The sequence below is a fragment of the Cupressus sempervirens genome, chromosome 5 (assembly GCF_028749045.1).
Source record: "Cupressus sempervirens isolate cs-2001-9-10 chromosome 5, ASM2874904v1, whole genome shotgun sequence".
Taxonomy (NCBI): domain Eukaryota; kingdom Viridiplantae; phylum Streptophyta; class Pinopsida; order Cupressales; family Cupressaceae; genus Cupressus; species Cupressus sempervirens.
Window position 1 is genome coordinate 493,911,858 of NC_143122.1, and position 72,089 is coordinate 493,983,946.

General features: G+C 34.6%; 1 protein-coding gene and 2 pseudogenes across 1 annotated transcript; 1 reads left to right on the forward strand and 2 right to left on the reverse strand.

Annotated features, from left to right (window-relative positions):
• Positions 1–10,812: 10,812 nt before the first annotated feature.
• Positions 10,813–13,959, reverse strand: LOC149556882 (multisubstrate pseudouridine synthase 7-like; annotated as a pseudogene).
• A 38-nt stretch (positions 13,960–13,997) lies between these two features.
• LOC149556883 (glutamate--tRNA ligase, cytoplasmic-like) lies at positions 13,998–18,349 on the forward strand (annotated as a pseudogene).
• A 5,238-nt stretch (positions 18,350–23,587) lies between these two features.
• Positions 23,588–25,033, reverse strand: LOC149556884 (EG45-like domain containing protein). The gene is made up of 3 exons (XM_089785925.1): positions 24,858–25,033; positions 23,951–24,245; positions 23,588–23,715 (listed from the first exon to the last, which is right to left on the reverse strand). The coding sequence occupies exons 1-3, from the start codon at positions 24,973–24,975 to the stop codon at positions 23,709–23,711; spliced, it is 420 nt and encodes a 139-aa protein (XP_089642051.1). The 5' UTR covers positions 24,976–25,033; the 3' UTR covers positions 23,588–23,708.
• Positions 25,034–72,089: the final 47,056 nt, after the last annotated feature.

Sequence of the window (72,089 nt, forward strand, 5' to 3'; positions counted from 1 at the left end):
CTTTCAAGATATAACATTTGCTTCCAAATACTTTGAGATAACAAATATTAGGCTTATGCCCATACCATAATTCATAAGGTGTTTTGTCTATACCTTTCTTTAGTTGAACTTGGTTTAGTGTATGAACTATTGTGCTATTGCTTCTCTCTAGTATTTTGTTGCAATATTTTTCTCAATCATTAGTATTCTTGTACATTCCATGATGGATCTATTCCTTCTTTTTGCTATACTATTTTGCTCTGGTGTTCTAGGTGCTGATACCTATCTTTTGATTCCTCTTTCATTATAGAGTTCATTGAATTCATTTGAGATGAATTCAACCTCCTCTATATGATCTTAGCCATTTTAGATTCTTTCATATTTCCTTCTCAAATCTAGCCAAATACCATTTGAACTTTTGAAAAGCATCAAATTTATCTTTTAAGAACATTACAATCATCAACAAATAGAATGAAATATATGTCTCCACAGTAGCTTTCTATACCTATTGGCCTACAAAGATCTATATAACTAGTTCCAAAACTTCTTCATAATTGAACGTCTTACTTCTAAAACTTCTTTTACCCATCTTTTCAATTTGACATTGTTTACACATGGCTATCTCATATTTCTTCAGATTTGGTATGCCTATTACTCTTTTGTTCTTGCTTATGGTAACTAGGTTATCAAAGTTAACATTACACATCCTTTTATGCCATAGCCAACTTTCCTCTATTTGTGCCAATAAAAATGCATTTTTAGTAAGATCTAGGTAAAACAAGTTACCTTTTGTCTGATTGCTAGTCCCAACTAAGTTTCATTTACCATTAAATAGCTTAGTTTTGTCATTCATGAATTCTACCTTATATTAATTGTTCAGTGATGCCAGACCAAGTAGATTGTGTCTTAGTCCTTTAGCCTAGTAGGCATTGTCACATTTGATTCTTTCAGTTAATGCTATGAATCCTTTTCCTTTTACATAACATGGCTCACTGTTTCCAAATCTAACACTTCCACCATCATAGTGTTCTAAGTGTTCAAACTTTGTTTTGTCACCAGTCGTGATGAAAGAAATCACTATCTATGATCCATGTATCATTTTTGCTAACATACGAAATAAGTGCCATCTTTTTCTTTTCCTCATTATCAGATTCATCCTTAACAACAATATAGACTACTTCTTCATTATCATCACTATCAACATCTTTAGCAATGTAACAAGATTTTTTACCTTTGTCTTTGTAGTCCTTGTAGTTCTTGAAGTCTTTTTTTCCTTTGAACCTGTGATTTCTTCTCTCACTCTTATCTTCTTTGTTTGTACATCTTGCAACAATATGACCAACCTCTTCACATGAGAAATATATCAATGAAACTTTGCCTTTAATTTACCTTTCCCTTTTGGTAATCTTTTTGCAAGTAGGGCTTCAAAGACTTAAAGATCATCATCAATATCATCTTCTTCTTCACTATCAACTTGTTTGCCTTTTGAGTTTCCTCCTTTTCTACTAAGAGATACTTTACTTTGAATGCATATTAAAACTTGCTAGTATTATGAGCATAGTTATCAAAGTTGTCCAATTCAAAAGCAATCAATCTTCCCACAAGTGCCTCCAAGGTTGTATCATTTTTTGGATTACATCTCATATCTTGAATTGTTGAAACTCTAATTGCATAAATAGGAAGAAGAGTTCTTAATACCTTGCTGATCACTGTTTCATCGGTTATTTTTCCTCCAACAACTCTCATTGCACTTACGTTTTCTTTGATTCTTCCATTGTATTGGACAATGTTTTCACCTTCTTTCATTTCTATTTGATCAAACTTGCCTCTTAAACTTTGTGCCTTGGTTCTTTGTACATTTTTATCACCTCCATAGACTTTCTGCAGTTTTTCCCACATTTTGAAACACAGTCGAACAATCTTTAATTTCATCAAATTTAGAATAGTTGAGAGAGGAAGCTATATCAATCATCATTATATTATGATCTTTTGCCTCTTCCATAGTTATAGGTTTAGTTGGTGGCACATATCTATTTTCCAAGTAGAACAAACCAGTATCTCCAATGCTTGATAGTTGTAGCTTCATCAATTTTTGCCATGTTGAAAAGTTTTATCTTTTAAGCCTGGGAATCTCCCTTCTATATGACATCTTGATCTTTAACTTAGGTCTTTGAAACCTTTCTTCCAGGTACCAAATGCTCTTATACCAATTTTTGGAAATGAATAGAGTAATTGAGAGGGGAGGCATGAATCAGTTACTAGAAAAAAAATTCCTTGTCCCTAGATGTCAAATCAAACTTTTCACTTATAATGAAATACTTTATCCAACTTGGTTAAAACTAAATTCTTGTTGTAACTCGGTTATCAAATCAGTCTTAATGGTAGTTAATTTGTTTTAACCTTTAGTAACTTAGTTGCAAAAACATAAAGCACAAAGAAAATAACATGAACACATGCCACCAAGATTTAACGTGGAAACCCAATTTGGGAAAACCACCATGCAACTAGTTACAATATTTTTCACTCTTCTGAAGTGAACCCTATTAGGAGCCAACCCTATTAAAGATTAAGGTTACAATACACACTGTTAAGTTTGACCTTGTTAGAGGATTTAGATCACCATGTTAGGAGTGGCCTAGTTAGAGGTTTTCAAACACTTCAATCTTGAAATGTCACCTTGTTAAAGGATTTACAATCTGATTGTTAAGTCAACTCTGTTAAGAGATTTCATTACAACTACAATGATTAGAAGGTGATAGTAGTTTGACCTGATTTATGAAGCAAATTCTTTTGCAGATTCAGATCTCTATTATGGCTTGACCTTTGAATCCCTACTGATCAAAATATTCTTTGCTTCTTATCTTCCACTTTCATATTCTTCCTTTTCCCTCAATCAAATATCCATCTTGTATCATGTATTACACACATACTTCTCATTACACTTCTTGACCTTTCTTATATATCATAAGCTTTGTCAAGTTGGCTTGAATACCTTTTCAATAACCATTAAACAATGAACTTGCCAACCTTAATTAGTTAATTAATAAACAAGTGTAATCTGTTGATACTTAGTCAATACTGGGATTAATCACTTTGTTAAAACTATGATTCCTTTGATGCCTAACCACTTGGTTAATATTGACTACTAGATGTCTTTTACTGCCCGACTGCTTGGTTAATACTGAATACCCTTCATTGTCTGATTGCTCGGTTGACACTAAATATTGAATGTCCTTCATTGCCCTACTATTCAGTTAATATTGAGTACTAAATGTCCTTCGCTACGTGACTAATACTAACATTTGTGTAATATCAATGACAACATACAATTTGAAGAATTATTTCCAACAACTATTTTATATGTTTGGATTATATATTTGATGAGCTACTTTATACTCGGATATTTGATGTATTCATCGTTATTCTTTTGATGATGATGTTTTGCATACTTCATATAGTAATTTTAGTTGCTTTCATGATGAAAATTATATGAATGATTTATATATGGTTTCATTATTACTTACCCCATACTTGCATGTGTATGGTATACATGTATGTTTTACTTTATGTTTGACATATCTGATATGGTTGAGGGAGGAAGTCGCAGTCCCCTGCTAGTTGAGATCTACATGATGTACTACTCCCCACCATTACATGTTTAGTTTAGATATATGCATATGTACATGTTTGACTTACCATGCATTGACTTCCTTGAATTGCGAGAATGAGCATGCCCTATCATAGTATCTCAATGGTAAAAGATGGGAGATAGTTCTCAAGTCCAAATGCTAATACCGAGCCTAATTGTTTTATAATAAAGGATAAGTACCTGAGTTTCTCACCATTCTGAATTCATCAAAGTGACATGAATTCAAGATTTTAACCTTTGAGTTTAATTCGTACTTTATCTTTTGAGTTAATTTTTATCTTATTGAGTTTGTGGGTATGTTGTGATTTTCAAGTATAATTAAATCAACCAAAGAGATTATTAAATGGTTTAATTAAACAATTTTTTAAATATATAATTAATTTATCAATTAAATAAAATATAATAAAAGTTTAGTTTAATGAGAGGCCTTTACATGTTTGAAAAACATGAACCCTAGGAGTTAAACTCTTTATTAAGAGATTGAAATTCATTTTTACACACAAGTTTTGGAGGAGCAATTTTTTGAGATTGAAAGATGAGATATTTTTGAAGGATCTAGGAGATGAGAATTTTTTGTAATCATTGAGCTTTTTTCAAATTGTAGCATCAGATCAAGGTAGGAATCAATTATAAATTCATTATAATAAATTTCTTCAAAAACCTCTATCTTCTTTGTGCTTGCTATATAAAATTTTGTTTATGAAAACATATCTTGAATTGAAACCCTTGTTGGAAAATGGATTGTTCTTGACTAGAAAATTTCTGCAAAGATTATAATTTGAAATCCTCATTAGAAGATTTGATTTTAGAAAACTAAAAAATAAAGCTAGGTTTTCAAAACGAAAACCAAAATTGAACTGAGCAAATTTTTTTGTTTGAAATAACTCTCCCTATCAGGCTATTTGATAAGAGTCACTAGTGAATTTGAGGTCATTTTTTAACCATTATTGGTCAAAAATTTGACCCAAATTTTGACCAAACTTTGACCAAATTTGACCAACCCATTGGTCAAAAAAATTTCGTCAAAATTTTGACCAACATGTTGGTTGAAAACTGCACAAAATTGTTGGCACAATTTCTGCCAAGCATTGGTCAAAATTTTGACCAATGCTAGTAGAAAACTGCACAACATTGGTCAAAATTTTGACCAATTCTTGGTAGAAAACTGCCAGGCACTGGTCGAAATTTTGACCAATGCTTGGTAGAAAATTGCTAGCCATTGGTCGAATTTTTTTTTGAGAAATCAGAAGTTATGAGATGATCAATCAAGAGGAAACAGTTGAGAGCTTAGAGTAACACAAGTTTCAGATGATCATATGAAATGAAATGGGCGTGCGAGTAGAAAGAAACTAGAAAGACATTGTGTACAAATGAAGGCATGAAATAGATGGTTTTGGAGCACTCAACATAGACACTCAACATTCAGTATCATCATTCGAGATCAAATGGGTGTGTGGGATTATATGCATAGTGAAAAATAAAGGAGGGAATTGAACCCTTCCTGAGGCTCACACTTGTTGAGGTCCACTTCAGCAATGGCCCTTCCTGTGAAACTGTTGAATGGCCCTTCCTCTGAAACTATTGTTTGACAGTAGTTTCACAAGAAGGGCCATTGCTGAAGTGGACCTCAACAAGTGTGAGCCTCAGGAAGGGTTCAATTCCCTCCTTTATTGTTCACTGTGCGTATAATCCCACACACCCATTTGATCTTGAATGATGATACTGAATGTTGAGTGCTCCAAAACCATCCATTTCATGCCTTCATCTGTACACAATGTCTTTCTAGTTTCTTTCTACTCGCACACCCATTTCATTTCATATGATCATCTGAATCTTGTGCCACTCTAAGCTCTCAACCATTTCCTCTTGATTGATCATCTCATAACTTTTGATTTCTCTAACATAGTCAATTTTTTCCTGACATGTCACCTACTAATATAGTGATTAATAGTAAATACTATGATTTTTCCTGATCCTAGTTTCAGTATTGGCTATGGTATTGTTATTATTCTAAGCCATTTTGTTGAAGACTATATCTCTCAAAATAGTGGCATGTACTAGACAACCTATTCATCATGTATTTGGGAGACAATAGCCTTCACATAAATATAAGTTTCTTCTTATCATCTCTAGAGAAAAATATAAGACAACTCGGGACTCGAAAAAACTAAGTGTAATCTAGAACCATACCCAGTGTTCTCATCATGAACAAAATAGATCAAGTAACCATCATCCTCCTCCAGGTCTAACCTAGAATCCCTAGGTATAAATATTTCCTCAAAACCAAATCTTCTAGCTCCAAAGTCAAAAACCCCTAGCACATTGCCTCTAACTTCAATCTGAAACTTTCTCGCCTCAGGTTCTACTTGAAGATCAAACTTTACGAGTCCTTTGACCTTAGCTAATGAATCTAGTGTAGTACCGTACACATAATGCTATTTTTTGCATGCATTTTCAATCATAAAGTAGAATTAGATATTTCCCAATCAACCTTGTATCCAAGGAAACAAGATCAACCAAAATGGAGACACAATCAGAGATATATAAGACTCCTAAGAGATATCTCAGCTAGTTTTTAGAGTGATTGACCAACCTATGTAGGATAACCATAAAATTGACAATAGTAATATGACTAGTTGTAAAAGAGAAAAATGTAAGTTTATCAAAATGTAAGAGAAAAAAGAATAGTCCTGCATTTCTTAAGTGGTTGTATTTCCTCACCATTTCTTTAAATGTCCTAGAAGCATATTTTTTCTTTAGGACTTCAATGAAGTCATTTGCAAAAAGATAAGGAAGGGTGGGCATGCCTGCAATCACAACCAACATCATCATCACCTCTATGTATCATAGCTGCATAAGTCATACTAATTTCTTCTAACACATGATTAGAAAAATACTAGAACTATATCTGCCGCAAATGATGGAGACTTCAAGTGGCAAACGTTGGAGATTTCCAGTAAAAAGCTACAGCTGTAGACAGAAAATGATAAATGAATGAATGGATGAAGATTTTTAATGACATCCATGAGACTAATCAGTCTAATGGACCATATATCAAAGCCTAAATGACTACACATATTAAGTTGACAAAGGACATGACATGGAATGGCTTAAGACCAATTCCATTCTTTTATGACTAACATGTTGCAAATATTTGAAAATGCATATGGGGGAACACATTAGGGCATTGGAAGGAATATGCATAGTTTTCCCTGTCTAAGATGGTTGAAAATGCATCATGCCAATGATCATTGTCACCATGACGGTGAAGGCTTGGTATTGGTGGCCCAAGAGAAAGTTTGGCTTCTATGGCAAACCAGATTGTCCCAGCTACCTCCATAGCTGCTTCTAATGAATTAGTGTCTGTAATCCGATATTGCCCAACATATTTGGCCTTGTTTCTTGCAAAATTGAATATTTATGTTAAAATGTTCCAAGACTTTGTGGGTGATTTCCAGAGTTAGCTGTAGTTTGTCAAAAATGTTGTTAAAATCTCAAATATGAATCACTTCTTTTGTCATCTTATATTATCCTATAAAGTTTTGATGTCTAGCTGACAACCATGGCAACATATATGCAAGACAATTGTACTCACAACAATTGCAAAGCATATAAAAGATTCTAATACCATAAACATCTTCCTTTATTGATTAGGATGGAAAAGAAAATCCTGTGATGCAATGCTCTTCTTGATGTACAATTTATTCATTCATCTAATATAAAACTCCATTTTCATATAAATATTACAAAAATGATTAAAACCCACAACTATAACTAACCATCCAAGAGATGGACCCTTTGCACACCACCTTGCATATTCACAATTGTTTATAAGTATATATAAAGTAACAAAAATAATTGTAAGCTTCTATCTAACTATACAAAAATTAACAATTATTACACAAAATCCTCTTGTTTAGCTATTGCCTATTAGGAATTGGCCCAAAACATGGGTATCTTCCTTCTCACAAACCAATAACAAATTTCAACTGAGAAAAGAAAACATTTATGAAATTAATTTATGGCATGGCCAACTAAACTAAAATTAGGCTCAACAATCAATAGAACTAGACCTCATTCATTTGAAGTAATATGCTATATTGGACAAAATATCGCAAACTAATAAAAAGGAGCAAGCCAAATTGACCAAATCATTGCAGATAGCGTGGAATGGCAATATTGTGTCAATAGTTCACTTTAATATTGCTACTGAACAGATTTCTGCTTAAGAGATCTAGAGAGAACGCAGATGAACAAAACCAAAGTATAATGATTGATTGTATTCAAGATAGTATATTATAGGCTTGAGATTATTCAAAAAGATTTCAGCTCACACAACCCTTCATGTCTTGAAAGTTGCAACTTGTGAGTTTGCAAATCACTCATTTATCAACAAATTGGTAAAGATTATCTTAAGAGCCCACAAACAACCTATTTCAAATACACATGCCAAGGAATATTAACCATTTACTATATGGGAAGATGTTTGTAGGCAATGAACAATCACTTGAAGTTCTTTCCTACAATTAAATATGAGTAAAAAGGTAAATTTATATTTTATCCAATATTGTTAGCAATGGACTAAAATATAACAAGTATACATCATTGGATGTGCTATAAATGTCAAATGCAAGTGACACTATCATCCAGAAATAGATTGTGTGCTTACAAAATCCAGTGAAAAAAATAATTCAATAAACTTGCCTGTACGTTTTTGAATGCCAAATGCATATAGTACCATCTTCAGAACCTGTGATAATGATAGGAAATTCAAGATGAAAGCAAAGTACTAATACATTATGGGTATGTTCGTCAAGAGTCTGGATACAACTTTTTGTCTAGTAATCCTACACCTAATACAAGTACACCAAAGAAAATGAGTCGTGGACTATTATTCAAAAAGATCCATACAAAAAGTAACAAATGTCAACCAGGAAGGAATTTGTAAAGAGCACCTTGGCTGTATGATCATCTGAACCTGAAATCAGACACAGTCTGTCACCTCCTGTAAAGTAATCAACACAATTTACACCCTTTGTATGGGCATCAAGGGTAAATTTTGGTTCTTATAGTGAACCAAGACTCTAGATCTAGATGATAAATTCAAGTTAGGAAAATTAGTTCAAATAAACATGATATCTAGTAAATAATTCCAATTTTGGCATACAAGAGGTACAAAGAAACTTGTCAAATCAAGCCCAATTTTTTATTTTTTAAATTGGTAAGAGAACACTGATTCCCACCTTTATAGTGCAATCTAGTGAGGCACTCGTAAATGTATTTGTGTCCTTGGGATTAAAGGCAACTTGCATCACATAATGTGAATGACCTTCAAATATTTGTGTGCATTGCCAACATTTATCCCAGTCCCAAAGCTTGATTAACATGTCATCTAATAATGACAAAACATAGGGCCGGTTGGATGAACTGTCACACACCTGATATAATTAGTGTGTTCTTCAAATAATTTTACCTTGTCCATGGTGTTATAATTGTAGACACAAATCATCATGTCATCTGAACCAGCCACAACCAATTGCTTTCAGGCTATGAACTTGGCAGAGCGTATTGCTATAATAAATTCTTATTTATTAAAAGATTTTTTGTGGAAGAAGATTGTGCAAAATTTTACATTAAACTAAGAATGCAAGGCAAATCTTACTTGACATCTGTAGTCTGGAAAGATTTTTATCATAATTTGACAATATGTTTTTGATCCATGGAAAACAATTTTTAAGTCAAAATACAGTATGTTTCACAAGCCAGTAATAGGTTGGCACGAGGAAATGTGGGAATTTGTACATTGAATTGACACTAATTTATTTTCATGATTGCAATCTATAGCCAAATAAATATAAAAGCATTTCATCCCAAAAGAATTACAACAAGGGCTTAAGAAACTTGCTTTAGAATTGCCTGGCGCCATTTTTGTTCAAGTTGAAACACAAACTCTAGATCTAGATCCTTGATAGTTGTAGTCTCATCAATTTCAACTATGTCTGTTGATCGACCTTGAGATGAGCCCTTTAGATCGAACTACCTATGTATGTGAAGCTCTAACAGAACATATTTCCCATAACTATAAGTTGAACATGTTACAAATTTCCAAATCCAATTTTTAAGAATTTGCGATAAGTTTTGCTTCACAATCACTTTGGATTCATAATGGAAAAGGAGTCCACGACTCGACAGGCTAGCAACTAGCTCTAATTCCACTGTAATATCCTACATTGAGTAGTGTTGGAACAATGTTTTTCATTAAATGTATAGCAAGGGCTAAACATAAATCTTTGAAGATCTGGAAATCAAAATTACCATGGTCCACAAGCCTATAGTTTTAAGAAAGAATGTTCGAATCTCAAGATTCAAACTCCAAGCTCATGATAATTTTTCCTAGCAAAAACTTGCTTAAGGCTCTTTAATGGTTATGCTGTGCATGCTTAGTAAAATACTCTAGTTATTGTAAAATAAGTTTGATCAGCCAAAAAATGAACATGTGGAAATTAATGTAATCAAACAAAATGCTGCATCTGAATTCAACTCAAACCTGGGCTACATATAAGCAAGTAGCGAGCATCAAATTTCAATTAAATTGATAATCTAATCAACATATAGTACTGAGAATCCTTTGTGCAAGAGGTAATTTCTCAAAGGGAGTCCTGATATAATGCCCAAATTGTATTGTAGATTGTTAAGTAAATGACATGCCCAAAAGCTAGAGTTTGGAACATATTTTCCTTGCAACACCATTTTAATGTTGACAAGCACAAGTAAAACTAGAGTATATAACCAGCTCAAAGATGAGAGGCAATCCCCAAAAAGAATTGCCCCTAACTATTTTCTCTTCGTAGATGCTAATCATGAGTGGTAGCTAACAATCCAAGTCCATGCTTCACTTATACAAATCATGTTAACAAATGTTCCAATTTATCTAAATAATGTTTTGTAGACATGTGCACTAGCAGAATAGTTTGCAAATGCGCTTCACTTGATATCCATAGAAAATGGTATTTGTTTGAAATATCAATCAACCACTCAGTCATTCAAGGTCTTGTGAAAAGTTGTCTGCCACCAAAAATCCCATATTAATGCAAAAAATGCATGACAACTAGTCAATTCTAGAAACCAATGACATCCAAATCAACATTATGCACACAAATCTCCCAAAATAAAGCAATAACATATCACTGGATGATAATTTTATTAATACATACTAAGATTGATGTTTTCAGTAGTCCACAAATAGCCATTGTTGCATAGCATGAAGTGGGAAGGGTGAAGCTTATTTGAAGAGCAGTATGCGATGAAGGTTCAGAGCCACCATCATGATTAACTTCCTTCACATTTCTTTTCAATTTCTCTTCATTGTAACCTTCAACTACATTGTTCTGTGGGCTCTGCTCTCCCTCCAAAGCCGACAATTTTTCAAGTTCAGTTGATTTTTCATTTGATGTTTCCTGCAACACATTATTATTTACATTATTACATTTAGCTAGTTCATCAAGATCTGTTGTGACCAATTGCTATGTAGGTTCCTCATACTTGGTGATATTCCTGCAAAACATTACCACTAATAGTAATAAGAGAGAAAATCATGTTAGAAGGAAAACAACTCATTTTATTTTAAAGGACAGTAAGACCTATATACAGAAGCTAACTTATCAAACTAGAAAACAAATAACCATCTAGTAGATGAAAGGATCAAAGCCAAACTTATATAGTAGTCATTTACAAGTACAACCATCAATTCAAAGTGATCCCCTCAATGAAAACAAAATCATAAAAATAATGAAGTTCTCTGATACCACAAATAATCAATTGGCTTCTGGATTAATCTTCTCTATCCTCCTGCCAGGTTCATTATTGAAAATTCCCTAAAATGATGAGAAAGAACTTCAAAATAATAAATAAACCACAATCATGGATGGGAAACATGGAACAAGACTATATTCACTTATGCTTCCCTGCTAAATTCTGTAACTCCATTGTTTCTAATCAGATCACAAGCATTGCTACACTTTAGTCTTACAAAAGTCCTTCAAATATTCTAAATTCTGAGAACAATAAAAGAGAAATCCTCACATATGAAAATACATTCAGAAACTTACTTCACACTATGTGAGTTGTCTTGCAAGTTAACTAAATCCTGCAAAAGAACCACATGATCACCAAAACTGTGTACCTTGTTTTCAGGCAAATCACACAAACCCTTGATCCATCAATTGAATGCTGCTAGAGCACATTGTTTTTTGCATGCCAAGTGTACATGAACAAATATATGAGCAAAAATAATTAGAAAACTGATGTCATTGCAACCCAAAAATATTTAAACCGACAAAGGATGACAAAATATCGGTACTTCTTTTAGAAACACATATCAGGATAGTCCAACTTCAAATAATACCAATTGTGGGGTGGACATGAAGACATCATTTGGATTCTGGAATACCAACTTTCCTCTATCAGCTAATAGCTTAACACAACCTAGACTTAAAAAATAGCCACAAAAATAGAAGAATTACAAAAACAATTGAAGCATGACATTAAGATACAATCACGTTAACTCGTTCCACTACTTTGATAAAGATAGATATCATATGAGCTCATTCAATTTTAAATGCAGTAAAGTGAAGAATTATTCTTAAGTAGGAATTCAAATATGTAGGACCACCTTGTGTAGAAAACTTATACACAATTTAAACCCTAAATAATTGTGTAAAACCCTAAATTTGTAAATATGGGATTTGTTGCAAAATTAAAAAAAGAGGGATTCCTAAACAAAATTGGTCAAATTCTGGTCAACAAACTAACAATCATCAAAAATTGTATCACCAATCCTAGCCACTAAAGGAACACCCCTTATTTTGTTTCAAATATCATGGGAAAAATTAATGAAAACCTAGGCACAACTTTTAGCTATTTAAAAAATCTTCACTTGTCTTCACATGCAATTCAACAACACATCACAATCAACCATAATCCCTACAATGATTCACTTTCTCAAATCCTGAAGCTCAACTTAAGCTTCGATACCAGATTAAGAAAAAAATAAATAAAAAAATAACCAAGATATTCAATTGATAAACTAAGAAACAAAAACTTTCTTATATAGACTTACACTGAGTTAAAAAGTAAATAGAACATAAAGACTTATTTTAGACTAATCTAAACTCCAAAAGACTTTATTAAGCTCTAAGTTGCACATTAATTGATCATTAAAGAATATAATTATATTCTAATAGTGGTAAGCTGAGAACTCTAAGTCTGCACATTAATTGATCATTATACAATATGGTTATACTTTAACAGAGGTAAGCTGACAAAAGAGAAAACCGAAGATAAATTAGCTAAGAAACACAACCTTCCCTATTAGGAAATATACCGTCAACAAGAAGTGGATGTGACACCTCAAAAATTAGAGTGTTAGCCAGTTCCAACAAAGCACCACAATATATCATTCAAAGTCAATATCAGAGAAGAGCTGAAGTTTAAACAAGAAATCCTAAGATAGAAGAAGAGATTTTGCACGAAAATATGAGTTCAATAAGGAAAAACATTTATGGGAGTGATGCCATGTTGGAAGTATAATTGTCACCATATCTGCAATAGGAATGCAACTTCCCTAGCGGTATGATGTACATTTTGCAAAGCTCCTTGGCAAATGCTTTGATATCTAACAACAATATGCAAAGGCATTGAAATAGGTAGCTGTTGATCAAAATGATTGGCTTCCATAAAAATTATATATTTATGAGTTCAAGTATATCATAAAAGTACAAGATGATAGCTTCATTTAAAAAAAAAAAATCCTAAAAAAAGTGGCAATAAGATGAGCATTTCCAATTTCATTAAATTTTTAAAAAGTATATGTACTAAACTTGTAAACTCCAGTTCTCAGAACTATACTTAAGGTTTTTTTCTCCAAAAGACTTAAACATGTAGCTTTTAAATAGTTAACACACATGAAATTGCACATGCACATAATCAAGAAAATAGGCAAAAGGAAAAAAAAAAACATTTTCAAAATATCAGATCCAGGAATGCATGGTCTCTTTGCTTCTCAATCAAGAAAATGTAACAAACCTTTCCAGCTAGATTATGATATGTTTCAGCAATACCATTTGTCGGGTATATTATTCTTGACCTACAACCATAATTTTATTCCAGCTCAAAAACAAAAAATCATAGAATAGATATAAACCAGGAACATCAACTTTTGTCCAGATTAACTTTTTCCATACGTAATTCACTCTCCATTAAGAGGAAATGCTTACCCAGGACCATTTCTGAAGTGGACTGATTAAGAATGGCCCCTGCAGCGGCCTACTCATTTTTCCTAAAGATATTGTAATTAGTTGACCGATTAAGAATGGCCCCTGTAGCGGTCTACTCATTTTTCTTGGAGATACTATAATTAGTTGACCGATCAAGAATGGCCCAGTAGCAGCCTATTCATTTTTCTAAAGATACTGTGAGTATTGCAAAATCTTGAGAACCCAGACATGGAAAATTGAAGTTTTTGTGGTGGTTCCATACTATGCAAGAGTGTTGCATGGGGAACCAAAACATTTGATGATTACAAATAATCTAAGAACGACATAATTTTCCTACTCATGTCACATTTTTTGAAGACTCTACCATACAAGATAGAGTGACAAATTCAATTGAAGTAGAAAGTCTACTGTAAATATTGTGTAAGCAATATATATTGAAAGGACATTGCCAGCGTAAATTGCAACTTGCATCCATAAATATTCAAATTCAGCTTTTGTATTTTCCTTGGCACAAAATAGATTTTCAACCTTACAAGTTACAAATGTTTGAAGACATACTATACAATACAGAGTGATAAATTCAAATGAGAACAAGTGTATTGTACACTATGTGTAAGCAATATTTATTGTGAGGACATTACACGTAAATTTATCAGCGTAAATTGCAACTTGTACCCATACATATTTAATTTACTTTTGCATCATCTATAATCAAAATAATTGAATGAAACAAAAGCACCAACCAAAACTCCAAACTTCACTCCATTGTTGAAGGATACATAGCACACAACATATCTAACTTGAGCAATATATACTGCACAACATATCTAACTATCGACGTCATCATTGCACCTTATAGGTGCATGTGCTGGTCATTACAAAATACCAATATTAAATATTTATTAAACTGAATCAGTAAATAATAGATAAGAAAGGCTCGACTTCCTTATCCCTTTGCACACATATACAGAAGAAGTCATCAAATAGGAGGGGGGCAAAGATGGGAAGGTATCCACAAATCAAAGAAATATCAAAGTTTAGCTAGATGGTTTAACTCAATATTGTCAAAGTATCTAGTACCCAACCAAGTAGCTGATAAATATGTTGGTAGAAGAGGAAATGGTAAGACAAAGCCAGTAAGTTTGAAAGAAAGTGAGCCTAATGGTATCAAAAGTGAAAGCAATGAGAAAGCAAAGGAGGAAGGTTCTTTTGACATTGATCTGCCAGATGCAAAAATTGGGAAAGTTTGTACTCAATTTCATCCTGAGCCGAGTGGATATCTTCATATTGGACATGCAAAAGCTGGTTTTTTAAACCAATACTTTGCTCAGAGGTATAATGGGCGCTTGATTATATGTTTTGATGACACAAATCCTGCTAAAGAAAGCAACGAGTTTGTAGAGAACATATTGAATGACCTTGATACACTAGGCATTAAAGGAGAAGGACCTACATACACTTCAGATTATTTTCCACAATTAGTAGAAATGGCTGAGAAATTGATATTTGAGGGGAAGGCATATGTGGATGACACACCTCGAGAGCAAATGTAGAAAGAGAGAATGGATGAAATTGAGTCCATCAATAGGAATAACTCTGTGGAGAAAAATATGTGTCTGTGGAAAGAAATGATTGCTGCTACTGGGAGGGGGATGCAATGTTGTCTAAGAGGTAAGCTGGATATGCAAGATGTTAACAAAACATTGCGGGATCCTATTTATTATAGATGCAATCCTATCCCCCATCACCATGTTGGATCTAAATACAAGATATATCCAACATATGATTTTGCATGCCCATATGTGGATAACATTGAAGGTGTGACACATGCTCTCTGGTCAAGTGAGTACCATGATCATAATGAATAATATTATAGGGTCTTAGAAGACATGGGTTTGCAAAAAGTACATATGTGGGATTTTAGCTGTTTGAACTTTGTTTATACTCTCTTGAGCAAGCAAAAACTATAGTGGTTTGTAGATAATGAAAAAGTGGAGGGTTGGGATGATCCTCGCTTCCCAACAGTGCAAGGAACATTGAGGCCTTAAAGCAATTTATTCTGTCACAAGTAAGTTTAAATGTTGGACTTTTTCTTTGGAACACATTTTTTTTCACTTAATTTTCTATAGTTTTCCATCCAAATTCTTATAACCTATACCGATTAAAATTATAAATCTAAGTTTTCTTTGGCACTTTTGTTTCAGGGAGCATCAAAAAATATAAATCTAATGGAGTGGGACAAACTTTAGAAAATGAATAAAAAAATCATTGACCCTGTCTATCCTAGACACATTTCTCTTTTTGAAAATTGTGTTCTTCTATGCTTAACAAATGGGCCTGAAGAGCCTTTTGTTAGAATTTTGGCTAGGCATAAAAAGTATGAAGGTGCTGGCAAGAAAGCAACTACTTACACAAAACATATTTGGTTGGAGAGTGCTGATGTTGCTCTTGTCTTAGAAGGTGAAGAGGTAACATTGATGGATTGGGGCAATGACATAATGAAAAATGTTGAGAAGGACTCAAAGGGTGTTATTGTACAACTTCATGGCATGCTCCATCTTGAAGGATCAATCAAAACAACAAAGCTAAAGCTGACTTGGCTACCAGAGATTTCAAAGCTTGTCAACTTGTCACTTGTTGAAGTTGACCATTTCATTACTAAAAAGAAGGTATATTTTTCATTGACTCAAAGCCTTTATGGTCAATAATGGATACATTTGCGTATGTTTATGTACATTGTGTTGGTATTTTACATTGATGTCCAAATATGACTCTCATTGCAAGCTATTGATATAACTTTCAGCAGTTTATTCGAACAAAGATGTCCAATTTGGTTTTGTGTCACATACACATTGGCAGGGGAGCTCTCATAAATATCAATGTTTTGAATTATTTTGTATGGGAAGGTATCCACAAAACATATACTGGTAAACATTTGAGAATTTATACTTCAAGCAATTGTACAAGAGTGTATTCTAATAATATATGAAAGTCCTAAAATTCAAAATTAAAATGCTTGCTTTGTGTGACTTCAGGACATATTTCCACCCTTTCATTCTCTATGAAATAGTCTGTAGATTGTTGTTCAGTGGAGAATGAAGAAGTAACTTGGTTTAATTTAATAGCATATTTAATGTGGTCGGTTAGAGTTATGTTACCTTATAAATAGAGCCAAATCCCCCTTCTCCAAGCTTGTTATCATCATGAAAATTTCTAGTTGCAGCCTTTATATTTTCCAAGTTGAACAAAATTCCATGCTCCTTCCCAATAGCAGAGTACACCTTTGTATCAGGATTCTCTGTTGATTGATGCATGGGAAATATATTACACTTTTTTTTATAGAGAATATTTTATTTTACAAGAAAAAATGAAAGGAATTTTCCCCCCTTATTTCCTTTTTGAGTGAGTAGCTCTTATATAATCTACTAGCCAAAATTTTTGTTGACATTTGAAAGAACGATTTACCGAAAAACAATCACCTCAAAAGTACGTTTCCTTAATGCCACAGACTTGAATCTTCTTCTGAATGCAAATAGGCATAGCAATAACATCAACAAGAAGCCCCTGAGAATACCCAAAACTATACCCACTTTGTTTGAAGACTTTCCTGCACAAGAGATCAATTCAAGTGTTCAGTCATAAAAAAAAACCCTAAACAAAACCTTATTCTAGTCAATTAAAAACATCAAGACATAATTAAAACATCAATGCTTGGAATCAATACTTCATGATAAGTTCTCATTCTCATTACATTTGAAGATGAATCATGAGTATGATTCAAAACTTCTATTGAATCTTAAAATATGATGCAAAACTTTGATGCTAAAAATGCACATACAAAATAATTCAAAAATATGCATATGTTACATTTCATAGATTGTAAGATGGGAAGGTATCCGCAAAACATATTTGTGATCACTGTTCTTCCATAGCTCTTTTATTAAGTCACGACCAAACTCTGAATAAGTCTCTCTATTTGAAGTGGCATCTTTTTGTCTAGATGGGTTCTTCTTAGGTTGCCAAAGGTATTCAAACATGGTTATGATTGAAGAAAAAATATTAAAAGCAAAGGCCTAGTTACACTAGTACATTTGATCCCATTTGTAGACCAAAATTTTTGACCATCTAATAGAATGGGGTCAAATTGGTCGTTTTATGGAAGGCAACGTATATAATTTTTTTAACTAGAAGCCTGTGTTGGTCGAAATTTTGACCAACACGAACTTATACACTATGTCAAAATCCAAAAAAAGCTCTTTGCCACGCCCTAATTTCAATCTTGCCTCGCGACCGAAAGAAAGGCTGTGGATGTGCGGTTAATATTTATCGTTTATTGCATTTTGTGGTGCCAACAGAGGAAGGGTTTGAAGATTACGTGCCAACAGTGTTTTACTGCCAGTGCCAACAACGTTTGATAACTTTAGTGCAACCTCTGCCGCAACAGTAAGGAAGCTTTCAGTAATCAAAACTATATTTGCATTGCTTAATGTGTATGTTTCATATTGCTTCCGCATTGTGTACCATAGCGTTGTATAAACTTTTAAGGAAAAAAATAGTTATAACTTAATAGATTAATTTCTGTCGGCTAACTGAGAGAGGTGTCACAATAGCTGGATCATAGTGTTGCTTAGTTTCAATACATTATGTGCAAATATGAACAGTGACGTGCTTATCATATTTGTGAAATGGAAAAACAATTTACCTTCATTTATTATTCAGTAATTGAGTGGTATAAAAGTCAAGACATTACATACTCCTTATCAATTTACAATAGGCCATTCATTTCTTATCAATTTAGACAAAGGCCATCCATTTGAATAGATCGTTCATCTGAAAGGTCACTTTATGTTCCATCGTCCAATTATTCCTTTCACTATATCACTAATTATCACTAATTGTCAAGATTATGACTAATGATGTAACATTATAAAGTTTACCCTCCCATGAAAATTTCTGTAAGCATCTCAATTATTTTTCCTTGAGATTTCTCTACATCAATGTTCCCCTTACTACACTATGGTATTATATTGCTGACTTCATGCATCTAGATGGGGCTAATTTCAATTCGGATATCCATATCGAGGTTGAAAATTGTATGTTTTATTAGATATTTAGTTCCCAATCTCTTAGATAAATTCCAGTGCCATCCATCATCCATGGCAACCCTCAATAATTTCTACTAGTTGTATCCTTCTTAAAACAGTCAGGAATACCATAAACTTGACGATGTTACCCAAATTGTTTTGGATCTAACAAAGAAAACTCTCTATAGAAGGCCATGACTTATCACTTGAACTAGGAATTCCCAAGAACAAATTATCAATTCCACACAATTGGGTTTGGTTCTGACAAATTCTTTGGAGATGGGAATTTGTATCTCCACTCCCTCTTTGTAGGATTTTAAATTTGATTCCACTATCACACCTATGGGATCTTCCATTCTTTTATTATTTCATCTTCCAAAATAATTTTTTTAGAGGAAATTGTTAGAATCTGAAAAGATTAATAACCCAGAAAACTAGTGCAAAGAGTAAATATCTGAACTATGAATGCAAATGATACAAAATCAAAATAGCATCATAGAGTTAGTCTCCAAGAGAGTAATGCAAATGCTGGAAGCAAAATAGCATTAAGAGGATGCAAAAACAAGAGATACAAATACAAGCCAGGTAGCATGCTTATATAGGCTAGCAAGAGGGAGGAGGTGGCAACACCAACCAATGAGGAGCAACCATCTATCGGACTAAAGATAGCAAAGTATCTTCCCAAGATAGCTAATGGATGCTCACATGTAGGAAGGTGACACCTCACAACCATTCACCTAATAAGACATGCTTTATTAACCTAAGCGAGATTACTAAAAGTGTAGGAACAAAACTAGCAAAATAGGAAAAATAAAAAACTACACTAACACCCCCCCATAAGCGAAGCTTAGGTGGATGTAGAAATGGGTCCCGGCAAGTCAAGCCTAATGAGGTACCCATGTACATAAAATTCCCCCAAAAGAGAGAGAAAAGAGACTCCCCAAAAAAAATTAGGACTCCAAGTGAGAGGAAGAGGCCCCCCCAAAAGATGTAGCATCCTGCACCTCCAGCAAAGCTTGCAAATTTTGTCCGGTAGATCCACTTACATTGAACAAGTTTTCTTCCCTTAGGAAAAGGGACAAGATCCCAAGTGTGGTTCCTCATCAAGGAACTATACTCTTCCTGCATAGTTGTATCCCACTCAGAAATACCAGAAGCCTCATGAAAGGACTGTGGATTTGAGGTAGTAGCAATGAAGATATGTAGAGCATCCTGGAATTGTGAACGAGTCTGCTTGGTGTCTGATGGAACCCCAACCCAATCACCTGCAAACTGCAAGGTCTGTCTAGCCCAAAGTGGACTAGAAGATGGAGAATCTAGAGGAGAATCATCAACCTGTGAATGATGACTAGGAGAGGAAGGAGGTGAGTCCTCTGAATCACTCTCTGCATCAAAAGTGGAGGTAGAAGATTGCTCAAGTGAATCTAACCCATTAGAAGATCTATCATGTATTCCAAGTGACTCCAATGTCAAAGTAGAAGGCAACCCTGTGACCATACTCTGATGGTTAAGCTGATGCAAGTAGTGGAAGTTAAGATGGCCAAACTGCTCATGCCATAATCTGCTCACATTATTAGAGTGAGTGAGTGAAATAGTCAAAGGAGGATCAGGAACAAAGTGAGAAAACATATAGAGTCGTGACTGATGATCTGCTCTCCCAACTGCAACTGTAGAATCATTGTGCAACTCACATATCTCCACTGAATTAGGAGTGAACTCAACCCACTTGCCTAAACTTGTGTGAGTGATTTGGTATACCGATAGGAGATTAGTTGACAATGAGGGTACACAAGGAACATCATGGAATGTCCCATCCCCCACATCAACAGACCCTCTCCCAAACACCTCAACAGGAGTGTTATCACCCATCAACATAGAAGGCATAGTACATGGCTCCAAGGATGCAATTTCTTCCTTAGATGAAGCCATGTGGTGTGAAGTACCCGAATCAAGAACCCAAGTGGATGGTGTGGAAGCAACTGCAAAAAAAGCCTTGCCCTTTCCTTTCCCCTTGTTATTTTCTTTTTCTTTGTTAGACCCTTCATTAGAACTTTGTTTGATAGACTCAAGAACACTGATATTATTCTTCTCAAGAATGTATGTCAAGTGATCAAGTTGTTTCTGCAATCATTTATGTTCATCATGACCAGGTCTTTTACAATAGACACATTTGACCTTTTCTTTCTTAGGCTTATCACCCTTGGAAGATGGTGTATCAATAGTTGCTTTTGAAGAAACCGACATCTGATCCTTCTTCTCCTCACTATTCTTTTGTTTCTTGTCCTTACTATTGTTGTTACTACTTTGTCCTTGTTGTTCTTTTGTGCCTTGGTTGGCAGCCAAGGCATGTGACTTAGAGGACTTAAGAATGCCCATCTAGATTAGCTTGTCTTGTTCTCGAGTGAGATTGATAGCAAAATCATCTAAAGATGGCATGGTGAATTGAGTACCAAGTGCACCCTTAGTAGCATAGAAGGTAGAGACAAACACAGAATATTCTGAACTTAGCTTAGAGAGAATACTAAGAATCAGTTGTTCATCTTTCTTTTCAATGCCACATTGTTTTAACTGCAGCCTTAGTGATTTCAATTTGGTGAAGAAATCTTGGATTGTGTTGAAATTGCCTGGACTCAAACTAATTAATTCATTTTCCAACATATGACCCCTCATTGAATCTTGTGTGCCAAATAGTGTTTCTAGCTTTGTCCATACTTCATTTGGTGTATCCAAAGATTCAATGTGAAATAGCAAGTCAGGAGAAATAGACAAACACAATGTTCCAAATGCCTCATCACATTTGTTAAACCACTCAGGCTTATCTTCATCTTTAGCAGGTTCAATTTCAAGTCCCATAGTTATCCTATTTAATCCAGCTTTCCTTAAGTGAATTTTCATTCGTGATTTCCACTCAAAGTAATTGTATGGAGTTAGGATGGGCATATTTGTTTGATCCATGATGAAGAAATGCAGAGAAGAAATGCTAAAAAGAAGAGAACCTAGCCACGACAATGCCCCCCCCCTTTTTACTCAATCAAAGAACCCCCCCCCCCCCCAAAGAAATATGATTTGGCACTTTATTTTAGTGCATTTACAACTACCACTAGAAAGAGATACTTAGTGGTCTTGATTTCAATGCATTACAAACCCTCATGAAGAGCATATGCTAAAAGTGAAACTTGGGCACAATAATCAAGGAAACAAATAGCACCACTGCGATCTACTCAAAAAATCATGCACTTTCAAAAAAATAATCGCCTCGATACGAGGTCGTATGAGAAAGTTATGATCCTCCGAAGTTTCCAAAATGAGAACTGTGCACAGTCACGACTGAGAATCTGTAATTTCTAAAGAATTCATGCATGGAAATCAAAAAATAACTCCACTAGTGGATAGAGCACAAAAAAATAGCCAAGTTCATAACAAGAATCATCAAAATCGGAGTCCGTATGAGCACGGATGAGACATTTGAAAACTGCATTCAAATCTGCGACTGCCAATGGAGAGGGGTATGGCTGTAGCTTTGCATGCTCGATTCTGAAAAATATACAGCTTGCATGCAAAATCTAAAAGATACCCAGATGGTTTTTTGGGGCTTCAAACAAAACCCAGAAAGCGTTTTTCTTGTTGATGAATAGAAGATGTTGCTGGAGTGTAAATCAGACGCCTTTAACAGTAAAAAACGGCTCCAAAAATCAAAAAACGACCCCAGCAACCAAAATATGACATGTAAATGTGGATCAGCTTCTTAAGTCCATCAATGGCATGCTGGAACCTGCAAAACTGATTGAAAACTCCAAATATGCAAGTTGGTTGTCAGATTTGAGATTGAAACCCTAGAGAAAAATTATTTTTGTCAAAACTTTTCTGATTCTCAGGATCATCCAAAGATGCAAGAGAAGAGCATACTTTGTTTTTCAAAAAACTACAATATAGTTTATTTGCCCCCCCCGAATCTCTCAAATAAGGAAACTAAAATCTACTCTTGCACATAGAAAAGCTCTGATACCATGTTAGAATCTGAAAAGATTAATAACCCAGAAAACTAGTGCAAAGAGTAAATATCTAAACTATGAATGCAAATGATACAAAATCAAAATAACATCATAGAGTTAGTCTCCAAGAGAGTAATGCAAATGCTGGAAGCAAAATAGCATTAAGAGGATGCAAAAACAAGAGATACAAATACAAGCCAGGTAGCATGCTTATATAGGCTAGCAAGAGGGAGGAGGTGGCAACACCAACCAATGAGGAGCAACCATCTATCGGACTAAAGATAGCAAAGTATCTTCCCAAAATAGCTAATGGATGCTCACATGTAGGAAGGTGACACCTCACAACCATTCACCTAATAAGACATGCTTTATTAACCTAAGCGAGATTACTAAAAGTGTAGGAACAAAACTAGCAAAATAGAAAAAATAAAAAACTACACTAACATAAATTAAGATTAATCGAATATATATCAACAATCAGTTTACACTATTCCACATATAATGATAAGGAACATTTGCAATAGACAATCGCAATGAATGTGATAATGTTGGAATGGGCTACAATCAATATTAATGTTATTACAGAAGTTGTGTGATACATAAAATAGAATAAATAAGATGCTTATACAATAATTCTCTTTACACAATATTTCTGACCTTTAATTCCCCAATTCATGGCAACCTTAAACAGAAGAGTTTCCTAACACTTGTGTAATAGAACTTGATGCTATTATACTCTGCAATAGAACACATCAAAGTCAATAATCATTGAAAGCTACCAATTTTAACAACTTGAGAGAATTCTAGGTTGGAGATTAGTGTTTTCTTTTATTGTTTTATAGGTTTGAAATGTCTATAACCCAACCCCCAACTCTAATTTGGGTGAATTGGGAGGAGACTAGTCAATAATAAATATGCCCACATCTTATTTTAAAGAAGAATGACCAAATTAAAAGTTAAATATAAACTTACTGATCATATTCAATATTGATTGTCCCTGTTGTGGAAGTAGCAATATCTTTGAAGGCATCAGCAGAGAGTTGGAGTGTTCCATTGCAGTTAGAAGAGCAGTAATGGAGTATCTTGACAACAGTGGAATTGGTGTTGTCTGAGCATGGATTTTGTGAGATTTGATTTGTACCACTGAGACATCTGACACTGTATTGTCTCCCACAAGCTACTCCATTGTCCCAAATTGCATCACTCACTGCTGCAAATAGATTTCCAGCTGGAAACTGCTTTTCATCATTCCCATAGCATTCTGAGGCTGCCAACAATTTTTGTTTCACAAAACATTTCAATATGAATCTAGTGATTAAATTACTTACCAAATCTTTACAATATCTAAGTCTATCATTCTCATTTCAAGATCCCATGACATTTCAAATCCCACACTATGGATTTATTATCAGAATGTAAGCTCTCAATTTTTGATATCATCATTTCAAAATCACACTCTATGATCTAAGATCTCTAATTTTTAGAACCTTGCTTCAAATGAAATAACAAATTTTAAATCATGTTCTATGATTCATTATAGTAAAGTTTGACGCTTGATTTTGATATCGACATTTCAAAATCACACTCTATGATCCAAGATCTCTAATTTTCATAACCTGGTTTCAAACAATGTTCTATGATTCATTATCAAAAAAGTTAGATGCTTGATTTTGAGTATCTATATTTGAAATCACATTGTACAATCAACATCCAAAATAGTAGATCCAAAGTTTTTAATATCAGTATTCAAATCATACTCGATGATTCATCATCCAAATAGATCTATAGATCTCTAATTTGAAAAACTCAAAGTTTCAAAGACAACAATAAATGAATTGAATCAAAAGCCAAGGGAGAAGTAGAGAGCAGTAGAACTTACGAACATAAGGAGGAGAATAAAAAGTAGCCGTGCCCACATCTCCCAAGCACCTGTAAATTGTAATTGCAAAGAAACTCCATAGAATTGTGATGGTTCTCATTTCTATCACCATGGCCATTCAAAGCTTAGTTGCACAGAGCGTCCATTACAAAGTTGTTGAATAGAGTGAATGAATGGTCAATTTCATTAAGATTCCATTCTGTTGGTCTGACTTTTTCTGCAGTAAAAAATTTTCAGTTAAACCATAGAAAAGTCAGATGTTCTATGTCTAAATGAAGCATAAGGTTTTGGATAAACCATCTGTAAGAAATATTCGCCATATAAGCCCTATATTCATCTCTATTTATAAATGGTCGGGCGCGAAATTTTCAAAATTCAAAAGAAGCGAATATGCTTCCGTATTCCTTTTCCTTTCTCCCGGGTTACCTTTTTCCTGTTTGTCCCAAACCGTCAGATCCGATTAGATCTACCGCTGGCGTTACCTCGCTATTGAAAGTTGCATGCTCATTAAGTATAGCGAGATAGCGAGTGTCGAGTTTTTAAGCGGTGGGACCATGAAGTGAACGTGCGGCGATCAGAGATTTGCTATTTAATTGCTTTATTGTGCAGGTACACTTAGCAATTCGCCATAAAAAGGTGGAGAAAGACCCACTAGAATATCTGACATCAGAGTCGGAATGTTGATGTTTCCGGAAGTTCCGCCACTTCGCTATCAGAAAATTCAGGCACTTCACCGTTAGCGAAGTAGCGAGGCCACGTGAAAATCTTAAAATGATGACATTGCATCTTGCTTGTATCATAATTACACCAGGTGGCATGACCTGTCATGAATACTGTTGTCAGAATCAGTTTTAATTAACGGAAGTAATTACTGGGTACCCCCTTGCTTTTTCCAGCACGGAATCCTTTAAAGTGTCGAAGCTCGCTACCTCGCTATCGGAAAATTGAGGTGCTTCACCGTTAGCGAGTTAGCGAGGCCCCGTAAAATGGTAAAAGATTGGCAAGATCTATGATGACGTGTAATGACAGGTGACTGTGATAAATTTTAACATGTGCTAGCTATGCAGAGATCCGATTCTCTTTAATGCTTACCTGACTAAATGTACAAGAAATCTGGAACATCAGCTTAAAGTGAATCAACGGAGCTCGCTATCTCGTTATGAAGAGTTGCAAGGAAGATAATTACAGCGACATAGCGAGATGGGCCCACCGCCTTCTTTCTTAAGAAGTCCTGTAGCGTATCTTTCGATCATTTCTTGATCCGATCAACGGTTGTCGCCGCCTCGTTATGGCAAGTTGCTAGTTCTTTATGCATAACGAAGTAGCGACACGCTGACACGTGTTCTCCGTCGTTAGTGGGTTTAAAGGTAAGTGCCATCAAAAGAAAGAATTATGTACGTGGCAAGCTCTCATTGGGTAATATGACTGACATGGCAAGTATAACTCCTAGTTGTTCTCTTTGTACCGCATGATCGTAGGATCTTTGAAGATCAACGGCACAGTTTTAAATAAAAAATGTAGTGCCACTCTCTGTATTAATTAGACAAGAAAGCTTCGTCCGTGAGAAAAAACAGAGTATAATACAGAGAGATTGCATCAGTTTCATTTCACGCGAGAAAAGATTTGAAGCCATTCCTGTGCAGAAGCTATTACTGAAAGAAAAGCGTGCCAAGGTTGATAAGAAATTGTCAAGTTATCTGTTCGCTGAAATTTTGCAGGAATTCAAAGGAGAATTGAGACAGAATTCAAGTAAGTAAAACTGCCATCATCTTTGTGAGCTTTTAAGTTTTAAAGAGGATAGCCCAAGATGCCTCCTAAGAAGGGATTTACAGGAGCAGTAAACTACCTGGATAGAAATGTGCATGATGATTTGCTTGAGTTACTTCCTGAGTCCACTGTAGAAACGGTGCAAGTTAAGAGGTTAACCTCACTCAATCCTAGGCTTAGGGTAGCTGATGGATTGTATGATAAGGGTAATTGGGTCCGGGATGCTCAAACTGCTCAGACTGGTTTGAGTTTATTCAAGAAATGGTTTGCAGAGAGAAAGTTATATGCCCCTCATGCCAACATTTGGAATTTTGATCTTGGGAAGCTTGTTGTTCCCAACGTGTTTATGGATTTTGACTTGCTTGAAGCCATAGCAAAAAACTATGACCAAGCCACTAAGGTAGTGAGGAGAGTAGATGGTGAGGCTTTAGTTACCATCAGTCCCGAGGAGATTAGGAAGGTATTCAGTCTGGGACCCCTCACCATGTATCATGTGCCCATTAATCTGATAGATTTAGAAAAAGAATATATATCCAAGAGGGATGTAGTTAGACAGGGTGCATTGAAAGCCCACATAGGCCGAATTGGAGGCCTCCCAACCATAACATCATCTTCTAAAGAGCCCTTCAAGAAATCATGTTTTAATGCCAGGGCAGTGGAGATATATAGGACCCTGTGCAGAGTCTTCAGAGAGGGCGAAGAAGACTTTATTCCGGTGAGCTTCATGTATATGATCACCCAAATCTCTTCTTTTGGTGTGGAAATAATTTTTGATTTTGCATCTTACTTGGCAAATGAGATCCATCATGGATTGGTGGGGATTGCACAGGGCAAGGTGGAAAAGGTTTGGGGTCAGTATTCCTTACTGATGCATATGTTTCTTTTTAAAGGGGCCACTTATTTTGGTAAAGAAATGGTTTTAAATAGAGAACAAGAAGGGGAAGCACTACCAGTCCAATTATGGAGTGCAGACATGACCTGGGAAGCAGAAAATGCTAGCTTCGTTAGATTTGATAGGCACTTTGCCTCCAAACTAAGGTGCCTCTTATTGAGTGACAATCCCAGAATCCCTAAGGCATTAATGCACCTTATCAGGCCTATGGACAAAACCCACAATCTAAAAGTTTCACATAATTGGGGAGATATTATCCCATATTCAGTCTCAACGGTCATCAGGGTCTATGGTTTCAAAGGAACACCCCATGTGTTACCCTATCAGGTACCCTTGAAGGTAGGGATAGCTGAATTTTTGTGGCAGTTGGGAGGAGTGGAGGAGGCCTTTTTGCACAAAAGGGGGACAGGATCAATTTTTCCTACTTGTACTATAGCCCACCAATTTGTGATAACTAAAGAAGGGTGGGCCTTTCTCCATAAATTTTTGGATCAATACAAAATGGCAGTGTCTCACTCTCGTTTTTGTGATACAGAAGGTTTCTTTAACTCTGCCCTTAGATTGAGAATCAAGCTGCGTCCAGTTCAGCATGAATTCTATTTTCCAGAAGATGTAATAAGAAATGAATATTCTCTCCATGAGAAAGAAATAAAGAAAGAAAAATGGAGAGTCTATTCAAAAGTTTTGGAATTCATTAATTGTTTTGATAAAAATTTCAGTCCTCTTAGTAATGCTGCAAACAATGCAGACAAAGTACATAAACTCATGAGTAATTTATCTGAGATAATGGAGGTAATGAATGAGAAGAAATAGCATTTTATTAATTCTTTTCCAGATAAAGCCAGAGAAATTATGAGAAAATTGGGTTTCACTCCCAACATTGGAGTAGGTCCACTGGTGGTACGGAAGAAAACATGATATACTATTGTCCGACAGCAGGTGCCCGTTGTGCATAAAGAAAAATAGATTGTTGGATCCACCAGCACTGTCCTAGAAGAAAGACCCCCTGAACCTTCCCCCAAAAGAAGGAGAATAATAAGGGAGGAAGAATCCCCTGATGAAAGTGGCTCACCTTCTCAAACCCCAATAAGAGTTGAGGAAGAACAGCTCACCAGTGAGCAATTTGAACAAATGGGGTCACAAGGAGAAATTTTTGTTACACAAGCAGAGATTGATGAAGGGAACCCTCAGGAAACCCCTGTACCAAGTTTTGAATTAACTACAGCAGATTTCAGAGGAAGGGAATTGGACCCTGTTTTGGAACAAGCCAGTCAGCATTTTTTGTCTGATAACAATTTTGTAAGATCTAGGGCTTTCCATCAGTTTGCGTGGAGAGTAAACATGCACATTTTTGAGCAAAGATGCAATAATATGAGAACAGAACATCCAGAAATGGATGAGACCTCCATTCAAAATCTAATAAAGGAACAAATGGTTCAAGAGTTCCAAAATATAACCCCTGATGAGGGAAGACAGATGGTAAAAAATGCTAATGTTTTATTATTGCCCAATTGGGACATTGCTGATGCATTAGTTTTTAATTCTGTTTCAAATAATTTAGGACTCCAAGATCCGAATAAAGAGGAATTCTTGGGTACAGCATTCAGCAATGATCAAGCTGCCCTTGTTATGTGGTCCCTGAGAAGAGGATCCAGAGTTACTTCATCACAGCCTGATGACTCAGGATTGACAGGGAGTATCATTGTAAGAAGAGTTGCTGACACTTCAAATGTACAGGCAGCCCACATGAATATGGATTATTCTAAATTTGCCCTGGCTACTGCGGAAAGAGAAGAGAGGGAAATGATGGATATGCATAATAAATATGAAGTAGTGGTGGAAGCCTATAATCAAGAGGTAAAGAGGAGAATTGAGTTAGAAAACAGGATATCTCAATTGGAAAAGGTACTTGGAAAGAGAAAAGTGGGAGAATCCAGTACATTAAGAATTGCATATCCCCCACAGTCATCTGTGGGATTAACCCCTATTATTGAGATACCTGACACCCCTGAAAGACCCCAATTCTATACTGCAGAGGAGTTTGAAGCAGAAAAAACCAAATTACATGAGTGGCAGATAGAATTTAGAAATCAACAGGAAGAGAAATGGAAGCAGGGTGTGACATACTTGAGGGATAAAATACAATGGTCAGATTTTTATGACCAGTTGACCAGGATTGTAACCCTCATAGATGAGTTAAATAAAGAAAAGAATGGACTAGACTCTCTTGCACAGAAGTGGAGACAGAGGAATAATGATGTTACAATTGTTTGTATATCTGCAGTTCAAATGCCTTATCATCAGGTTGAAAGAATTTTTGATTTATTGAATCAATTAGATAATTTTGAAAATAAAAGAGATTCTTTATAGAGGAAATTGACACTCTGTTTTTCAAGATATCTTGCTAAAAAATTCACCCTATTTCCTTGTGCCTTAGAATCTGTTGATACAGTAAAGGAAAAGGACAAATGGAAAAAGGAAATGGATGAATTATTTGATAACAGAATAACAAACATCATCAGTGAGACCGGCTATTGGTTTTGGGCAAAGACAAATGAAGAGCTGGTAAAGATACAATTGTATTATGCTGATATAAGAAAAGAATTCGATGAATTAGAAAAAAATGCCAATTCTTTAATAAAGATACAAAGAGAAACCCTAAGTTTTGATTGGCCAGATGATGATACTTTCAACAGATGGAAAGATCAGTTTAGTGAACAGATGTCAGGAGAAGATGACGAGGAAGATGTAAGAGTAATAGTTACTCTTGTAGTCAGCAATGATGACATAGAAAATCCCCAGGTTAAAGTGATTTTGCATGTAACAGAAGATGATACATCACTTGCAGACCTTATGGATATGTACTCTGAAGATGAGGAATGATTGCGAGAGCAGATCATAACAACCAAGAAGCATAACAGAAAGGGACCCGCCAAGAAGTGCTGTTGTAATCAACCTTTCTGTTATTCTTGTTTTTTGTTTTTCAAAAGAAGGACACCTGTCAACTACTGTAGCCTGAAGCTTGTTGCATCTCACATTATTTAAGTGAGATCCCAAGGCTAAAGATGGGTCCGAATTTGGTTTTCACTAAGTGTTATGCTTAGTTCTTTTTTGGTCCAAACATTTTTGGAAAGAAATTTATAGTATGCTTTTTTTGTCAAAATTTTCTGAGATATGGATGAATGTAGAAAGAACTGTGCTTCTTCTCTGAAGGTTTTTCTGGGTCTTTTGTAAAGGATATATCATTTTCAAAGGAAATGAATACAAGTTATGAACTGTCCCCATATCTGTTCTTCTCTGAATTTTGTCTCCTTTTTAATACTGAGCTACCTTGATGTTGTGTGAGTAAAAGCTTATGCAATTGATTGCAATTTAGTAAGACTGTACATCCATTTGTTATTGCTGTTAATTCAATGGATTAAGTAAAGGCTTTGATGAATGTGATGAGGTTGCTCGGGTGTTAATAAGGATTTTTGAATGATAAATTCTGGTAAGAATTGCTGATGAAAATTCGTTGCAAGGCAACAAATTAGATCTAAGAATTTACTTGACTCTGAATTCCCAATGGATTAGGCACTGATCGAAAGTATTTCAGCCAAAAGAGAAGTATATTATAACTAGCTTTTTCAAAATACATCATAAAATCAATTTTCATTTATCTTTCCTGTAAGATTTTCAAAGTTGGCCAGCACTTGCCTGCCTAGATTGTTTTAGCTTCATTTAGCCATTGTTGTTGGAAACATCTGCAGAGCTATAGAAGATTTCTTGGCCATATCTGTTCAAGGGATGTGTTTATCAGTTATTTACTTATATGTTTAAGGATTTAGAGATGAGAATCAAAATGAAACTAAGGATAATTCTCATACAATTATTCCTTCTTTGAACCATCCCCGGGTGCACCCGCCCTGGTTTTACAGAGCCAAAAGAGTAGAAAACCGTCTAAGATTTTATTGAAGTTGGGTCCTAATACTTTGCATATGCAAGTGATAATGAGAATTGGCTATTCTTTAGGTTGTGTATGTACTGATATCTAGGTACTAAGCCTTTTGTCGCCTAGTAGTTTTAGTACTGTTAACATCAAAATAAAACACCAACAAAATGGCGACTCCGCTGGGGATTCATTAGTGTCAAAACTTGAGAATCTAAAGAAGATATAAACCCAAGTACCATTGCTACACACTGAAACATCCAGTTTATCCGAGTGTCTTATCTAACAAGCAAGAGTTGCAGTCTTACAACATCAGTGATTGATCTCTTTGTGCCTTATTTTTGTTCCCGCTCGTGTTTTGTTTTCTTTCTGTCAGTAAGGAGTGTTATTATATTTTCCCGAAAAAGGGTGGCGACTCAGTCAAGGTTTTGAAGCTAGTGCTTATTGTAACAAAAGGAGAATATGGCTGACAAGAGAAAAAACACAAGGGCTTACATGAGAGCCAATCCCGATGTATCGATGTATACTGATTTACCCCAAGGTGGTAGGAAGAACCAAAATAAGAAAAGAATAGATCCAAATCCTACTTGGAAGCCTAGAGGTAATGCCTCTGTAAATTCCCATTATCAACCGATAACAGCAAGAGAATCATCTTCGCTTAGTTCTGAATCCGAAAATACAAGACTTTTAGGAGGTATTTTCAGTACCCCATTACCAGATCAGAGAGTTTTTCAAGATAAAGACGTATCTACTATGGGAATTGCTTCACCCAGACCAGGGTCTGTAGCAGATATAAATTGTAGGCTAGGATTCAGGAGTTCATCTAATAACCTTTTTAATCCCAGAGTAGCCCCATATATGGAACCGAACCTTATAGATCTAGATGATCCTGCTGATTCCGAGGCAACCTCTGCTGATTCTAAAGAAGTGCAATCTGAAATAGGATTTTTGAAGAAATGGATTGTTGAGGAAGAAGCTAAGCGCATCCGTCTTGAAAAGGAAAGGGAGCGAGCCACTTTGGATGCAATAATAGAAAGAGATACTCTGCTAAGAAGGATGGCTGCTTTGAAAGAGAAAAATAAAAAATTAGAAGAGAATATCCCCACTCTCCATCAGGACGTCTTTGGAAATATTGATAATCTAAGAGCTAAAGTTCAACAACAGGAAAAACTCCTAAATCAAAGACAAGAACCAATTATTGCTCAAGTTCAAGCTTATAAACCCATTCAAGTTAATCCAATAGAGCCCACTGGAACAGTTCCAGATAAAGGGAAAGGCAAGGCGATAGGAATCCAAATAAATGAGCCTCAAGCCATACCGAGCAAACCTATACAACCCTCCATATCAAAAATAGATCTAGAACTAGAGAAGGCTCGAAAGGAGAAGGAAGACCTTGCAAAAGAACTTGAGAAGGTTGAAAATGAAGCTCAGGCCGCAGAAACCAGAAGGAAAATCCAATTCATAAAGTCTAATTCTGCATTGAATTCATGGCCTAGCTTGTCTATCCCACCTACAAATCCTGCACCAGTTAATGCTCCCATAATCCTGACTCAGAAAGCACCTCAATCTGCTCCTACCTCATCTTCCAATATTGGCACTCAAGTCCCATTTGTCCCACCACAGCTATCCCAAGCTGCTCTCCTAACTCAAGCTAATGCAGCTAGTACCTCTAACGCTCCTGGTTTCCAGAAGAAGCCTATATACCTCGAAAAATATAGACAAATATCATTTTCCGGTATTCCTGGTGCCCTCCATCCCATATCTTTTGATTTAAGGGATAAAGTGGTCAAGTTTTCTGGAAATAATGCTGTTACTGGTGAAGAACATTTGAGAATTTTCATTGACATGCTCAATGATTATGAAGTTGAACATGAGGACATGGTGATGAAATTATTTGTGCATTCACTCACAGAGGATGCAAGGGATTGGTTTAGGAGGTTGCCTGATGATAGTATTACTTCATGGAGTGATTTGGAGAAATTGTTCAAAGAACAATATGGGGACAATACTAATGCAGGATTCATGTTGAATGAGTTCAATAATATCAAGAAGAATCCAAATGAATCCACATTTGATTTCAATGTGAGATTTCAGAAAGGGATGTACAAACTATTTCAGTTTATGCGGTTAAATAAAGACGTCTGTCTTACAACCTATTTCAATGCCTTTGATAGCAAAATGGCCTACCAATTGAGAGATAAGGATCCTAAAACTCTGAGAGATGCCTATAGAGTTGCAGTGAATATAGAAAATAATAGAAAGGCCTCTGGCAAATTAGGGAGGAGGGATGATCCTAAGCTTTTCAACCCTAAGAGTAATAATAAAAGGGAAGGTGACAAAACTCCCATAGGAAAACGGCCTGAAGAACCTACCATAGGCCATGTTTTAGAAATGCTTAAGAAAATGAATCCCACTAATTTCAATAAGACAAATGTTACTGAGAGAACCCCTATGAATAACAACAATTTCAATAGACAGCCTAGGATGCAGAATTACACTTACACCACCCAATGGAAAGATGGTAAACCAGTTCCTAACCAGATCCAAAATATGAAAGATAAGGGTACCCCAGACCCCCTGCAAAGGAACACTGTAAATATGAATGATGATGTACCTTGGTGCATTATATGCCAATCACCTCATTCTGCTGATTATTGTGCTGTTGCCCAATCATTTTCCCAAGCTCAAGGAGTGCAAGCAGAAGAAGAAACAGAAGAAAAAAACCATGATGATATAAGCTACAATATGGCAAACACATCTGATGATTTGATAGATTCTGATTCAGAAGAACCTGAGAACGATGTTACCAGCCAGAGAATTGCTTACCAGTTACATCATCAGCAAATATTTTCAGATGATGAAAAGAATGATACAGATAAGGTATGCAATACATTTTCTAAAGTAGGTTTCACAAACCTAAGAATCCCCTCCAAGGAGGAAATTGATAGAATTACAGCCGAAATGATTTCACAAGTCCACAGTAATTACAATTTGAGAAATAGAGCAATAAATAATGAGGCAGGAAGGCCATCTAGTATGTTCATCAAAGACACCACTCATAAGACAGATGATCAACACAAGAAAGTCAGTATAGATGTGTCTAAGATCAAGGAGAACAAGGGTCAAAAATGGGAACCAAAAAAGAAGGTTCAATTTCAGAAAGGTGAAGCAACAAAGACCGTAGTACAACCAGAGAAATCAGAACCAGATGTTGTCAAGCTAAAAATGATACCCACTACTCAAAAGACTCCGATTCCAGGTACTATTGTAAAACCTACTGTGGTTGAACCTGTTGATATGATTGCCATGTTATCTCAAATTACTGTGAAAGTACCCTTGTCTGAGCTCTTTAGAATTGAAGAGCATAAAAATAAGGCTTTGTCATGGTTGGGTGGAATAGCAAACAACAATAGTATTGATAATCAAGCTGTAGCCCAACAGACCCCATTAATAATAGAGGACAATGGTATTCTATCCCAGATTCCTCAGATGTTCTTAGATGATTCATTAGTTGCGTTCATACAAGATATTGATCCTTTTTTCCTTAGTTTAATCATAAAAGGGAAAACCTTGAAAAATTGTATGATAGATTCTGGAGCTTCCAACACTATAATGCCTTTTAAAGTAATGGAAGCCCTAGATTTGAAGGTGGATACTAAGCAAGGTAGATGCCGAGGGATGGATGCTAGAGAGGTTCCAGTAATAGGTACTATAAATGCCTTACCATTTAAATTGGCTGCATTTCTTGAGGTGGAATTAACCATGTCTGTCCTTGTAGTGGATATACCCCCACATTACGGGATGCTACTTTCCAGAAAATGGAGTGCCGCCATGGGGGGAAGCCTACAATGTGACCTTACTTATGCCACTTTCCATATAGGGGACAAAGCTGTCAGGGTAAATAGGGAACCAAGGGTTAACCACATCTTAGGTGAAGAAATTGACAAAGATACCACCTGTTTCCTGGACACGGGGATTAATGCTTTCAGGGCTGAATTAATTATTTAGGAAGTGGAAAACTTACCTGATATCATTGAAAATGAGGTTGAATGTTGCATGAATTCACCAAAACTGTGGACAATGTTCTTTGATGGGGCTAGTTCTAAAGAGGGTGCAGGGGCAGGTGTAGTCTTTGTGTCCCCTGAAAATAACACTTTCAGGTATTCATTCACCTTGAAGTTTGCTTGCACAAATAACATTGCTGAATATGAAGCATTGCTGCTAGGTCTCAAAGTGGCCACACATCACAAAATTAAGAAATTGTGTGTCATAGGGGACTCTGAGTTGATCATCTCTCAGATTAAAGGAACACACTCCTCAAAAAATAGGAGATTAAAACAATATAGAAACGCGGTCTGGGATCAAATAGAATTCTTTGATGCATTTGGGATCTCATGGAGAGATAGAACCCAGAATAAAATGGCTGATCTTCTGGCCAATGTAGCTATCAAACCAAAAGAAATATCATTTGCAGGAATCTCCCAGATTGAGATTCAAAACAGACCTTCTATACCTGACAACATTGACAATTGGCAGGTGTTTGAAGATGACAAAGATATCACAAATTTTTTGCTAAATGAAGACAAATACCATGGGCAGGAGATGGACTGCAATGGACTGATTGAAACCATAAATGGGAAGGAAACCATTTTTGGTCAAGAAATCATGCAATTAAAAACAAATAAGATGCCTAAGGGGTTGGTAGTCTTGGAGAACATTTTTGATAACCAAGACAGAGTAAGATCGGAAATAAAGGACCCCAAACCGCAGGAGCTAGAAGAAGTGAATTTGGGAACGAATGAAATCCCTAAAAAGGTTTACATCGGCCAAGATCTGCCAGTTCAAATCAGAAAAGCATTGATTGACCTACTTAGAAAGTACAGGCATGTTTTTGCTTGGTCATATGATGACCTTAAAGCTTATAGGGAGGACCTTTTCCAGCATGTCATACCGTTGAAAGAAAATGTAAAACCCTTTAGGCAAAAACAGAGGCCAATCAATCCTACCCTTGCCCCAAAAATGCAGGAAGAACTGACAAAGCTGAGAGATGGTGGAATAATCAAACCAATTAGGCATTCCACTTGGGTTTCAAACCTTGTTCCTGTAAGAAAAAAGAATGGAGATATTAGGCTTTGTGTGGATTTTAGGAATCTAAACATTGCATCTCTAAAAGATAATTATGGCTTACCTAATATGGAAGCCATGTTGCAACAAGTGACCGGCTCTGAATTAATGTCAATGATGGATGGCTTTTCTGGATATAATCAAGTTCTGGTAAAAGAAAGTGAACAGTTCAAAACAACCTTCACAACCCCTTGGGGAACGTATGTGTATGTGAGGATGCCTTTTGGCTTGATTAATGCAGGAGCTACTTTCCAAAGAGCCATGGATGTAGCATTTCATGAATATATTGACAAATTTATGGTTGTGTACCAGGATGATCTTACAGCGTATTCTAATAAGGCCGAAGATCACTGCAAACACTTGAACAATTTTTTTATAAAAGCCCTGGAATATGGGGTATCCCTAAACCCAAAGAAATGCTCGTTTGGGGTCACAGAAGGAAAGTTATTAGGACACATAGTGTCCAAGGATGGGGTAAAAATAGACCCAGAAAGGGTAATGGCTATTGATAAAGTCCCTAAACCTAAAAATGTGAAAGGTATACAGTCCTTTTTTGGCTAGGTTAATTTTCTGAGGAGGTTTGTTACAAATTTCGCTGAAATCAGTAGACCCATTTCAAAAATGCTCAAGAAAGGAGCTGTTATAGATTGGAATGGTGAACCTTCACAGGCATTCCAGGATATAAAGACTACGATAAAAAATGCTCCAGTGTTGAAGACCCCAGATTATACAAAACCCATGCATATCTTTTCTTTTGCATCATTCCATACTGTGGCTGCAGTTTTATTGCAGAAAAACCAAGAAGGTAATGAACAGCCTATTGCCTTTTTTAGCAAATCCCTGCAGCATGCTGAACTGAAGTATGAAATAAATGAAAAACAAGCATATGCTTTGGTAAAGGCTGTAAAAGCATTCAGAAGTTATTTGGTAGGTGCTACTATTATTGCCTTTGTACCTAGTGCTGCAGTTAAAGATATTTTCTCTCAGCAGGAAGTGTCAGGAAGGAGATGCAGATGGATCAATAGAATCCAAGAATTTAACATTGATATGCAGATAACTAAGTTAGTTAGAGGTCAAGGTTTGGCCAAACTTATGGCCGAAACTAACCTGGAAGCTAATCAGATAAACCTAGTAAATGATGATTTCAGAACTGATTTATGCGACATGGACCAGTGTGACTGGTACATTAATGTTATACATTATTTGCAACACATGGAAGTTCCTCCCCATCTACCTGATAATGAAAAAAGGAATATTAAATTGCAAGCCATCAGGTATGTAATTGTTCAAAATAACTTATGGTGGAGAAACTTTGAAGGAGTTCTATTGAAATGTGTTGACAGAGAAAGGGAAAAAGAGATTTTGAAAGAAATGCATGCTGGAGTATGTGGAGGACATTACATGGCCAAAACTACTGCGCATAAGATAATGAGAGCTGGTTTCTGGTGGCCCACTTTGTTCAAAGATGCTCAAATTATGGTTAAAAAATGTGATCCTTGTCAAAGATTTGCTGGGAAGCTGAAATTCTCAAAAAATACTCCACTGAAGCCAGTTGAAACTAAAGCACCTTTTCAACAATGGGGTCTGGACTTCATAGGAGAAATTTTTCCCAAGTCCAGTACTGGCTATTCCTGGATTCTGGTTGCTACTGACTACTTTACAAAATGGGTAGAGGCTATCCCTACCAGAAATGCAACGAGTAAAGTAGTAAATAATTTCTTATTGAATAATATCATTTCCAGATTTGGATGTCCACAGAAAGTTGTCACAGATAATGCTATGTGTTTTAGGTCTGAGGAATTCATAAATTTTTGTGATAAATATGGAATGACAAGAACAACGTCTGCCCCATATCATCCACAAGGGAATGGACAAGCTGAGTCCACAAATAAAAGCCTGTTGAAAATCATTAAGAGAACCTTGGACGATAATAAAAGGGCATGGGATTCCAAGTTACAGTTGGCAATATGGGCTGATAGAGTAACTGTAAAGAAGGCAATTGGGGTGGCTCCATTTGATTTAGTGTATGGATTTCAAGCTAGAATGCCCCAGAACAATTTGATGGGATTATACAATTACATCCAGTCATATGATGAAGATACTACTGATGAAATGAAAGAAAGAATGAATGAACTGGTAGGATTGACCGAAGCCAGAAGAGAAGCATCTCTGAGAAATCAAAAATTGCAGTTACAAGTCAAAACACTCTATGATAAAAGAACTGTAAACAAGAAATTTGAAAATGGAGACCTAGTCTTAATGTGGAACGCCAGAATTGAAGATAAAGGAAAACATGGCAAATTTGACCCCATTTGGTTAGGCCCATATCTCATTGAGAATACTTGGGGTGAAGATTCCTACATAATCAAAGATGTATTTGATAATATTCTCGAATTGCCAGTTCATGGACAGTTCTTGAAGAGGTATTTTTCTTGAAAAAATACTTATTTTCTTCCATGAACATTAGTTTTAGGTTTTCCTGGCGTCCTGTTTTCTGTAAATCCTTGTGCAGTCTGAGTTTTTGTTTTTGTGTGTTGCTCAGTGCTCTCTGAAGAAGTTGTCATTTCCCGGATGTGTGGTCTACTCTCCCATAGATTCTGAATCCTTGCATAGACTCAAGTAGTCTATCATCCCCAGACAGAGCCACTGTTGGTCTGACTTTTTCTGCAGTAAAAAATTTTCAGTTAAACCATAGAAAAGTCAGATGTTCTATGTCTAAATGAAGTATAAGGTTTTGGATAAACCATCTGTAAGAAATATTCGCCATATAAGCCCTATATTCATCTCTATTTATAAATGGTCGGGTGCGAAATTTTCAAAATTCAAAAGAAGCGAATATGCTTCCGTATTCCTTTTCCTTTCTCCCGGGTTACCTTTTTCCTGTTTGTCCCAAACCGTTAGATCCGATTAGATCTACCGCTGGCGTTACCTCGCTATTGAAAGTTGCATGCTCATTAAGTATAGCGAGATAGCGAGTGTCGAGTATTTAAGCGGTGGGACCATGAAGTGAACGTGCGACGATCAGAGATTTGCTATTTAATTGCTTTATTGTGCAGGTACACTTAGCAATTCGCCATAAAAAGGTGGAGAAGGACCCACTAGAATATCTGACATCAGAGCCAGAATGTTGATGTTTCCGAAAGTTTCACCACTTCGCTATCGGAAAATTCAGGCACTTCACCGTTAGCGAAGTAGCGAGGCCACGTGAAAATCTTAAAATGATGACATTGCATCTTGCTTGTATCATAATTACACCAGGTGGCATGACCTGTCATGAATACTGTTGTCAGAATCAGTTTTAATTAACGGAAGTAATTACTGGGTACCCCCTTGCTTTTTCCGGCACGAAATCCTTTAAAGTGTCGAAGCTCGCTACCTCGCTATCGGAAAATTGAGGTGCTTCACCGTTAGCGAGTTAGCGAGGCCCCGTAAAATGGTAAAAGATCGGCAAGATCTATGATGACGTGTAATGACAGGTGACTGTGATAAATTTTGATATGTGCTAGCTATGCAGAGATCCGATTCTCATTAATGCTTACCTGACTAAATGTACAAGAAATCTGGAACATCAGCTTAAAGTGAATCAACGGAGCTCGCTATCTCGTTATAAAGAGTTGCAAGGAAGATAATTACAGCGACATAGTGAGATGGGCCCACCGCCTTCTTTCTTAAAAAGTCCTGTAGCGTATCTTTCGATCATTTCTTGATCCGATCAACGGTTGTCGCCGCCTCGTTATGGCAAGGTGCTAGTTCTTTATGCATAACGAAGTAGCGACACGCTGACACGTGTTCTCCGTCGTCAGTGGGTTTAAAGGTAAGCGCCATCAAAAGAAATAATTATGTACGTGGCAAGCTCTCATTGGGTAATATGACTGACATGGCAAGTATAACTCCTAGTTGTTCTCTTTGTACCGAATGATCGTAGGATCTTTGAAGATTAACGGCGCAGTTTTAAATAAAAAATGTAGTGCCACTCTCTGTATTAATTAGACAAGAAAGCTTCGTCCGTGAGAAAAAACAGAGTATAATACAGAGAGATTGCATCAGTTTCATTTCACGCGAGAAAAGATTTGAAGCCATTCCTGTGCAGAAGCTATTACTGAAAGAAAAGCGTGCCAAGGTTGATAAGAAATTGTCAAGTTATCTGTTCGCTGAAATTTTGCAGGAATTCAAAGGAGAATTGAGACAGAATTCAAGTAAGTAAAACTGCCATCATCTTTGTGAGCTTTTAAGTTTTAAAGAGGATAGCCCAAGATGCCTCCTAAGAAGGGATTTACAGGAGCAGTAAACTACCTGGATAGAAATGTGCATGATGATTTGCTTGAGTTACTTCCTGAGTCCACTGTAGAAACGGTGCAAGTTAAGAGGTTAACCTCACTCAATCCTAGGCTTAGGGTAGCTGATGGATTGTATGATAAGGGTAATTGGGTCCGGGATGCTCAAACTGCTCAGACTGGTTTGAGTTTATTCAAGAAATGGTTTGCAGAGAGAAAGTTATATGCCCCTCATGCCAACATTTGGAATTTTGATCTTGGGAAGCTTGTTGTTCCCAACGTGTTTATGGATTTTGACTTGCTTGAAGCCATAGCAAAAAACTATGACCAAGCCACTAAGGTAGTGAGGAGAGTAGATGGTGAGGCTTTAGTTACCATCAGTCCCGAGGAGATTAGGAAGGTATTCAGTCTGGGACCCCTCACCATGTATCATGTGCCCATTAATATGATAGATTTAGAAAAAGAATATATATCCAAGAGGGATGTAGTTAGACAGGGTGCATTGAAAGCCCACATAGGCCGAATTGGAGGCCTCCCAACCATAACATCATCTTCTAAAGAGCCCTTCAAGAAATCATGTTTTAATGCCAGGGCAGTGGAGATATATAGGACCCTGTGCAGAGTCTTCAGAGAGGGCGAAGAAGACTTTATTCCGGTGAGCTTCATGTATATGATCACCCAAATCTCTTCTTTTGGTGTGGAAATAATTTTTGATTTTGCATCTTACTTGGCAAATGAGATCCATCATGGATTGGTGGGGATTGCACAGGGCAAGGTGGAAAAGGTTTGGGGTCAGTATTCCTTACTGATGCATATGTTTCTTTTTAAAGGGGCCACTTATTTTGGTAAAGAAATGGTTTTAAATAGAGAACAAGAAGGGGAAGCACTACCAGTCCAATTATGGAGTGCAGACATGACCTGGGAAGCAGAAAATGCTAGCTTCGTTAGATTTGATAGGCACTTTGCCTCCAAACTAAGGTGCCTCTTATTGAGTGACAATCCCAGAATCCCTAAGGCATTAATGCACCTTATCAGGCCTATGGACAAAACCCACAATCTAAAAGTTTCACATAATTGGGGAGATATTATCCCATATTCAGTCTCAACGGTCATCAGGGTCTATGGTTTCAAAGGAACACCCCATGTGTTACCCTATCAGGTACCCTTGAAGGTAGGGATAGCTGAATTTTTGTGGCAGTTGGGAGGAGTGGAGGAGGCCTTTTTGCACAAAAGGGGGACAGGATCAATTTTTCCTACTTGTACTATAGCCCACCAATTTGTGATAACTAAAGAAGGGTGGGCCTTTCTCCATAAATTTTTGGATCAATACAAAATGGCAGTGTCTCACTCTCATTTTTGTGATACAAAAGGTTTCTTTAACTCTGCCCTTAGATTGAGAATCAAGCTGCGTCCAGTTCAGCATGAATTCTATTTTCCAGAAGATGTAATAAGAAATGAATATTCTCTCCATGAGCAAGAAATAAAGAAAGAAAAATGGAGAGTCTATTCAAAAGTTTTGGAATTCATTAATTGTTTTGATAAAAATTTCAGTCCTCTTAGTAATGCTGCAAACAATGCAGACAAAGTACATAAACTCATGAGTAATTTCTCCGAGATAATGGAGGTAATGAATGAGAAGAAACAACATTTTATTAATTCTTTTCCAGATAAAGCCAGAGAAATTATGAGAAAATTGGGTTTCACTCCCAACATTGGAGTAGGTCCACTGGTGGTACGAAAGAAAACAGGATATACTATTGTCCGACAGCAGGTGCCCGTTGTGCATAAAGAAAAATAGATTGTTGGATCCACCAGCACTGTCCTAGAAGAAAGACCCCCTGAACCTTCCCCCAAAAGAAGGAGAATAATAAGGGAGGAAGAATCCCCTGATGAAAGTGGCTCACCTTCTCAAACCCCAATAAGAGTTGAGGAAGAACAGCTCACCAGTGAGCAATTTGAACAAATGGGGTCACAAGGAGAAATTTTTGTTACACAAGCAGAGATTGATGAAGGGAACCCTCAGGAAACCCCTGTACCAAGTTTTGAATTAACTACAACAGATTTCAGAGGAAGGGAATTGGACCCTGTTTTGGAACAAGCCAGTCAGCATTTTTTGTCTGATAACAATTTTGTAAGATCTAGGGCTTTCCATCAGTTTGCGTGGAGAGTAAACATGCACATTTTTGAGCAAAGATGCAATAATATGAGAACAGAACATCCAGAAATGGATGAGACCTCCATTCAAAATCTAATAAAGGAACAAATGGTTCAAGAGTTCCAAAATATAACCCCTGATGAGGGAAGACAGATGGTAAAAAATGCTAATGTTTTATTATTGCCCAATTGGGACATTGCTGACGCATTAATTTTTAATTCTGTTTCAAATAATTTAGGACTCCAGGATCCGAATAAAGAGGAATTATTGGGTACAGCATTCAGCAATGATCAAGCTGCCCTTGTTATGTGGTTCCTGAGAAGAGGATCCAGAGTTACTTCATCACAGCCTGATGACTCAGGATTGACAGGGAGTATCATTGTAAGAAGAGTTGCTGACACTTCAAATGTACAGGCAACCCACATGAATGTGGATTATTCTAAATTTGCCCTGGCTACTGCGGAAAGAGAAGAGAGGGAAATGATGGATATGCATAATAAATATGAAGTAGTGGTGGAAGCCTATAATCAAGAGGTAAAGAGGAGAATTGAGTTAGAAAACAGGATATCTCAATTGGAAAAGGTACTTGGAAAGAGAAAAGTGGGAGAATCCAGTACATTAAGAATTGCATATCCCCCACAATCATCTGTGGGATTAACCCCTATTATTGAGATACCTGACACCCCTGAAAGACCCCAATTCTATACTGCAGAGGAGTTTGAAGCAGAAAAAACCAAATTACATGAGTGGCAGATAGAATTTAGAAATCCGCAGGAAGAGAAATGGAAGCAGGGTGTGACATACTTGAGGGATAAAATACAATGGTCAGATTTTTATGACCAGTTGACCAGGATTGTAACCCTCATAGATGAGTTAAATAAAGAAAAGAATGGACTAGACTCTCTTGCACAAAAGTGGAGACAGAGGAATAATGATGTTACAATTGTTTGTATATCTGCAGTTCAAATGCCTTATCATCAGGTTGAAAGAATTTTTGATTTATTGAATCAATTAGATAATTTTGAAAATAAAAGAGATTCTTTACAGAGGAAATTGACACTCTGTTTTTCAAGATATCTTGCTAAAAAATTCACCCTATTTCCTTGTGCCTTAGAATCTGTTGATACAGTAAAGGAAAAGGACAAATGGAAAAAGGAAATGGATGAATTATTTGATAACAGAATAACAAACATCATCAGTGAGACCGGCTATTGGTTTTGGGCAAAGACAAATGAAGAGCTGGTAAAGATACAATTGTATTATGCTGATATAAGAAAAGAATTCGATGAATTAGAAGAAAATGCCAATTCTTTAATAAAGATACAAAGAGAAACCCTAAGTTTTGATTGGCCAGATGATGATACTTTCAACAGATGGAAAGATCAGTTTAGTGAATAGATGTCAGGAGAAGATGACAAGGAAGATGTAAGAGTAATAGTTACTCTTGTAGTCAGCAATGATGACATAGAAAATCCCCAGGTTAAAGTGATTTTGCATGTAACAGAAGATGATACATCACTTGCAGACCTTATGGATATGTACTCTGAAGATGAGGAATGATTGCAAGAGCAGATCATAACAACCAAGAAGCATAACAGAAAGGGACCCGCCAAGAAGTGCTGTTGTAATCAACCTTTCTGTTATTCTTGTTTTTTGTTTTTCAAAAGAAGGACACCTGTCAACTACTGTAGCCTGAAGCTTGTTGCATCTCACATTATTTAAGTGAGATCCCAAGGCTAAAGATGGGTCCGAATTTGGTTTTCACTAAGTGTTATGCTTAGTTCTTTTTTGGTCCAAACATTTTTGGAAAGAAATTTATAGTATGCTTTTTTTGTCAAAATTTTCTGAGATATGGATGAATGTAGAAAGAACTGTGCTTCTTCTCTGAAGGTTTTTCTGGGTCTTTTGTAAAGGATATATCATTTTCAAAGGAAATGAATACAAGTTATGAACTGTCCCCATATCTGTTCTTCTCTGAATTTTGTCTCCTTTTTAATACTGAGCTACCTTGATGTTGTGTGAGTAAAAGCTTATGCAATTGATTGCAATTTAGTAAGACTGTACATCCATTTGTTATTGCTGTTAATTCAATGGATTAAGTAAAGGCTTTGATGAATGTGATGAGGTTGCTCGGGTGTTAATAAGGATTTTTGAATGATAAATTCTGGTAAGAATTGCTGATGAAAATTCGTTGCAAGGCAACAAATTAGATCTAAGAATTTACTTGACTCTGAATTCCCAATGGATTAGGCACTGATCGAAAGTATTTCAGCCAAAAGAGAAGTATATTATAACTAGCTTTTTCAAAATACATCATAAAATCAATTTTCATTTATCTTTCCTGTAAGATTTTCAAAGTTGGCCAGCACTTGCCTGCCTAGATTGTTTTAGCTTCATTTAGCCATTGTTGTTAGAAACATCTGCAGAGCTATAGAAGATTTCTTGGCCATATCTGTTCAAGGGATGTGTTTATCAGTTATTTACTTATATGTTTAAGGATTTAGAGATGAGAATCAAAATGAAACTAAGGATAATTCTCATACAATTATTCCTTCTTTGAACCATCCCCGGGTGCACCCGCCCTGGTTTTACAGAGCCAAAAGAGTAGAAAACCGTCTAAGGTTTTATTGAAGTTGGGTCCTAATACTTTGCATATGCAAGTGATAATGAGAATTGGCTATTCTTTAGGTTGTGTATGTACTGATATCTAGGTACTAAGCCTTTTGTCGCCTAGTAGTTTTAGTACTGTTAACATCAAAATAAAACACCAACATGTTGCAGCTTCGTGGAGAATACATGATGATCTGGGATGCCATGATGGAAGTGGATAAACAAATGAATTGAGCAACGTGGAACCTTCGAGTCATTAAAAGCCATTGACTTGACTTGTGAATATATCATTCAATTCCGTGCTTTTGGCCACCATATGAACGCATCTAACACGTCCTCTAGGCTAGTTTTACTGTTTGAGTTCCAGCAGTGTTTGGCAGCTTCAGTGTAACCTCTGCCAGAATAGTAAGGTTCTATCTCTGTTATATCTCCTTCTTTTCGTTGTTCAGCACATCATCTTCAATGTATTCAGCCTCATGCGTCGCCTTTGTCATAATCTCTTAAATTTCTAAATTACTAACCTCATTAGCCATGAAGTTGTTTCGATTGTGCTCTTTATCCTCAGGAGTAGTGTCAAGTGTGATTGGAATTCGTAACATATAATTTTCCTCAGGGGCATGTAACAGATCACCGAGTTGGGATAACTCATCAACCTATTGAAGATATAATGCAGGGTGAAGGCTTGGATAATTTTGTTGATGCTCTTGTTTTAAAATGGGAAATGGATGCAATTGCATCTTTTACTGATACCTCTTGATACTCATGGTAAATTCTTCTCATAAATTTCATCACCAGGCTACAATTTTCAATAGTTCCAGCAATGTCTTGAGGATCAAATCAATTGCTTGGCACTAACTCATACAATTCCACATTTTAAAGTTTTTGTAGCATTTATTGTATCACTAAATATTTACACTTTAATTAGTAACCTCCATGCATGCCAAATTAGTTTCAACCATAAAGCAATTTATATCTGTATACTTCTCCACAACTAACCTAGGTATTGTATGCATATATTTCATCTCTATTTGAAATCCCTTGAACAAACCAAGCAGATCACAAATAATGTCACCTTTGTATTACATGTGGTAGTGCTCAGTTACCAAAGCATTTGTTGGTACATAATTAGTCAAAGCATGTGGGTGCATGTTTCTTTTCTTCATTACAAACAAAAACATTTTAGTTTAATCCAATGGCTTTGCTCAATCATTTATTGCTTAATCGTTTAATGTTTAATGCTGATCATATGAGCCCTGTAATATCTAACGCCATAGAATTTTAGGGCCGCCAGCCAGCATCCCCACATTCCATATGAAATCATTTGAACATAGGGAGATCTCTAGAAAATAAATGATTTTAGAGATAACTAAAATAAATGTGAGTACTTCAAACTTATCATAAGAAGGAAATCACTTATTATTTTCTTTTTTTACGTTATGGATGATTTAAACTTTCAACTTCACCAAAAGACCAAGGATGCATTGAAATATTTCACTATTTTGAATGCAATTGTAGTTAGTATATTCTAGGTTTAAATGTGTCAGATTATAGCAATTCTAATTTTTGTAGATACACTGCTGGATATTTTTTTTGTAGATATTTTGTATTCAACATTTTGATTTTGTTGGTAAGTTATCCTTCTCTAATTAAGATACATTGTCTATAAATCCACATTTTTCAAACATCTATGCCTTCTAGAAATTATAGGATCATTTTAGTTACATTTGAAAACAATAATCAAGAAAAACCATATGTGCAAATATAAACATTAATCACAAAATTTCCAATTTATTTGCAGATATATTTTCCTGTGAAGAAAGACCACGCTTGACAATATGAACGCTGAACAAAATGAGACAATGGATGCATTGTGGGCTTAGTTCCGAAGAAAACTTAATAAATGTTATTGTCCTTGCAAAAAGTGTAAAGGGTTAAAGACTCGAAGAATTCTAATCACAACAGCCCAGAGTCATTGTAGGCAACATGGTCATGTTGAAGGGGGCCATGATTTTCGTCCATTACTGAATGTGGATTTCGTATTGGAGGAACATGGAGGTGTGAATATCCAAGCTAAGGATAACACTCTCATAGAAGAAGATGATAATGTGCCAGAGGACATGATTGAAGAAGATGGTATTGGGGCAGGTGATGAAGAGGCTCACAATGATGGTACTAGCGAATCTGATAATGATGATGAAGATGGTCTTGATATACCTTTACTTGAGAAGGCGCACGAGCCCTTATACGAAGGCTCCCAAACAACTCTGCTCTCGGCTATAGTGTTGTTGGTGAATTTAAAGGTTATGAATGGTATATCCAATGTAGCAATGTCACGTATGCTGAGGTATGTCAAACAATACATGCATGTCCCAATGATCAATATGCATTGTTAATATAATGAATAGTAATTGTATGCTAACATTCTATATCGGTCAGATCCATATTAACAATTTATTCAAACAATATAGATGACAACAATGGTTTATGATATAGAATGCATCTCCCAATGATCACATTCTATATCATAAACAACATGAATTTGCAATAGAATGCCCTAATTGTCATAGTAGTAGATATCGGTCAGATCAAATAACAAAAAAAGTGCCTCACAAGGTTCTTCGGTACATTCCCATTATTCCACGTCTTCAACGGTTATTCAGGTGTGCTAGCTTGGCACAATTTATGGATTACCATGCATGCAATAGAAGTTAGGATGACATTATGCGAATGCTTGCCAATGGTTTTGCATTTAAAGAGATAGAAGAAACATGGTCACATTTTAAAGAAGAACCTCGTAATCTGAAGCTTTCATTGGCAGCGGACGGTGTCAATCCATATGGAGATATGAGATCTGTTTACTCAGTGTGGCCTATTTTTGTTATTAACAATAATATTCCTCCTTGGATGTCCATAAAGAGGGAGCACATAATGTTGTCAATGGTTGTGCCAGGTATTTTTTTCATTTTATAGTTATCTAAATTAATTTATAAATAGTGCATGAAAATGGTCATAATAATAATGTAATGTTTATGTTCATTCAATTGCTAGGTAACTACCAAGTTAAAGGTATGAATGTGTATATTGAGCCCCTAATTGACGAGTTGTTGAAGTTATGGAATGGCATCACTATGTATGACATCTCTAGACCGATAGGACATCGACAATTTCAATTCCATGCAATGCTTGTATGGACAATACATGATGCCCGTGGACTAACTCATTTTTGTGGTATGTTATATTGTTAATATCACATATTTTTGGTCTGTTATATTTCTTACACATTACTATCAAATGTTTAAGTTGCGCATGACAATTGTACATGATCCACTTCTACATGATCTTTTAGGTCTTCAGACAAAGGGAAAATTTGCATGTCCAGTTTGTGGTCCGAAGATGAAATCTCGTCATTCGAAAACTTTAAGAAAGCAGGTGTTTGATGAGTTTAGACACTTTCTCCACAATAATAATAGGTATCGAATTGCTGAAAAACATCTTTTCAATGGAAAAGAAGAGACATCATCAAGGCCATGAAGAATGACACCTCATTTATGGAAGTTGGAATATGATCGACTAAATTGTCGAGGTAATATTCAATTTGTCATCCGAAGTTTAAAATTTGTATTTTGATATTGTCTTATATTTACTAATGTTGTAATTGATGCTTGTGAAGGTCGTCAAGGCATCAATGACCAACTTCCTAGAGGAATGAAAAGTTATCCTACTCAATTTAGTAGGTTACCGTACTACAAGGATCTCCCAATTGCGCATTTGTTTGATGCTATGCATATTGAAAAGAATGTAACAGAGACACTATGGAAAATGTTGGATGGAAGGCGTGATAGAGAACAAATTGCCAAAATTTGTACCGACATTTATGAATCCAATCATGCACTAAAAGCTTCCATTGAATCAAATAGCAATGGAGACTGCATAAATACAAGTGCCCTTCCTTGGTTATTAACGGAGCAACAAAGTGATGCATTAAAAGGAGTCATAAAAAAAACAAAATTTTCAACAGGATTTGCTGCAAATATAAGCACTCTTCTATCAAATAAAGGTGATTTTGGGCTAGGGTTGAAAACAAATGATTAGCATACCTTCATCAAGGTAAGTCATGTTCTCTATTTATAGTATATTTGTAAGATTGAATGTACTACCTATTGCATTATTTAATAATATATTGAAATGATCATTTTTAATGATTGCAGTTCGTCCTACCTCTATCCCTTCCATAACAGTTTGACAACAATATTAAACAAGTTATATATGATCTTGGAAAATACATGAGGTTAGAAGTGTTTTTTCTTAGATTTGTAGCTTTTTCTCTTAAATCTATTGTAAAATTTTATTTGAAATCTCGTTTATCTTGTTTTGCGTGTTGAATCTCTTTTAGGTGGTTATCATCTAAAGCAATTGACAAAAAAGATATAAAATATTGGAAGAGAAAAATTCCACTGCTTATGTGTGAAATGCAAAAGTGTTTACCTCCAACCTTTTTCAATGCTCAAGAACACTACCTCATACATCAAGTTGAGGAGATTGAATTGTGTGGACCTGTACAAGCTAGATCAATGTGGATGGTTGAGAGACACTTGAAATTTATGAAGGGCTTGGTTTGACAAAGAGCACATCCTGAGGGTTATATGATATACCAGACCATGGTGTACATTACTGAATATCTTCCAAAGTTTGCAGTAGATATCTATGTAGATCGCATTTGGGATCCCAACTCTAATGACAAATTCGAAGGGGAGTACCTGACGAGGAAAGGTAGAATGAGGAGGTTGAGAGGTAATTATAAGTTTTTTTTTTAAAGTTTAATAATTATTATTCATCATCAATATATATAAGTTGTTTGTAACTAGTGTAATTGTTTTCTTTATAGTTGGTCGTGAGTGGGATGCACTACACTTGTATATTGCAAACAATCTTGATTGGATGACAGTATGGATTGAACAGTCTCAAGAAAATGGTCACTCATTAACATGGGATGGTGTTGTATCATTGGTTAAAGAAGCTCATCGTAATGGAGATCCCAATGTTACACAAATGGTACTTGATCTAATATATGGCTTAAGAGATACAAAGGTACGCATAAGATTACTAATCATCACACATAAGTTTAATATCAACTCACAGATCGATGCAAATAATCTTGACATGTTTGAATAATTGCAGGTCAAACACCACAAAGCTATGTACTACCATGGCTATAAATTTTGCACAAAAAAGTTAGATGAAACGAAGAAAACGTGTGATTTTGGGATAAGTGCTGTCTTTGCGGTCACCAATATTTCATCTAGAACTGACATACATCCTCAACAATCTGAAAATTGATACTATGGCATTTTGGATGATATACTTGAGTGCGACTTTAATTCATTCAAAATAGTTCTATTTCTCATCAAATGGTTCAGGTTACGACTGAATCAAAATGATCCTGATAGGACTGTTATTGAACATGATAGTTGATTTACTATGATTAATACAAGGTCGACGTCGAAAGATTTACTATGATAGTGGATTTACTATGATTAACAACTGCTTGTTGGTAGAAATTTCTACCTTCATTGGTCAAAATTTGTGACCTTCATTAGTCAAAATTTCTACCTTCATTGGTCAAATTTTTTGACCTTCATTGGTCGAAATTTTCTACCTTTATTGGTCGAAATATTTGACCTTCATTGGTCGAAATGTTTCTCTTCATTGGTCAAAATTTCTACCTTTATTGGTCGAAATGTTTCTCTTCATTGGTCAAAATTTCTACCTTTATTGGTCAAAATTTTCTACCTTCATTGGTCAAAATTTTGACCAATTCCTGGCAGAACATGCACCATGGCTATGGAGGTTTTTTGACCAACGTATTGGTCAAAATTTTGACCGAAATTTTTTTGACCAATGGGTTGGTCGAATTTGGTCGAAGTTTGGTCAAAAATTGGGTCAAAATTTCGACTAATAATGGTCGAAAAATGGTCTCAAATGTACTAGTGTTAGATACTCATAGTGGCGTTATGAATATTGTTTAGGTCATCCTTAATTTGTGCGATCAATCCTCTGATCTCCAACATGCCCAACTTTCCAACCTGGCCTTGAGATTAAGCATTCGATAGACCAAATATGAAGCCCATGTTTGGCATAACAATGTAGAGTGTGCATAACAATGAAATAGGGCACAACCTTTTATATTTTCAAAACAATATGAAGCCCATGTTGGTCAAAATTTTGACCAACACGAGCATGGATTTAAAAAAAAAACATTTTTCCTTGCCAATATTGACCAATTTGACCCTATTTAAATAAATGGATAAAAATTTTGGTCTAAAAATGGGGTCAAATGTACTAGTGAGTCTATAAAAAATAAATATTTATATGAATTAAATTATCACAATATTTAATACTATGATAATTTGATATATTGTGGCAATGGGGTTTTATTTTATAAAAATAATGGTTTTTTATATATATAAAATATAGTGATGGGAGGCAAGGGCCACCACTTCCCCTACCCTGCTTTACCTTGTAGCTGTGATTGCATCAACGTCTCACACTATTGTATGTAGCTTTGAGAGCTACTAGCAGCAGCTCACGCAACCTTAGCAACCTCATGTGCTGCATAGAAACCATGAGCACTATTGGGCAACCTCATGGGCTGCTATCACAACCATCCTTTGGGCCTTGAAAATATATTGAGGTAAGTTATTTATTATTATTATTATTATTATATATTTTTTAAAATTAAAAAATACATATTTTATAATATTAAATAAAAGTTATTAAATATAATATAATAAAATTTTTTAATTAGTATTTAATAATGTTAAATTTACTTTTGTTAATAAAATTTAATTTGATTTTTTAATGTAATTAGTAGCTAATGTTGTTATGACATGGAGTCATTTTTTATAGTTTTTAAGTGGTATATAGATATATGTTAATTATTAATATTATTTTGGAGCTCTTTTAAAATACAAAAAGTAGTTTATGCCTACCCCTAGTTGACTTTTCTTTTATTGCTGAACTCATTTAGGCCAACTTTATATTTATGTTTGATGATCAACAACATTTGTTTTCCAGATTGTTCGATATTATTTCATACTTAATTAATTATATGATGAGTTACTTTGGTACTAGTTATTTCTTGTATACATTGATTTTAGTTATTTCATGATGATAGTTAGATGGATTATTTATGTGTTTTCTATGGATACTTACCTCATACTTGCATGAGTATTATGTATCTATATGTTTTATTTTATGTATAATGTTTTTGATATGGTTGAGGGATGGAGTCATAGTCACCTGCTGGTTGAGATCTGCATGATGCATCACTTCCCACCATTGCCTATTTAGTTTAGAATATATGTGTATGTACATGCATGGATTTTATGCAAATTGTAGGTACTGGGTATTGACTTTCCTGAATTGCTAGGATGAGCATACCTTATCGCACTATCTCAATGGTAAGAGAGGGGAGATAAGTCTTGAGTTTGAATCCTATCCTTAAGAAAATTGTCCTAGAAAGTAGGACAAGTACCTAAGTTGTTTACCCTTCTGAATTCGTCAAGCGATGTGAATTCGTGATTATAACCCTTGAGTTTGATCTAGTTTTATGTACTTTATTATGGGTTTTCATATTTAGTGATGATTTTCTGTTATAATTAAATCAATTTAAAAGAATAAATAATAATTTAATTTAATGGAAATATTATGAATAAAATTTGATATTTAATTATATATAATTAATTGAGAAATTAATTAAATAAAAGAATTAAATTTAAAGATTAAGTTATAGCCTAATTTTGGGTGTAATAATATATATTTAATATAATAATAATATATTTAGGAGTTCATTTTTAAAGAAATGCTAAATATTATTATTACTTAAGTTAATAAATATTTTTATCAAAAAAAATCTTGAGAATTAATTAAAAAAAGAGAAATTTATTTAATAAAGATACTTTAATTAAATGACAAAAAGGTTGTGCATGAAAATCAAGATATAATTAAATAAAAAAGGTAAAAGGGTTTTTCACATGATTGCACAATCAAAGCCCTAAATTTGGGGGAAAACTCTTTATTAGCAATTTGGAGTTCATTTCTCTATAATTGGATTTTGGATGAGCAACTTCAGAAGAAGGGTTTCAGAAAAAAGAGGATTGTTTGCATGCTTCGTGCGTTTGTCGTCTTAGCATCAAATTCAAGCAGAATCTTGTGGGTTTATTTGTATAGTGGGTTTTTCATTTTTCAATTCTTGTCTTCTTCATGCTTGAATAAATTTGTTTTAAGAATTTTAGATTTGGTTGAAACTCTTGTATTGAAAGTGACCATTCTCTGTTCTCAAATACGTATGTGAATGAATAGATTAAATTGAAACCCTTGTTGTAAATTTTAAGTGTTCTTAGTTATGAGATTATCTGAATATAAGTATTGACAATTTAGAAACCTTCGTTCTTTTGATTTTATAGAATAGTATTTTTATCAAGTAGGGTTTTGGAAAGAAATCAATTTATAAAATGCAAAATTTAATGGTTACTAAGGTTTTCCCTGTTAGATCTAATTCAAGATTTATAGAAAAAAAAAAAATTTAATGAGGGGGAGGGGGTGGCCGAGTTTATTTATTTTATGAAAAATAAATAAATTGAAATTTGATTCGTGGGTGGGGCCACCAACCCCCACCCACCTTTTCTTTTCCTATGACACCAACAGCAGAGTTGTTGCACACATAACAGGTACTGCTACAGTCATAGTAGACTACTCCAACAGTTGTATAAGTGACAAATTGGAAGGTCTTTGAACACATCACACTTCATTTTATTTTGATTTTTTTTTAAATTAATTAAAATTTTAATATTAATAATATTTTATTAATAGTTTTTAAAATTAATTTTTATGATTTATTAAATATTTAAAATTAAAGTTTTAAATAGTTTGTAATTAATTTAATTAACATCATTATTAATTAATTAGATAATATTAGATGTTATTTAATTAATTTAAATTAATCACTATTATATTATTAATTAATGATTATGATTGTTAATAATTGTGTATTTTATTAATAAATTGCTAATTTTTTTTTAATAATTTAATAATTATTATTTAAATTATTTTATAATATTTAATATAAGCATTTTTATTTTTAGAAGTCAGGGGTAATGATGTGTTCCAATTCAAAAGAGAAAATGAGTTCATTCATATGGGAAATTGTAAACTTTTTTCATGACGAAAATCTATAACAAAATGTAAACTTGAACCTTACTGTTAACTCAAACTGTGTGTTTTCAAAACCAAAAAAACTTTGAATCTACATTGCTAGTTGTATATTTTCTTGTATGTCGGGTTCAGGGTTGACTTAGAGTGTTGACCAATTCCAAGATGTCTACTAGAGGCTGAGAGTTATTGTTTTGATGATGTCTTATGATTTCATGATTTTGTAGATATGTACTTGATTTTGAATCAGCAAGTGCAATTGCATATAATAAATTAGCTGAAGCAATAAATGGATTAAATCACTTAATTTAACCATTTATTCAATTATATTGAAATAATCTATTTACATCATTTACACTCACATATAGCATAATGAAGCAAGAATGAAGTAAATAACCATAGCATTAAATTCATCACATAACATTATTAGGATGATTGTATGGGTAAAATCTGTGCTTTGATCAATGATGTTTTTCAGTACTTTACAGTTACTTGTTTAAGAATTGATGTGTATTTTATGGTTGTATGAGACCTTCTACTTGTACTAAGCTTAGGGTAGGTTATCTATATGTCTTGTTGGGAAGTGGCTTGCAATGGAGGCCGGAGCCCTAAAGAGGCTGCCATTGTAGGCTATTTTAATAAGTGATAACACTACATTAAATGAGAGTAAAATGAATTAACAAGAGTCATTTTTCTTTCTCACCCATGCCTTGAGTGTTAGTACAAACTAAGATGGGAGTAGAGAGGATGGTTGGTTGCGACCTTGCTTCGTTAGTATGCCTTATCAATATGAAAGGATACTAGTGCCACATAGAGTCACTAGGGGGCCGGAGTCTAGTCAAGCTGCTAGGGTAACCTTACAATTGGCTCATGTGATGACACTTGCCCACTTACATAGTAGGTATCCTACATGTCATTATTCCCTTTGGGTTTAGATGTCACTTGTGTCTTGGTACCTTGAGTTAGATTGCTTTTAGGTTTTCCTTGACCTAGGTGTTGATTTTGGCTTTTGGGATTGTTATCCTATTTGGGACTTCAGAGTATCTCCTCAACATAGTGGGAGTGGACCTTTTTTGGGTTACCACAAGGTCGGGTGATAGTGCTTTCTACTTTTACCATTGAGATTTGACAGTTCGATGTCGTGGTTGGAGTTCCTTGTTCTGTATTTTCTTTCATTCTATTCTTGTGTACTATGATGGATGTTTATACCTATTGTATGGTATTTTATTTCATGGATCTTAAGAGATTATGTAATTTATTTTATGATGTATATTCTTTCAGTCTTCCATACCTTGTGAACTGCATAGTGGATGATTGTGCATTATGATTATTGCCAAGTGGCATTCGGTATAATTGTATATTATTTAAATGGATTAGTACTTGGAGTTATTCTTTAATGTGGATTTATTATATATATTGGTTTTAGTATTAATTAAACTTAAATGTGATTGAACGTCATGGGACCCTTGAGACTTGTAATCCATTTTATGGTATGTGCTTATGTATAAATTATTGCTTCCGCTATATTATTTCTATTATTGTTAAGTTATTATCTTTCAAAAAAAAAATGTTTGGCAAACTTAGTGAAACTTTAGGTTAATTTCTTTTGGGTTCCCTGACAGGGCGTTACAAGTAGGAAGGGCTTTATGATTGAACTAAACTTAGAACCTTATCTAGAGGAAATTTTTTACAAGTAAATAGTTGAAATTGACAAATAAATTTTTTGGAATTAGATAAAAAAATCAAAATGACTAAATAATCACACTTGTTTTAAATGCATGTCAAAATGTCATGTTTTTACCTTGTGATGGGTTTTGCAAAAACATAGTATTTTGACCAATTAAACATGTTTACCAGAGGCTTGGGAAGTGATTTTTTTATGATGTTGTCATGTAATGTTATTTAGTCACGATTATTTCATTTTGAACTATTGTGATGCATTCACATGTTTCTGTGGCAAGAACTAATTATGTTGTGTAAGCTCATGTTGTTGTGATTTTTGCTATATAACCTTTGAGGGTTGATCAACTATCTATTGTGCTTTCTAGTTGCTTGTATAGGACTGATGTGGTTATTGAGATATTTTGTTATGAGCTTAGGGTAGGTTATCTATGTGCATGTTGGGAAGTGGCTTGCGATGGAGGCCGAAGACCTAAAGAAGCTACTTGGATCCATTGTAAGTTTTATTAATAAGTGATAAAATTTCATCAACAAAGTTTAAATGAATTAACAAGAGGTAGTGTATTACCTCACCCATGCCTTGAGTACTAGGACATTCTAGGATGGGAGGAGAGAGGATGCTTGGTTGTGACCTTACCTCGTTAGTATGCCTTGTCTGTAAGAAAGGATACTAATACCACATAAAGTCACTAGGGGGCCAGAGTCTAGAGAGACTGCCAGGGTAACTTTAGAGTTGACTCATGTGATGACACTTTTCACATGCATATTATATTTCCTATGTGTCCTTGTTGCCTTTGGGATTAGATGTACTTGTGTAGTTGGTACATTTGAGATAGAATGGTATCAGGATTCCTTGACCTAGATTCTTGTTATAACTTTTGGATTGTTATCCATTTGGGAATTGAGATTATATCTTTAGTTCAGTGGGAGTGGGTCATTTAGGTTCCACGAGATCGAGCAGTAGTGTTTCTTATACCATTGAGATCTGAAAATTGGATGCCGATCCTGGATGTACCTTGTGTAGTTGTTGTATTCTTCTTGTCTTGTGATTATGTTCTATGACCATATTTGAGATTCTATAAGATGATGTATCTTATCATGATGTATATTCTTAAAATAATTTTCATACCTTATGAAGTGTGTAGAGGATGAGTATGCATTCTGGTTATGCCATGTGGCATCTTACGTACTTGTTTATTCTTTCATATGATTTTGTACCTATGGTTATTCTATGACATGGACTTTGCTTACTTATCAAACTTAATCTTAATAAAATTTTGATGTGTGATTCAATGTTATGGAACCCTTAAGAGATGTAACTGTTATTGTATTGCTTATGTATGTATGTGAGTTTTTCCTTTTGCTTTGTTATCTCTTGATCATTTTAATCTTTCAAAAAAAATGTTTAGCAAACTTAGTGACTTTATAGATTAATTTCTATAGGGTTCCCTAGCAGGGGGTTACAACCTTATAAAGCCAGATCATTCTACAAAGCATTATGTCTTGCACAAAAATATTACAAAAAGCTTTCCTTTCTGTACAAAAGCTAACAACTACACACTCAATATGATTCCAAAAGGTAGGGACTCCAACTCATCAAGAGCTCTCATTTTTTGCATTGGTATGTGAGAGCAACTGGGTAAATGTTTTAGCTTATTGAAATTGTGGAAGTATTAAACTAAGTGTGCAAGAGACCTCCTTAGCCATGCATATAATGTGCTGCAAAATATGCCTAACCATAGTGATGAGCAAATCTTTTCCATTAAATATCTTTGTTTTCTAATTGTTACATATTTATTTATATTTTCCATATGATGTAACTATTTATTAACTATTACAAAAAGTAAAATGGTATACAACATCATCATTTTAGTTCTGTCACCTCTTAAAGAAGCTAGATGAACTTATTTTTCTATGGTCATTGACAATAAATCATAATCGGATAATACCTAGCCAAGAAAATTAACTTAGGAACACTAAACCCATGGATTTTTACAAATGGTTCATTTTTTTTGGTATATTCTTTTGCATACAATTATGTAATTAATAAGGTCCAAAACCTTCCAATAAGAAAGATAATTAATTTATATTATCATAAACCTTGTCACAAATTGTAAACAAGATCATAATATGAAATATTAAAAAAACTCTAATCCTGATTAACATAAACCTAAACCATTATCCTAACTCTAAACCTAATAAAAATCACAACTTCATCCAAAAAACTAACCATATTCCTATCTAACCTCAACCTAACCTTAACCTTAACCCTAATCAAAATTTAAACCTAAAACATTATACTAACTATAATGTAACCCCTCACTCTAACCATAATATTAACTCTAAATCCTACTCACAACTCTAATCCCAATCCCAACTCTAATCCCAACCCTAGCTAAACCCCTAATCCTAAATAATCATAACCCAATCATAACCCTAACAATGACATAAAACTAAACTTTTAATCTAAATTATTAACTCTTAGGAAAACCCTCATCCTGAAATATAATTGTAACCCTGATCCTAAACATAATCTTAACTCAAATTCTAAACTCTAGCCCTAATATAAAACACACCTCTAATCATGATACTAATCATGAGATGGAAAAAATCTATAATTGTAAAAAGGGTATAGTAAGGCAAAAGAAACTAAAAAAATAAAAATGACTTTATTTAGTTTTCACAATTGCTTTTCCTCACAACTTTATGTCATTACTTGCAATCTTTAGAATATTGTGATATTGCTATCATGATTTAACTGTCTAGTTTTTGAGTCAAATTCATTGACTCATGTTTCATGAGTAGCAATTCACATGAATCCATCTTTAGAACTATTACTGGTCCTAAGCATTACATAGCTATGACTATAGAAAACAAGAGCCATCTCTTGTCAATTAGTTTATTTAAAAAGTAACTTTTAGACTTAGATAGTATATTGGAAAGTTTTTGCAAATTTGAAACATTTCTACCCTGATTTCACCACCAAGTATTTGCAAGATAAATAGTATAGAGTTAGAAAGCAAGGTAAAAACATATTTTAGTAACTTTTTTTTAATCTACTTATCATGCATGCAAAAGACATCAAAAATCCAAATATTATGCTAGAGGTTTGAGTCTTTCTTCCTCTTCTTACCAAGTTTGAGGAGAATAGCTTTATGATACACTTCCATCTTGACCACACTGAGGTCTCTCATATCAACCTCAAGTACCATCCTATGCATGTGATTAATGACGCCATCCTTGAAATCTTTAGAATGTTGTGATATTGCTATCACGATTTAACTGTGTAGTCTTTGAGTCAATCTAATTGACCCATGTTTCATGAGTAGTGATTCACATGAATCTATTTGTAGAATGATTACCATCTTGGGCATCACATAGCTCTAACTACAAAAGATAGGAGCTATCTCTTGTCAATTAGTTTATTCAAAAATTATCTTTTCACAATAAGATTCATTGATCCAAAGATTGAGCCTATTCCTAATAGATTATTAAATTCGTCATATAATCTAATACGATTTACTAAACGCTTTACAAATTACCAGTAAATAAATCAACCTCAAGCTACTTAGAGTCAACTTAACAGAATAGTCTAGCTCAATATAAAATTCAAAAGAGCAAACATATCAATAATTAAATCCATAAATTATAAGTATTAATTTTCATTATTTTTCCCCATCCATTTACTTTATTTTTAAAAAAATAACACTTCCAAATTATCATTTATAACCACAATTAATTGTACTCAAGATAGTCCATACCAAGATCTTTCACTTTTACACCTGTACTTAAATAATAAAAAGGATATTTGGCATTAAAGACTTTACATATTTAGATTTAAGAGAGCTTAGAATCATTAATCTAATAGATTGATACCAACAAAATTAAACAATAAAATATATAATTTTTTTTAAAGAGCCCCACACTAAGGATATTCAACATTATAATAGTTTTAAGTTTTTCCATCTTTACATTTAAGGTAGTGTACAAATCAGTATCTCAACAAGTCGACACCAACAAAATAAACTAGCGCTTGCATCAGGGTAGAGTGCAAGTGTATATATAATATAGGTGTGGGGGATTTCAAAATAGCTTTAAGATTACATAACTGGTTGTATGAATTTTGCAAGTAGTTAATGTGATAAACAATTTTCTAAGATCTCCAAATTTGTTATGTTTTGGTTCTCTCCATGTTTCTATTTTTCTATGTTAAATGATGTCAATTGCGTCATGATGGAGAGAGGCACATGATAAATAAAGATTATAAGAGAGATGAATAGAAATGATATATATCTATATATTTCAAAAGCTACAAAGTTTGAATCAAGTAGCATAGACATTGCCCTATGTTGCTTATGGATGGAAGACTTGATAGATGAAAAACCACATGGACGAAGGAAAACAAAGAGATAAGAAGTTGAAATAAATCTTGGGTGGATAGTAATGTCAATGCTAGATACAATAGAGCCTTTGGAAAATACAACATGAAACTTGTCCATGTGTTTATAGTCTAAGTTGATAATAGGTACAAAACAAAACAAATTGATGAGCTAAAGGAAACAAGACAACTTGATAATCTTAACGGTGTTGAAAAACTATTAGTAGACATCTCATTAGATGAAAGAAAAGGTCACTTAGAATTAGGTGCTTATGCATATTTTGTTTAAATTGCTTGACCATGTGTCATCTATTTAGCTCCTTGCTAAAATTGTATAAGAAATTATCTATTTTTGGGCAAAAAGAAGATAGAGAATACCGAAAAAATCCACAATATTGTAGCAAACTTTGAAATTATAGGATGGTTGTGCTTTGTTGTTTTTAACTAGCTAATCTTGTTATATAGTTTCACTTTCATCATTATTTTATTAATATAAATTTATTAATTCAATTAGTCCTATACACTTTCTCTATATTAGTGTAATCTTCAACACTCGAGTGACTTTGTCTTGCATTTTTTTGGGCTAATCCAAACAATGCTTAAACTTGGGGATATCTTCTACTACCCACATTTTCATCGTCTCTTTGAATAATGAAAAAAATTATTTTCACAATATGCAAAAATATGTAATCATTATGATAAAAGTGACTAAAATTATTCTGGAAATTTATTTTGTAAAGGAAACAACATTACAATGTCATAACTTATGAAAAGAAAATTATTTAACAGAAGTCAAACTGCTTAATAACCTGCAATAAGAAGGAACTAAAAAACAAGTTAATTTGAAAAAGAAAATGACCATTTGTTTCTTTGTAATGGATTTAGTCTGTGTATGATATAAGATAGGCCTTATCTTGTAATGACCTAGCAAAGTTTGTGACTATTGATAGAGAACAAAGCCTCCCTACTAGGTTTCAAAAAAATTGATATTTGGGTTTGGAATATTTAAGTTAATGAAATTTTAATAAGTTCTTAGAATTTTTATGTCATACATTGAGCTTGATTCAATTTTATTAATTAAGTAAAAATTTACATTTAGGTTAGTGTAAGAGTGTAGAAAGAGACCAGATGCATCTCATTATAGATCCATGGAATGGCTTGTTAAACCAATGTAGAAAGATGGTGGTGAAATTTATTGTATTACTAATATGCTAATTGGTAGAGTAATTTTAAACATAAGACTACTACATCCACATGTACAATTTGGTTTTATTCTTTGAATAGAAATAATATTTCCCACGTTAGTATCTTAGATTTAGATTTTTTTTCTTCCTAAATTATTAAATGAGTTTGTAACATCTATAACTGTATTTTACGTATGTATTATTGTTACAATTATAATATTGATATTATCAATTGTATCTTTCAACCTTTAAAATTAATTATTTGATTAAATGTTTAGTAAGGTTCAACTCCCTTATTGGATTTTCAATCAAAACCACTTTTTAAAAGAAGATTACTTTTATCCCAAAAGTAATAAGGCCTCCCATCTATTCTTGGGCAGGGGGAACAATCTAAATAATAACAGTAAGATAAAGACAAATACACAAAAAGAGGAGAACACACAGTTTCTCTATCAATCACATTCCAGAAATTAAACAAACTTGAGAGAAAATTACCATGAGGAAAGAAACATCCAACACATGAGGAAACATTCAATAATTCAATACTAAATCAATAATGAAATAATTCAAAGCATACATCTTTGAACATCCAAATATTTCCTTTCAAAAGAACAATACTGCTCATATATATCATTAGAAAAACTTAGAAAAGTTGCATGAAACATAAAACTTTAAGCAAATTGGTCATAGCATGATATCCATCAAAAACTACCAACCCTTAACACTACTGAGTCTTAAGCTTAAATAATAAGCTATCCAAGAATCTCCCTAAAAACCCAATTCTCGAACAATTTGAAGCAGTTATGAAAACCAACATTAGAGTAGGGCAAGAAGACCCAGAGTTTAACTAATAAGAACCATAACTAAAAAGTTTTTGAGCAAATTAACAGAAAACATAAAATAATCACCGATCGATCAAGTAGTTTCCTCCTCCTCCTCATCTTCAGCATCTCTTTGCCTGTGTGCTAGCTTCCATGTCCTAAATGCACTCATGAACTTAGTCATGGCGGTCATGTTTGGATTCTTGATGCTTTAAAGGAAAATTTTCCAGACATCTCTATCTAGCTTCATTTTGTTCACAGTGTCTAGGTAGCTTGGTAATTGCAAGGTACATGTTCCTACCATCACTTTACTTTTTGCCACTCTAGAGAAGTTGAATGATGTGAGGTCTATTCTGTCCCTAACATATTTCATATGTTCTTCATGCTGCTTGACAATTGTCTCTACATCAAAACTTCCTTCTTTAAGGGGGCTAGGCAAAGGTGAACTGATACACTAGAAATCTCTGTCTACTTGCTCCAGTAATGCCTTGAAATCCCTTTCACAAGATTGCATTCTTAAAATTGAAGAAGTGTAGTTTGACACTCTCCAGGCAATATTTTTCCTTAGAACCTGAACTAAACCTCTATCTACATGTTGTAGCAGGTTCTCTTGAAGGAACTTTTTTGGCCCGAACTCTTCTATTTCCACTAGTTGGATGCCATGGCTGATAATTTTTTAACCTCTACTTTCCATGTCCTAGAATGAGCACAAGATTCAATCAGAATAGCCCCTGCCAGGGAAACAATCTCATGCAAATTTTGCATGAGTTTGGCAACTTGACTCTTTACTAAGTTGATCCAACTAGACATTGCGAACATCATCATTTTCCCCTTTTTTAGATCTTCTAGCAGTTGCTAGTTTTTGGGAGCATTGGAATCAAAAGCAACTTGTGACTAGTTACCAAAAGTAGAGCTTTGTTCCTTTAAGGAGTTTATGTACTCAACCATCACATTGTTTTCAACTTTCAACCATTTCTTTTCGATTCCATCTTTTTTTGATTACAACACGATTTTTTTAGTGGAGGCTTCTACCTAGTGCTCCTTTGTTTAGTACAAGGGGAGGATTGTGAGCCTTTTTCTTAGAAATTTTGGAGGACCTTCTGCTACCTACAATAGTGAGACCAATATTAGAAATAGAATCAACCTTGACATTAGCACAGGTGTCCTTTTTCAATTTCAACCAAGATTTTGTCCTTTTAAACACATTAGCTATTATTTCAAGGATATCATCTTCTTCTGTAGAATCCCAATTTATGGCAAGATTTACAGGTTCAATTTCTTGAGAAGTTAGAATGTTTGTTCCATCATCTTCTATATCTAGGATATCTATTCTCAACTTCAATTGAAAAAGGATATATTGAGAAATAGTAAGTCTGGATAAACCTCTCCTTTTTACTTCTAGTTCATCAGTACAATCTTCCCAAAAATCCTCCATAGTAGGAACATGTGTAATTTTAACCTGGCTATCAAACAAGCTATGGATGATGCCATTAATGTCAAAGTTCATTCTAGCTTGATACATACCAAAACAAAATTTAACCAAATTAGAGCTTATACATTTGGCATCTTCCATGCTTCCACATGTTAGCTTTCCTAGTTTAAGTGGGAAAACAATATCACAAGCTTCTTCAACTGAGAATTTATTTATCACAAAAATTAATTGTTATGCTACTTCTGCTAAAATGAAATAATCAAAGGAAAACCTAGGAAGATGCATTAGTTCTTCATCAAAACCTCCTATTCTCAAATATGTAAACCTTGGGAATTGAACATATAGGCTACCAAAAGATTGGACAAGTCTTTAGGACTCAGGTGAAACTCTGTGCTGCAAAGAATTTTTCATTTCAAAACACAATTTTCTAGAGAAAACATCATGAACCCTCTTAAAATCATTTAAGACTTTATCTTTATGAAACAAAGGGCAATAACTATATATGGTGATCTCCTTAGTCCAAGTTTCATGTGACAATTGTTGCAAATCTTGAGTGGTAGCTAACAAGTACATCAAGTAAGATGACATGAAGAAATCTTTCTTTAGATATAGGGCACCTTTTAATTGGTCTATGAGGGAACTGACAATTAGTTCCGCTCAATCTAGAAATTGTGAACCTTATAACACAATTTGAACATAAAAGTACATCCAATTCTTGAGAATAGAAATAATAGGGGAACCACTAATTTTGTGCAAAAGAACCATTATGTCCTAAACCTTAGCAGTCATCAGGCTTTTCTTCAAGGTTTTGGGTGGCCTTGAACCACACTTATAGAAAGCTTATGTCTAACTTTTTTCAATGACATTTCTATAATCATTGGCTTTCTTGACAAGCCTAGCCACAGACAAGGCTGGGGTAAGATCAGCGAATGGTTGTTCTTCCAGGTGAAATAAACTCGACACGATCTCTCTATTCATATCCAACAAGACACTTCCATCCTTTTTTCGTATATGGCCTCTGGACACATTGTACATGTGTATGCATTCTTGAATTAGCTCTTGGCATGGGTAAGTTGGAGGGAAAGTGGAAGCCATGAGTAGGTTCGTGTCTAACACTTTAGTGGAAAAAGGTTGGGCTAGCCTTTCACACAATCTTTCTAAAAACCCCCCCTGGAAAATAACCCCTAACAAGTCTATATCAGCTATAATGGAGGACCTACATTACAGACTATGAATGTTCCCAAATATATGTAATGTAGACTTCATAATTTTTAAGAGCTTTATCTTTGAATGCAAAGCAAGGAAACAAGCACAAATATGATTTACTCCAAGAGGGAGAGGAAGAAATAACTAGAAGATGAAAGGATTACCTAGAAGACGACAACAATTTCAACTATGAAAGAAGGCTGGTTTTCTTCATTTCTCTCTTGCGACTATTTGTTTTGAGCAGATAAAGAAACTTAATACCTTTCTTTTAACAAGAAAACTTTCCTTTAAATGCATTTTGCAAAGAAGGACATGATCATTAATTGTGTAGAGGACAAATGTGATTTTTAGCATGCTATGAAGGAAAGATGATAGGGCGGAAAGGGTACTAGCATTAAATTAGGAGCCAAGTACTTTAAATGATTGCCCCTCTTTACATGTGCCAAATCTTTGCTTTCGCACCTTTAAATCAAAACTCAGACACAACTATTAATGACAATTTCACCTGGTCATTAATTACCTGTACTTTCCTTTCAAATCATAATGCCACCCACAACCATGTTAATCATGGTGAGGCAACCAGTTGTTGCGTGTCTCATGTGCCATGTGGTCATGAGGCACATCAAGTGGGTCCTCCAAAAAAAATTGTTTCGATGAAATGCAAGAAGTATTGAACCTGCGAACTAGTGTCTTTGGTACAAGAGGTTCAATGTGGCTTAGTGCTCTTTGAACTTGGTACAAAAGGTTCAAGGAGTACAAGGAACTTGTCCATTATACCAAGACACCTTCCAAACTACAACAAAAGGGTGCTTTGAAATAAAACATGTTCAATTCAAGTTGGCCATAAGGGAGGACTTGGTCAACAAAATAGCTTGAGGGGGGAAGATATGGTCAAAAATGAAGTCAAATAAATATAAGCATGTAAATAGAACCTCATTTTTGAGTTTGACATATTGATAGAACCAACGGTTCAAACTAAAATGATGAAGACAAGAGTAAACCAAAAATAATGAGTAAAAATGGTGACTCTAAAAAACATGAACTAACAATTACTTAAAAATATGAGCTTATTTTGTCTAAGTAATGTATTAATATTATACAACAATACAAACACAATATGCTATAAAATATATATACTATATTTTATAGCATATTGTGTTTGTATTGTTGTATAATATTAAAATAATATTTTTTTACGTAAATTTTTTATAGTATATATATATGTATATATATATGTATATATATATATATATATATATATATATATATATAATTTAAGAAGCTTTTAAGAACTTATTTGTATTATTTTATCATCTGAATTTTATTTCTTACATTTGATTTTGTTTCATAATAGTGATAGCATTATGCTAATGTAATTTTTTTCACATAATATTTCTTCAATATATTTTCTAATTATATATTTAAAATTAAAAATAACTTCAAGGGCTATTTTTTTTTTAAACAACTTTTGTAATGTTTTATCATCTAAATTTTACTTATGATTTTGTCCTATTAGAATAAGATTTGTTTTTTTTCATAGCAGTGATAACATTATGATGCCTTAATTAATATAACATTATTAAAGATTTCTTTTATAATTATTATATTTTATTATTTTATTTTAATTTTTAAAATTATTATTTTGTTAGATCTTTTGACATAATTTTTTTTGATAGGTAATATTTGTATTGTATTGAAAAATAGAGTACATTATGGCAATATGACTAATAACTTTACAATTTAAACTACCCTTTCCCTGCCCATATAGATGCCATTAGATTAACAAAAAATGAAGTATAAACATGTTGAAAGTTCAAACCACCCACCCATACATTAAACCACTCAAACAAGACAAAAGGAGCCACCACCACCCTCATTGTTAGCTACTTCTTGAACCAATTCACCGCTTCCTCACGAGTGAAAGTTGGAGTTGAGTGGTTATTCGTCACCAAGAGCCCCTGGCTCACCCTGCGATACTTTCCACTTCCCTTCCCCTCGTTAGCAAGTAGAGAGTCATCAACCCAAACTCCATGACTTGTAGATGCACCCTCATACAAGTGAGATTTCTTTGTAACTTGATGGTGAATTTTTTGTCAAGGGGCTAGCATGCTCTTACTTGGCGTGACCTTCATAAAGCCTCGTTCATGCTCCTTCGTTACCCAAACATGCTCAGGTAGGAATTCCATGATCATTTTAAAACCTTGTTCTACTTTGGGGATATGAGCACCTTGTAGATTTGAAGAAGGCAACACCACCAATAGTTGAATGGAGGAGTCCCCTTTGCTAATTAACCTCCAAGGCTCAGTACCCATCTCAATTCCAACACCTAGAACAACTCTCTCGATAATGTCATCTAGTCCCAGAAGCCATTACCTATCCACACTTACAACCGTGACCTGACGAACCTCATCTTTCAATCCCCCCACCATCAATGCGAGTGCTAAAAATAGTGATGCCACATCCAAATTTGATCTCCACTTCCAAAATGTCTCCAGATACTCTGGACCTAAAATCTATTGAACGACCTTCAGAAAGCCTAGGTCATTAAAAACAAAGATATGTTTCAAACTTGGCATGGATATCTGTCCTTCATAGGTCTGTATCTGAAAATCCAAGATGAGAGCAAAATTTGCCTCCATTTCTATCTTAGAGAAAGAAAATGAACTTTACTTGCCTTCAACCAGAATATAACTACCCCAAAACTCTTTAGAATGAAGTACCAAAGCAAACCAAACACTCCTTTTGACACGCACAAGGGATACATAGGTAGTTTGGAGATCTTTGCTTATTGTGAAATGATTAATGACATTGTAAGTCAGACTCATGATGCCATTCCCTTCAGACTCCAAATTGAAGTTCCATGAGTGAATTATTAAGTCTAATGACTGAATAGATTTTCTCTCTTTAATTAACACCAAGGTGATAGAAGTCCTCAAACTTTTCATATTGAGGACCCAATGCTAAGTTGGCACCTATTCGCTTCCCAAAAGCAATGTGAAACCTTAAAATTGTCAAAGTCTAGAAGTAACTCCTTGATTTGTCGTATACTTTGATCCAAATGAAAAGCCCTTGTCTTTCCTTTCTTAATGCCATTTATAATAATCTCTAAGTCTTCTTGCAGATGTATATGTTTGCATTTGATTTTTGCTCCTAATTTCAAATCCTCCTTGGCAACAAAACATTCTACAATATTATTTGTACCATCTTGCAAGTGTTTAGCCGCAAACACAAGTATGTTGCCCTTACGGTCTCTTGCCACACATTCACACCTTGATACACTTGGGTTTCCCATTGCCGCCCTGTCAAAATTAATTTTTAACCAGCCCTCCTCTAGAGGTGTCCATAAAGCGGTCTCTCTTTTCAAGATTGGATTAGCCCCAATAAGCCCATGAATGGGCGAGATCTTTTGACATATTAATTAAAATTATTTTATTGGAAAAAAATAGTGTGAATATAAATGTAAAAATAAATCCATACTACTAAAATTTTGGAAGAAATTATGTAGTCTTTCTTATTGAGTATGAGTGAATATCCAAAAGAAAAATTATCATTGAATATGAAGATGAGGAATCCCTAAATGTATTAGAAAATCATTCATACTTTGATTTAATTTTTATTTAATTTATACCTCATATTACTAAAAATATTAAAATACATCACTTAGACAAAATAAGCTCATATTTTTACCTTGATCTTTCAAATTAATCTCTTTCTCACATAAAAATTCATCTATGAACTTTTTACTTATCTAAAATAAAACTATTTACAATAATCTTAATAATCTATTATACATATACTAATCTAAATAAAGTTAGAGCCAATCCAAATTTTGGGGCTAGGACTACCAATGTCGGGAAAGTTTGACAGGACTGTTGATGTTAGAAGTGAAGGACTATGGCATCCAGACATGACACTTTGGCCGGTGCACATAATCAGTACCAGTGTTGAAATGCTAAAGTGTGGAGAGTGCAACATATGGTGAATAAGCCTCACCGTACTACAAGAACACTATATGGTGGAGGCAAATTCCACTATGCAATGATGGGTCAAAGGGCATGTGTTTTGACCATACAACAAGTAAGGTGGAGTGCATGTGTGTAGGATCAATACAATGAAGCACTTTCCTTGTGTACAATGGAGGCAATCATGAGAAATATGCACGGTGAGGTGTGAGTATGATAAGGTATTGGTGAAGGTTTGTCTATGGTGAAAGTGCTAAGGCAAGGTGAGTTCTTGATGGAGTATGAAGTCACATAACTACATATGGCCAGTTGCGTGGGTGATTGTGTGCGACAAACAGTTGGTTGACTATTTTGCCTATAGCCATTTCTGTACTAAATTCTGAAATGAATTATAATATGTTTTAATGGCTACAAGAAATGATTAGAAGGTGTCATGTAATGATACTAGATGTGAAAAAATCTAGAGTCTTTCGTATGTAGTTTATTACGGTAATACAAAGTTTCTTAGTAGGGTTTTATGGGTGTTGGGTTTTTATTCGAAAATGTTTCCCATGTTAAATCTAGTGTTTCTTTAGGTCTTTTTAATGATATTTTTATTTATTATATCTATTTGTACATCTCTAGAATTTCATTGTTGCTTATTTCCTTTCCATTCAACATTCAAAAAGTGTTTCTGCATCATTGCTTTCCTAACAAGTGGTATTAGAGCTTGACCAATTCTATCATCCTTGTCAGGTAGGGTTTGGTTTTTTGTGCCATTTTGGTTTTAGTGCGAGTTTGCAAATTTTTTCTATAAATCTAAGATGTCAAGAAGAGTGGAGATTGAAAAATTCAATGACACTAACTTTGTGTCATGGAAACTTAAAATTGAAGATATGCTAGTTGATCGAGACCTATGGAGTGGCGTGTCTAGTGTTAAGCCTTCAGACATGAAACATGAAAATTGGAAACTAGCAGATCAAAACACTAGAGGATTGATAAGACCGAGTCTTATAGACTCAATTTTATTGAATGTCGATGAAGAGAAGACTACACATTATTTGTGGAATAAATTGGGAGACATTTATCAAGAAAAATCCTTGGCAAACAAGCTTTTCCAAGGAGAAAAGAATTTGTACTCTTTCAAGATGGATAGAGGAATGACTATGGTGGGTCACCTAAACTCATTTAATATGGTGATTATGCAATTGCCATCAATTAGTGTATCCATTAATGAAGAAGAGTGTTGCATGTTATTGTTGTGCTTGTTGCCTGATTTGTGGGTTCACTTGGTAATGACCAATGGAAGTACAACTACCAAGTTGAAGATGGATAGTGTAGTTGATGCACTTCTATTAGAGGAGATGTAAAGGAAGTCCTTTGAGGAAGCCAAAGAAGCTCTTGTTGTATAAGGAAGGTCTAAGGACAAAAGTAAGAAGAATGTCACAAAGGCAAAGTCTTAGGAGCAATCCACCACTCCTAGAAAGAACTCCAAGGTGAAGTGTTGGAACTATGGGAAGAAAGGTCATATCTAAAGGGATTTCAAGGAGGATAAAAAGAAGAAGAAATATACCTTTGACACTAAATCTTCTTAGAGTGACAACAATTACTTTGTAGCAACCTTGGTAGTATCTGCATTTAACGATGTATGGTTGGTGGATTTAGGAGTATCCTTCCACATGACTTCTCATAAAGAATGGTTCTCAAAGTATGAACCGTATGATGGAATAAAGGTGTACCTAGTGAGAAATTCCACACTAGAGATCATTGGAAAAAGAGTTAGAATCTATTTCCCCAATAATAGAGTAAAGGAATTGATGGAGTACTTCATATACTCGGTTTATCTCAAAACTTGCTTTCTGTCAACAAGCTGAATGATGTTAGAGTCTAGGTAGCATCTATCCATGGTGGTTGCAAGACAACTAGGAGTTATATTGTTTTAGCTAAGGTTGAACACATTAGAAAATTTTATAGGTTAGATGCCAAGCCTATATGCGGTAATAGTGTCTTTGTAAAGTTTGGTAAAAGTAATGTGACAACTAGTGATGTAAATGCTATGGAAATTAAAATTCATCCAAAGAAAATAATGCTCTAGCATTATAGGCTCATATTGGTGAGAGAATTTTAAAAACTTTGAAGAATAAAAGCATGGTTGAGGGGTTGGTTGATTGAAATCTTGAATTTGATGTCTGCAAAAATTGCATCTATGGAAAGGAAAACTATGTTTAGTTTTATTCTAGCTCTAAAATATTTTCTAGTTTGTTGGACTACATGCATTTTGATGTATTTGGTCTCGTGGATGTTCCTTCTTTGTCTAACTTGAGAAATTATGTGTTATTTATTAATGACTATTTAAGAATAAAATTTGTCTATTTTTTGAAAAGTAAATTAGAAGTATTCTATCGATTTAAGGAATTTTAAAAATCTTGTTGAAAACCATATTGGAAGAATGATTAAATTCTTAGGATGGATAATGGTGGAGAGTTTTGTAATGCAGATTTTGATAGGTTTTGTGTAGGTCATGGCATTAAGAGGCATAATATGATACCTTATACTCCACAATAGAATGACATAGTAGAAAGGATGAATCAGTCATTGATGGAGGGAGCAAGGAGCATGTTGGGAAGTGT

What these genes read in the sequence shown, in the direction of transcription:
- LOC149556884 (XM_089785925.1), bottom strand. Translation starts at nt 24,975, where the DNA reads ATGGCCATGGTGATAGAAATGAGAACCATCACAATTCTATGGAGTTTC. An exon ending in TTATTCTCCTCCTTATGTTC is followed by an intron (nt 24,246 to 24,857) that starts GTAAGTTCTACT and finishes AATTGTTGGCAG; the next exon opens with CCTCAGAATGCTATGGGAAT.